General features: G+C 47.2%; 2 protein-coding genes across 13 annotated transcripts in view; one reads left to right on the plus strand and one right to left on the minus strand.

The window, feature by feature from the left end:
* The first annotated feature begins 23814 nt into the window (after positions 1–23814).
* Positions 23815–56705, plus strand: DHX8 (DEAH-box helicase 8). Its single transcript, XM_043584618.1, has 23 exons — positions 23815–25670; positions 30648–30733; positions 31284–31356; positions 31737–31822; positions 33482–33591; positions 33972–34337; positions 34756–34900; positions 35242–35445; positions 36097–36184; positions 38952–39049; positions 39980–40127; positions 41400–41581; positions 43088–43282; positions 43587–43772; positions 43899–44109; positions 44460–44641; positions 46732–46872; positions 49916–50071; positions 53244–53381; positions 54129–54257; positions 54438–54634; positions 55094–55273; positions 55997–56705. The coding sequence occupies exons 1-23, from the start codon at positions 25523–25525 to the stop codon at positions 56214–56216; spliced, it is 3669 nt and encodes a 1222-aa protein (XP_043440553.1). The 5' UTR covers positions 23815–25522; the 3' UTR covers positions 56217–56705.
* Positions 56706–60181: 3476 nt separating this feature from the next.
* ETV4 (ETS variant transcription factor 4) overlaps positions 60182–70238 on the minus strand; it is a 15193-nt gene continuing 5136 nt past the window's right edge. For 3 of the 12 annotated variants that reach the window (XM_043584625.1, XM_043584619.1, XM_043584629.1), the window contains 9 exons: positions 66854–66907; positions 65524–65650; positions 64940–65101; positions 64389–64657; positions 62339–62413; positions 62115–62183; positions 61790–61962; positions 61440–61541; positions 60182–61073 (listed from right to left, as the gene is read on the minus strand). In XM_043584625.1, the coding sequence (XP_043440560.1) occupies positions 60849–61073; positions 61440–61541; positions 61790–61962; positions 62115–62183; positions 62339–62413; positions 64389–64657; positions 64940–65101; positions 65524–65650; positions 66854–66907 (1256 nt within the window). In that variant the 3' untranslated portion in view covers positions 60182–60848. Of the gene's footprint in view, positions 61074–61439; positions 61542–61789; positions 61963–62114; positions 62184–62338; positions 62414–64388; positions 64658–64939; positions 65102–65523; positions 65651–66853; positions 66908–70238 lie in introns of those variants that run through there. The other 9 variants (XM_043584628.1, XM_043584624.1, XM_043584626.1 and 6 more) reach the window with 6 other exon arrangements.

The following is a 70238-nucleotide window of genomic DNA, read 5'->3' on the forward strand; positions in this document are numbered from 1 at the left end:
CTTATTGTAAACTCCCTTGTTGCTTAAACCTGCTTGAGTTGGTTTTTATAATTTGCAGCCAAAAGTCTTAATAACTAAGACAGGGAGAAAAGAATCACCTGTATCAAACAACAGTGGATAACACAAAAGCACTTTCAGTTAAGCGTGAGATTGCTTCCCCAATAAAGTCCATAAATGCCACAGACAATATTTAATCATAACTGAATGAAATTTCAATTCAAACCACTGTCATTAAGCGATTGGAATGCTGCTAGCTACAGTATCATTCTCTGTTCTAAGAAAACAGGGTCCAGAAGATCAGGACCAGTACAGACACATACCTGAAAAGTCAAGGGAAAGAGACTCTCCTCCAAAACCACCCCTACTAACATCTGAAATTCTATCCTTAAGCCATTCATGCCTTTGTTTGGTATTTGGTCTTCTTTGAAAATGTGAATGTTCTTGGGAAGGGCAATGAAGAACGCTTGCTACATCTACTAAGAATGTGTTTATTAAATGGCTCCCTCCCTCCTCCTTCAAGTTCCCATCCCCAACTACCAATGGAGGCAGTGAGAGAGCCTGAGCAGGAACGCAACAGCGTTGCAGAACATCTTCTCCTTGAGTTGTTAATGTTCTCATCAACCACAAGTCTACAGAGAGAGTGGTGGCCCTTAAGGAACTTGGAAAGAATGTTCTAATTTGTTTGTGTCCAGCTTGGTGTATGGCTGGAACGATTACATTTGTTCTTTTTGCCAAGGATAAATCCGATCTGATTTCTCTAAAGTGAAGTGGGAGAGGGGGCTGACTTTTGGCTGCCTGGAATGGTTGTTCATCAACCATTTGCTAAGCCGGTGGTTCTCAAATTTTGCTGCATGTTAGAATCATCCTGGAAGCTTTCAAAACTCTCCGTCTCCAGCTTGAACCCCGGGTCAATTAAATGAGAATGTGTGGGAGTGGTTGCCAGACATCAGAAGTTTATAACGACCCTCAGGTGGTCCCAAAGTGTAGCTGTTTGGGAACCACTGTCCTAAGCATTTAGGACACTGTCCTAAGCATTTGTAACACCTTAGGTGATACAAAACAGACACAATGGTTAATTTTGTTAAATTTAATGAGACTTTTTTTTCTGTTGGTGTACAGTTCTATGTATATTTTTGTCCATATAATTCACATACCGTAAAATTCACCTTTAAAAAATTTTTAAGTTTATTTATTTATTTTGAGAGCGAGAGAGTGAGCACGAGTGGGGTAGGGCAAGAGAGAGAGGGAGAGAGAATTCCAAGCAGACTCTGAGCTGTCAGTGTAGAGCCCGACATAGGGTTCGAACCCACGAACTGCAAAATCATGACCTGAGCAGATGTCAAGAGTTGGACGCTTAACCAACTGAGCCATCCTGGCACCCCCTACTTTTTATTTTGAAAGATTTTATTTTTAAGTAATCTCTCCACCCAATGTGGGGCTTGAACTCACAAGAGTGAGATCAAGAGTTGCATGCTCTGCTGACTGAGTCAGCCAGGCACCCCGATTCACCCTTACGTACACAATTCAGTGGCTTTAGTATATCTACAAAGTTGTGCAACCATCCCAACTAATTCCAGGACATTTACATCATTCCCCAAAGAAACTTTGTACTCATTAGTAGTTATTCCCCATTTATCCCTCTCCCCAAACCTCTGTTAAACACTTTCCCTTTCTATGGATTTGTCTATTCTCGACATTTCATATAAATGGAATTACACGATATGTGGCCTTTGTGTTGGGTTTATTTCACTTAGCATGTCTTCAGGATTCATCCATGTTGTAGCATGTATCAGTACTTCATTCCTTTTTTTTTTTTAAAGGTTTATTTATTTTTGAGAGACAGAGCTTGAGCCGAGGAGGGACAGAGAGAGAGGGAGACACAGAATCCAAAGCAAGTTCCAGGCTCTGAGCTGTCAGCACAGAGCCTGATGCGAGACTTGAACCCACGAACTGTGAGATCACGACCTGAGCCAAAGTCAGACGTTTAACCAACTGAGCCACCTAGGCGCCCAGGGTTCTAATTTCTCTATATCCTCACCAATACTTGTAATGATCTTTCTTTTAGGTTATAACCATCCTAGTGGGTTGTTCTTTAAGTTTGACACATATATAGGTTTTTATAACCACCACCACAATCAGGGTACAGGATCGTTCCATCACCCCCAAAAAACTCCCTTGTGTTAGCCCTTTATTGCCATCCCTCTCCCACCCCTCAGGCTTGGCAGCCACTGACCTTTTCCCCATCCCTATAGTTTTATCATGTGAGAACGGCATATGAATGGTATCATACAGCATGTACCCTTTTGATGCTTGCTTCTTTCACTCAGTACAAATGCCTTTGACATTCATCCAAGTCGTTCGTACCAAAAGTTTGTTCCTTTTGTTGCCGAGTAGGATTGCATCGAATGGACGTTCTACAGTTTCTTTTATCTGTTCAACCATTAAAAAGACATTTCGGATATTACCAGTTTGGGGCAAGTGTATAGAGAGATGCCATAAATAAACATTTACAGGTTTTTGTGTGGACATAAATATTCATTTTTCCAGGATAAATGCCCAGGAGTGGGCACACTGGGTCATAGGGTAAATGTATGTGTGTTTAATCGTATAAGGAACTACTGAGCTGTTTTCCAAAATGGCTGGTCCATTTTGCGTTCTTACCAGCAATGGACGAATTGGGCATTATCAGTAGTATTTATTTTAGTCATTCGAAGAGTTGTGTAGTGATGTCTCATCGTGTTTTTTCTTTTTCTTTTTTTTTTTTAATTTTTTATTTTTGAGACAGAGAGAGACAGAGCATGAATGGGGGAGGGTCAGAGAGAGGGAGACACAGAATCTGAAACAGGTTCCAGGCTCTGAGCTGTCAGCACAGAGCCCGACGCGGGGCTCGAACTCACGGACCGTGAGATCATGACCTGAGCCGAAGTCGGCCGCGTAACCGACTGAGCCACCCAGGCGCCCCTTTCTTTTTCTTTTAAATGTTTATTTATATTGAGAGAGAGAGAGAACATGAGCATGGGGGGATGGGCAGTGAGCGAGGGAGAGAGAGAGAGAATCTTTCTCCACCCGGGGCTCGATCCCATGCATGACCTGAGATGAAATCAAGAGTCAGACGCTTGCTTAACCGACTGAGCCACCCAGGCGCTCCTCGTCATGGTTTTAATCTGCATTTCCCTAATGACTAATGATATTGAAAACATTTTCATGTGCTTATTGGCCATCCTTATATCCTCCTTGGTAAAGTATTCACTCATGCCTTTTGCTCATTTTTTAATTGAGTTGTCTATTTTCCCACTTGTCCTGAGAGTTTGTTATATATTCTGGATACAAATCCTGTGTTGGGTATGTGATTTGTAAATATCTTCTCCGTCTGTAGCTGAGACACAGTCCTTTGTGTACATGTGTCTGAGGAGAGAAAGGAATGGCATTAATGTTTACTGAGCACCTACTATGTACTAGACATTGTATTAGGTTGCTGGAAAGGGGGCGTCTAAGGAAGGCAGAGTCATATGCTCAAGGGGGCTTTCTCAGGAGTGGGGGGGGGAGAGGAAGCTGGGACACCACTGTCCCTACTACAAGTAGAAATGTCTGAGCCACTTGAGGACACACAGTGAGGCAGGAGAAGGAAATAGCAGTGCTGAAATGTTCAAAGTGAGGGTTCTGGAGTCGGACCGGTCCCAGCTGCACACTTGCCCCCCCCCACCCCCCCGTGTGACCTTGAGTAGGTTACTAAACCTTTCTGTACCTCGGTTTCTTCATATGCAAAATCGAGGCACTAATAACCCCCACCTTGAGGGGTTGGGGGGACTAAACAAGATGATGCAGGTGGCATATGGGAAACTCTCCACCAATGTTAGCTTTTGTTTCTTTTTGTAGCAACATCGTTCAGGGGCAATCAGCGAAAGCTTCCTGGAGGAAATACCTCCTGAGCTGAGCCTCAAGGACTCAAGTTTCCTGCCAGAAAAGGAAGAAGCTGCACTTTGGAACCAAGTACTTTGTCCCAAAGCTTATATTTCTTCTCTCTTCCTCAGCCGATCCCCTCCCCTCTTTCCTTTCCCTTCCTCCCCCCTTTTCCTTCTCCCCACACTGGTGGCCTTGGCCTTATGAGGTCGCTGATCGCCGGGTTGTGGACCACTGCCCTGAGGCCCCTTGATGGGGACTGTGCACCCCAGTCCAAAAGGAAGCTGGACGCCGTGCGGGGGCATCTTCCTCCACAGCCAGGTGCTGATGCCAGCTCCAGGACAGATGGATTCAGAGCCGGGTCACTTCCAGGACAAATCGTTGAGCAGGTTTCTGTGCGGACGTCAGGCTTATGTTGGAACAGCCGCTGTACCACAGCTCAAGCTTGTTCGGTTAATAATTTACTGCTGGGGAAATGGGAATTAAATGAGCCAGGAGACATATTTTGTGTGAACTTTGAGATACCTCTGACGGCAATGTATGTAATTTTTCCAGGAAGATACTAAAGCTGTCTGAATCCTAATGTCCTGCCTGCCACACTGACCCTTTGCATCCATTTTATTAACATGATTGGCTTTGATTTATGTCCATTTTATTGCTTTGGTTTCTCTTCTAAGCTCGTGACCATAGCAGCAGCGAGCGTGGAAAATGACTCTGTAAGGAAATGTGTTCCCGGGTGTCCTTGTTCGAGGAAACCGACCAGGTGCCATGGGTTTTTCCCTGCTTTGTGGGGCTGGATGTCTTGCGGCCAAACTATCCCTTTCTGCCCCGCTGGCCACTGTGTGTGTGCAGGGCCAGCTCCATGGGTGGGTGACGCATGCACAGGAGCAGAGCCCTGCGTTGACGAGGCCCCCACGCTGGGTTTAATGTTCTACTATGACTCTTGGGAAATTCTTTTTTTTTTTTTAATTTTTTTTTTTTGACGTTTATTTATTTTTTGAGACAGAGAGAGACAGAGCATGAACGGGGGAGGGCAGAGAGAGAGCGAGACACAGAATCGGAAGCAGGCTCCAGGCTCTGAGCCATCAGCCCAGAGCCTGATGCGGGGCTCGAACTCACGAACCGCGAGATCGTGACCTGAGCTGAAGTCGGACGCTTAACCGACTGAGCCACCCAGGCGCCCCCCCCCTTTTTTTTTAAAGGTTTATTTATTTTGTAGAGAGAGAGTGTGAGTGGGAAAGAGACAGAGACAGAGAGAGAGGGACAGAGGATCCAAAGTGGGCTCCACGCTAACAGCAGTGAGCCGGAAGCAGGGCTCAAACTCAGGAACCATGAGATCATGACCTGAGCCGAAGTCGGACGCTCAAGCAACGGAGCCACTGGGCTCCCCTCTTGAAATTCTTAATAATTTATGAATAAGTAGTCAACATTTTGTACTGGGCCCTGAGAATTATGTGTCTGGTCCTACTTATGTGCCATGGTTCTTGATGTTGAATTCAGGTGACCCTCTAAGGTCATTCTGTCTTACCTCCTGCCTCTGGGACCATCCTGAAATCCTGACTGTGGAAGACACTGAGGGAGGCTATGGCGACCCTGTCCAAGAATCTTACAGCCTCACCAGTCAAGGTATTTTTTTTTTTAATGTTTATTTATGTTTGAGAGAGAGAGAGACAGAGAGAGAGAGAGACAGAGCACGTGTGGGGGAGGGGCAGAGAGAGAGGGAGACACAGAATCAGAAGGAGGCTTCAGGCCCCGAGCTGTCAGCACAGAGCCCGATGCGGGGCTCGAACTCACAAACCGTGAGATCATGACCTGAGCCGAAGTCGGTTGCTCAACCGACTGAGCCACCCAGGCGCCCCCAAAGTATTTTAAAACACACACACAGATAACTAATTTGTTTAAAAGTAAGTAATGTACGGATAGATTTCAAAATGCAAAAGGTACAGAAGGGTGTACATTGTGGCACCTTAATTATTCCCCAGTTTTCTTGTTCTCCTTCTTCTGAAGCAAGCACCTTCCATGAACATATATGCATGTACCTCTCTCTATCTCTTTCTTTACCAGAAGGTGTGCAAATTATCCCACTATTCCAAACCTTCCTCTTTTCACCTAACTAGGCATCTTGGAAATGATTCCAAATCATAATATAGATCTACCCTATTATTTTTTTGGTAATAATTTCCTATGGCTGGGATTTCCACAATTTACTTAAGTCCCCCGTCGATGGACCCTTAGGTTGTGTCTGAGCTTTTGCTACCAACAACGTCCTTGAAATAGGGTTGTCAGAGTTAGCAAATTAAAACACAGCTTTCTCAGTTAAACTTGAACTTCAGGTAAGCAATGAATATTTTAAAAATATAAGTATGTCCCATATTTATGTCCCAAGAAGGTAGGACATTTGGGACACAATTATACTAACAAAAATATTGTGTTTATCTGACATTCAAATTTAACTGGGCAGGGGCACCTGGCTGGCTCAGTTGGAAGACTTCGTGACTGGATCTCGGGGTGTGAGTTCAAGCCCCATGTAGGGGGGTAGAGATTGCTTGAATGAATAAATAAAGAAAAACTTAAAAAATTTAACTGGGCAGCCTGTAGTTTATCTGGCAATTCTATCCTAGAACAGTGCCCAGCACAGAGGGACTCAGTAAAGGTTTATTTAGTAATGAATAAATGTTTCCTCGAATAAATGTTTCCTAGAATCAAAGCTTAGGAGGATAGCTACTTTGGCCTGGTTCTGGCTGTATCCACAGGGCTTAATAGATGTTCAATACACGGATAGACATTTGTGGCAATACAAAATGCCACGATGAACGTCTTTGCGAATGCTTCCTTTGGCCCAGGAGAGAATATATTTGTAGGATAAGTTCATTCATTTAAAAGTCTCATAGATTCTGCCAAATTGCCCTCCACAGGCCTCTGACACTTCTTGGCCAAGTGATCTGATTGTATTCCTGCTCAACACCTAAAGCCATTTAACCTTAGGAGAACTTCCCCCTTGAGGTTGCCCTAAATGGAGGTCAGAAAGGAGCTGAAAGTACCAACCTCATTACACCACCCCCTTTTTGCTTCCTCCATCAATTTATGCCAAGAAATAAGGGATTTTAGATGCAAATGGCAGTGGATAACATCTGGCTCATCAGGGGCCCCGGGCTCTCTTGTCCCCAGAGGCGCTGGAGGTGCCCATCGGGCCTGCCAGCTCCTAGTGATGGATGGCTCTCCTTGGTTGGCTGTCCCAGAGGCACTCTTGGGTTCATAGTCCACCTGCCTCCCAATCTTCTAATCTGTCACCAACACGGGACGATTTAATCATTGTAACGAGGCTGTCACTGAGCACGCACGGCCACATCTGGTGAAAAAGCCCGTTCTCCATCTTCGTGGCCCCCCTAAGCACATGCGGTTTGCCAACCACCGAGATCTGGGTGAATCCGAGGTTACATGGAGCAGAGGGCATATGGTGTTAAGACTCTGGAACTAGGAATCCAGATGCTTGGATCTTGGGCCCTATTTCACCACTTACTGATTAGCTGTGTGACCTTGGCCAAGTTACTAAACCTCTCTGAGCATCCGTTTCCTCTGCAGTGAAAAGGGGCTAATAACCCCTACCTATTACCTGAAGGTTTGTCGTGAAATTCACAACAATAATTTACGGGGAAAAGGGAGTGAAAATTGTGACACATCCTATAAATATACAACATTTTGAGGTTGACAGTGTAGATGGCATAGGGTCAGAGTGGTTTTGAGTGATTGTTATTTTTATTATGTTTTTTTTTTCTTTTTACCAGTGTGGCTTCAGAAATTTCTATCCAAGAGGGCCTAGAGGGCAACCACATGGAAAGTGGGAGTGGGGGGTTGTATTTCAGAAAAGACTGGGAGGGGTGCCTGGGTGGCTCAGCTGCTTGAGCATCGGACTCTTGATTTCCACTCAGGGCATGATCTCATGGTTCATGGGTTCAAGCCCCATGTCGGGCTCTGGACTGACAGTGTGGCACCTGATTGGGATTCATTTTCTCTCCCTCTCCGTCTGCCCCTTCCCCCTCTCAAAAATAAATAAACTTTAAACAACTTTTTTCATTAAAAAAAAAGAGAAAAGACTGGGACATAGTCCATATCGATCAATATTCCCCATCAAAACCAGGGAGCAGGGCAGGCTGATAGCAGGGTATGGGTGAAGCCTCTCTGAGCCACCCTGGGGTGACCCCGTTGTCTCCTCCCATGACTGGAAACTGGGGCGTCTGCTCCTCTGGGTTCCCTGTTTATGTAGAAGACTCTCTCAAGTTTGTTCATCAGGACAGACAATATTGACTCCGCCATCTTCTAGAAACTTGCCATTTCCAAAGAGGCAGCCATCCAACCTAATTTAAGATTGAGCTTCTTCCAAGTTCCCACGTTGGCACCTCTCAGTTCCTGGCGGGCGCTCTTGGCAGTTCCAACCCGAAGCCAATTTGTCAGCGCTCTGGGATAGAGAGCCTTCCCAGAAATGGCTGAGGAAGTGCTGGGCCCCGGGGCAAGGGAGGGCACTTTACTCTTCCATCCCAAGACGTGAAGTCCTGACCCACCCCTCTCTGCCTGCCAGCTCTGGGTTGAACTCCTTTTTGCCCTCTGAAGTGAAAGGAAAGGTGGCAAATCCCAGTGTGTGTGTGTGTGTGTGTGTGTGTGTGTGAGAGAGAGAGAGAGAGAGAGAGAGAAATGCAAAAGGCATTACTGACCTAGCCCCTCACCAGGAGGACCAGTAACGTTGTTGTGTGAAATGCCAGCGAGCTGCAAATTAAGAATGACTTTCAACATCTACTTCCAGTATAAATTACACCCCAACATCATGTCACAGCTTCAAGGAGAGGCTGTCCTTGGAGAGACGCCTTCCTTTGGCAGTTGTCGGGCCTGACAGCCTCACACCTGAGGTGGGAAATCCACAAGAATGAAAGTGGGTTTGTCTGGGCTGCTGGGGGCGGGGCGGGGGGCGGATTTCCTGGGTGGAGAAAACAGACCTAACCCTACACCAAAGTGCAGCTTATCTCACGTTCGGCACCTGGGGGCCCGAACGACTCCCTCCGAACTCTAACAAAGCAGACAAGTGAGAAGTGGCTGGCTGGCGCTTGGATGCTGGAAAAATCTAGTATAACCATTATGGCACTTGTCCTGGGTGCCTCCACTCCCTCCAGCAAGGGAGGTATGCATCTGGCAGAGGGAACCTCCCGAATTTGGAGAGGGTGACTGGCTCCAGCCCGGTGGGTGGTGGCACAGCAGTATTTCCTCACCTGAACTCTTCCTTGGGAGTTCAGATTAGAAAGCTGGACGAGCCCCCAACCCACACCCCCCTCCCCACCCAAAGCAAGCAAGCAAGTTGGATGAGTCCCTTTCGGGGTTCTGTTCCAGGCAGAGGAAAATGGGCAAGCGGGAGAAGGGAGTGAAAACCTTCCCATCCTCCAAACCCACTGCCACGCCCAGTGTCCCAAGGACTCCCCTGCCCACCTACAGTGCCAAAGTTTGGAAACTTGTGGAGTTTTTTCAGAAAGTGTCAGTTCCCTCCTGCTTTGTTTTCAGCCCCCACTGACCTCCTTTCGGTTCCTGGAAGCCTCCCTCCTGCCTCAGGGCCTTTGCATCTACTGCTCTCCTGTGCAGTTCTCTAGTGACTTCCTTTTCAGATCAAAAGTCTCTTCCTTAAAGAGGCTCCCCCTGCCCACTGCTTCTGTTTATCCCCACACTCTCTAGCCTCTAGGAGCTGGAACATAAATAAGATCCAGTGGGCAGGGATCTCTGTCAGATTTTGCTCACTGACATATCTCCAGCACTTAGCCTGGCCCATCCCAGATGCTCCTACATCTTATTTAAATGATCATTGAATGGGGGTGCCTAGGTGGCTCAGTCAGTTAAGCGTCCAACTTTGGCTCAGGTCATGATCTCACGGTCCATGGGTTCGAGGCGCTGTTCTAACAGCCTGGAGCCTGTTTCGGATTCTGTGTCTCCCTCTCTCTCTGCCCCTCCCCCTCTCGCACTCTATCTCTCTCTGTCTCTCTCTCAAAAACAAACATTAAAAAAATTTTTTTTTAAATGAACATTGAATGAATCAATCCCCCTGCTTTATATTTCCCACAGCCTTTATTGCTATCAAACATCATCCTGTTTACTAATTTACTAATTTAACATCATCCTGTTTGCTTGTTTGTTGCCTATAGGCACTACAGTTATCCCATTTCTCAGGTGACAAAATTGAGGCTCAAAGAAGTTAAGAGAATACTTGCAGCAGGAAAGGAAGCACTCGGCCTCTGGGTGGGAATGGGGATATAGACCTATGCCTATTCTTGGCTCAAAGATTTTTCCAAATGTTTCCTACTTATAATTTTTCTAGAATCTCTGAGGATAGAAACATCCCCCCCCCCCCCATCTGTAGTCTGCCTGGATTAGAACTGGAAATCAGGATAAGGACGGAGAGCCAGCCTTCTCCTTTCACTCACCCCACATATTACTAACCTGCAGTTAGTAAACTTTGATAAGCAGAACTTGCCACACGTCCTTGGTTTTCCTGAGTTGGCCTGAGTCCGGCATTTCCCATGTGACTTGGCCAGGCATTTGGATGCTAATGAGTGACTGATGGGCACGCAGGGAAACACTTACCTGCTGGAGGAGCTGCTGGGATGTCTCTGCTTAGGCCCCTCTCTCTGGAGGGGCCACTGTCCCATTTCACGCACCTTGCTCCATTGTTTGTCTGTCACCCTCAAGGGCTCACAATTAATTTTCATCTGTCCCGGTGCTTTACAAGAAGGTTACAAACGGCCCCCTTCCTGGTGTCCTGCAAAAATCCTTCCTTTTCGGATAGTACCCTGCCACAGAGAGAATAGATCTGTTTAGAGCTAGATAATGTATGAAGGGCTCTTTGTGTTGTTTTGAGGAGCGAGTTGGCTTAATTGGCCAAGATGCTAATGGCTGTCATTGATTCTGCTTTCAGATAGAATGCATTAAAAAGGGGGGACGTAGGGGCTCCTGGGTGGCTCAGTTGGTTGAGTGGCCGACTTCGGCTCAGGTCATGATCTCACAGTTAGTGGGGTTGAGTCCTGCATCGAGCTCTGGTGCTGACAGCTCGGAGCCTGGAGCCTGCTTCGGATTCTGTGTCTCCCTCTCTCTCTCCCCCTCCCCTGCTTGCACTCTGTCTCTCTCTCTCAAAAATAAATAAACATTAAAAAAAGGGGGGGGGGTAGGGCATTTGCTTTTGTTTTATTTTCTTGCTAACATTTAAAAAATCCTGGGGCGCCCGGGTGGCTCAGTCATCGGTTAAGCATCCAACTTCGGCTCAAGTCATGATCTTGAGGTTCACGAGTTCGAGCCCTACATCAGCTCTCTGCTGTCAGCATGGAGCCTGCTTTGGATCTTCTGTTCCCCTCTCTCTCTCTCTGCCCTCCCCTGCTTGTATTTTCGATCTCTCTCAAAAATAAATAAACGTTCAAAAAAAAAACCTAGGGGTGCCTGGGTGGCTTTGTTGGTTAAGCGTCCGATTCTTGGTTTTGACTCAGGTCATGATCTCACAGTTTGTGGATTCAGGCCCCCGCATCAGGCTCTGCGCTGACAGTGCGTAGCCTGCTTGGGATTCTCTCTCTCTCTCTCTCTCTCTCTCTCTCCCTCTCTGTGCCCCTCCCCTGCTCGCTCGCTCTGCTCTCTCTCTCAAATAAATAAACTTAAAAAGAAAAAACTAAAAGTAAACCCTGATTTAATGGCTGTGTGAAGCCACAGTTAGCACACTGCGGCAAAATGCACATAAAATTTACCATGTTAACCATTTTCAAGTGTAGAGTTCAGTGGCATTGAGTCCATTCATTGTGCAACCACTACCATCCGTCCACAAAACTCTTTCATCTTGCAAAACTGAAACTCTCCACCCATTAAACAATAACTCCCCATCCTGCCCTCACCCTTTCTTTTGACAGTATGTTTTAAGATGGTGGAAGGAGCATTAACCACGTGGATTTGTCCCCCTTAACTGACCCAGGTCTCTGCTTATCACTGTTTCTAGGAAGAAATGATTGTACGACCACATGAATCACTCACCTATAATGGGGTCAAATGATTGAACCTTTTCCTTTTACAGCTGTGGGCAGGGAAGGGACCTTGGAGTCACAACTCACGGAGGCCTATCAAGTTCAATGGCAAGCTCACTGAGCAATTGATGGTCCAGACAATGGTCACGCAGGACAGATGCTGGGCTGACATCATTCTGATGAAAGATCAAGTAGATGTAATTCTAATAAAAGATCAGGTAGATGAAACAGAATTAAAAAAAATAGTTAAATTACTTGTCCTTTCTTAGTTCCCTTGTTTCTTGTGCTTCTTTCTAGATTAGATACGTATGAAAACCTATGATTCTAAGGGTGTTTATATCCATCTGTACTATCTATTCTTTTTTTTTTTTTAATTTTTTTTTTTAACGTTTATTTATTTATTTTTGAGACAGAGGGAGACAGAGCATGAACGGGGGAGGGTCAGAGAGAGAGGGAGACACAGAATCTGAAACAGGCTCCAGGCTCTGAGCAGTCAGCACAGAGCCCGACGCGGGGCTCGAACTCACATACTGCAAGATCGTGACCTGAGCCGAAGTCGGACACGTAACCGACTGAGCCACCCAGGCGCCCCAAGTACTATCTATTCTTTAAGAAAGAAAAAAAATGATGGCACCACACCACTCTGCCAGTTCACAGCCGCTCACCATACAGTCGTGCTGCAATTCATTTAACCGTTTCCCTGCTGATGGGCCCTAGAGTTATTTGTAGTTTTTCACTTTTTTTATTTATTTTTTTATTTTTTAAGGGAGCGTGCGAGTGGGGGAAGGGCAGAGGGAGAGCGAGAAAGAGAATCTTAAGCAGGCTCCATGCCCTAAGCAGGTTCCATGCCCCGTGCAGAGCCCCAGGTGGGGCTCAATCTCACTGCCATGAGATCATGGCCTGAGTCGAACGAACGCTTAACCGAATGAGCCACCCTGGTGCCCCAGGTTTTCAGTGTTGTAAGCAGTGGGGCAATGAACATCTTTGTTCTTTTGGACGTGTAGTCTTACATGCTGCTGTGCGCATGTCCGTAGGATACATTCCTAGAAACAAGATTTAAAAATTAGATGGATATCGCCAAGTATGGAAACATACAAATTTTAAGACAACCGCTAACCTCTTGAGAAGCTTACTCAGGGCCTGGTGACTCTAAACATGAGAGATCCTCATGCAATAATTCAGTTAGGACCATCCAGCTGATGGAGGTGCCATGTGGTCCCGGCACCTGCATAATTTCAGACTGGAGGACTCCTAGCACTGGGGAGGTTCACGTTCATTGTAAACGGTCGATGCGGCCTGATTAAGTCAGTCTCTTGGTGACGTGGGTGTACTCACTCATAAATTCTTTGGATACTGCTCGCCAACCTAGGTGGACCAGTGCAACTTACGATCTCCTTCCTCCACTGGAGGTTTGAGGTGGTTGACCAAAGTGTAGCTGCGCTGCTAAAGCCCGTATCGTGCACTGCTCAGTTGCTTTGCTGCATTGCTGGCTTGAATTACCAAATTCCCAGAGCCACCCTGAGACCCGGGATAAATCTGCATGCTCATTATCTCCAAAGCTTGGGGGGATGCCAGGTTGATTGTGGCTGACCCCAAAAAGTCTGCCCTAAGGAGCAAATCCTCTTCTGCTGGGACTTATTCTATTTATTTCCTCAGGATTGGGTCTGCTTGGAATCTAGCCAGGAACTCCCATTGTCCAAGACAGATTTGAGTTGGAGATTCACACCCAGCTGATTCTGCCTGCCCAGGGAACAGAAGCATCTGTCAGGTACGGGGAGGGCGGGGGAGTCAGTGACAGATGGCTCCCAGGGGGTACAGGAGGAGCTTCTGTAACTTCACCAGGGGGAGATTCCCCAAGTGACAGCAACGCCTTCAGCCCCATTTAAATTTTGATCTAATTTCTGCACGTGATTTCTGCACCGATATTCTTCTGGTGACAAGGGAATAAAGCAATGACAGGCCTCAATCATCTTCATGTGCTCGGCAGGAGAGATCACATTTTCTGCCACTGGGATTGCCTGCTATAGAGGGTGGGGTTTTCACCTCCCTTTTACAGAACTTGGGCCATGGAACGTCCTTTCTGCCTCCTTGAATTAGCTTCACATGCCATTGAGAGTAGCAAAAAGGAATTGGGACTGTATGTTTGATCCATAAATCACTCATTAGCTCCATGCAGTAATCACTTTTTTTTTTTCTTGAGCATTTTTGTGCTGGAACCCTAGGTTTCAGAGAGTGCTTGCTTGAGAAGCAAGACCTCTCAATGCTAGAAGGCATAACAATATCTGCAGCCAGGCAGCATTTATTCAAAGAACTTTCTGCAGGGCTGGCAAACCTGAGACACAGTAAAGCGCACTGCCTCTCTCGTGCAGTGGAGAATTAAGCTCTCTGAACTTGCAGTACATGAATTCACGAAGGGGTTAGAAATGCTCACTTCCTCTTTAGTCAAGGGCAGAGAGAGGCAGTTGCCTCGCTCTGCCCTTGAGTAGCTGTGTCACATTGGACAAGTCACATCATGTCCTCGCGCCACATTTTTCATTCATCAGATGGTTACTGAATGTCAGTAGTGCAGGAAATGAATGGATGAGTTTACTGAGCACCTACTATGCTCCTGACACTGCGGTAGGTATCTTTTTAGTCTCCTTCTCCGTAAAGCGTAGGTTAATACCGCACCTGCTTTCTATCCCTCTTGAGTTGCCATAGGACCCAAACCAAGATAATGCATGAGAAAGAACTTCGTAAAGCAGCAAGGCATATAACCACATAGAGGCCTATTATCTTTGCCTTTAATTCAGATTTTTCTACTTCTTCTATTTTCCCTTCCTATTCTTCCAAGGCTGTCTGGGTGTGGCTTCATAGGGCTGATTATTCACCATGTTCCTCAAGTCCCACGCAGAAACATAGCTAGGAGTGTAACATTCCCTTCCAAGCCCATGCCCTTAGGTGCACGTGTCATTTCTAAATGTACAACATCAGTGGGAACATCAGCTTCCCACACGCTGTGGGGGATTGAAGCTGAATATATGTGTGGATCAAGTGAAGTTGATGGGCTGGGTTTGGTGCCTTTGTACTGCTCATTCCCACATTGCCAGGGACAAGATCTGAGCAGCCAGGTGAAGTTGATCTACTGTAGCAAACAGAGCATGGGCTCAGGAGTCAGCTCCCCGAACTGGCCTCTTTACTTGCTAGTTACCAGTTGCATAAAAGCGACTTGACTCAGCTTAGGCAGAAAGGGGGATTTAGTGGAAGGTTCCGAGAACATCTAGAATCAGGGATAACTGAAGTCAGGGACTTAAATGCCTCCAGGACACTCTCTCCCCTGGAATTTTTTTTCTCTCTCTCATGCGTTTGGCTTTATTCTTTCAATTTGGCTTTCTCTCCAGAGAGGGCATCAAGGTTTTTGGTAGTTCTTGTGTCTCATGGATCCTAACGTTACCACTAGAGAAGGCTTGGTCTCTTTCCTCAATTCCATTTTCAAATATCCTAGAAAAGAAGTTGGACTGCCTGGTGTGGGTCAGGTGTCTGGTCCTAGACCAATCAAATGTGGCAAGGTTGGGGAGGGAGTGTGTCATGCAGCGGAGACGAAACCATTTCCAGAGATCTGGGAAACTCACAGTGAGCCTGGCGGAGAACCCACTGATACAGGCACTTCACCTCTGAGACTCAGTTTCTCATTTGTAATATGAGACTAATAACACCATCCAAAGCCATAGTGAGGTATACAGCCCTCACATTTGGACACTTCCGTCTTGTACTGACACCTAGCAAGACCTGGGGACTGAAAAATAATGAGACAAGTCAGAAAATCTTTAACGTATTAATACAAAGAAACTTGGTGACATGCAATATTTACTTTCACATACCAAAAGTATGCAAGGTAGTTACTTTTACTTCTGCCCAATGCGGGGCTTGAACTCAAGACCCTGAGTTCAAGACCTGAGCTGAGATTAAGAGTCAGACACTCAAGCGACTGAGCCACCCAGGTGCCCCAAAGCAGTTACTTTTAAACAAATTATTTCCTGGGCAAGACCTAAATTTTGGAATTCCGTGTCTCATTAAACAACAATAATTCCATGTCTCATTAAACAACAAACAAAGCCCTGGGTGGCTTTGTTGATTAAGCATCCAACGTCGGTTCAGGTCATGATCTCACGGTTCGCGGGTTCAAGCCCTGCATTGGCTTCTGTGCTGACAGCTCAGAGCCTGGAGCCTGCTTCAGATTCTGTGTCTCCCTCTCTGCCCCTCCCTTGCTCATGCTCTGTCTCTCTCTCTCCCCAAAATAAATAAATAAAATTAAAAAAAAGAAAACAATATTTTTAAAAATGGTAAATGTGACTCTGTGAGTATTAAAAAAATGCAAACTGATATGAAGTCTATTATTACAGAATGGACAGAGAGATAAAAAGCTTTGGTATACGCATAAATGAACATAATTGAATGTGAAATCTTTCTGTTTTATGTAAACCAGGTTGAAGACAAAGAAAGGGGGCACCTGAGTGACCCAGTTGGTTAAGTGCCCGACTTCGGCTTTGGTCATGATCTCGCGGTCTGTGAGTTCAAGCCTCGGTTGGGCTCTGTGCTGACAGCTTGGAGCTTGGAGCCTGCTTCGGATTCTGTGTCTCGCTCGCTCTGCTGTCAGCACGGAGCCTGCTTGAGACCTTCTGTCCCCCTTTCTTTCTGCTCCTTCCCTCCTTGCTTTCTCTCTCTCTCAAAAATTAATGAACATTAAAAAAGAAATAAAACGAATACAGGAATGATAATTATAAGAAATTTATAGAAAATTATAAGAAATATTTTTTAATGAATCAGAAATGTAAAATTATAATAAACAAATATATCAATGGTATGTATTATTATATATGTAATTTGCAATATACAAGAGTATGAATACCAGTCTTTCTTTTATATTCATAGAAATAGTTAGAAGATACCCAGAGAGCGTATTTCCTTGTGCTCTGGAGGAAGAAAGGTCTCTTTGTGAACCAGAGTGATAATAGCACGAACACTCTCTCCTAAGTGGCCAAGGGGATAGTTTCTTGATCACAAACTCAGCTGGAATTTACACATAGCTGTGAATGACTAGTCCAGGCCAAGGCAACTGGGGCCAATGGCTTTTAGAAAGAGTTGGAGGATATAGTTCAAGGCTTAAACCAGCTGTGCTCAGATCTGCTTCTGAAAAGCAGTGAAAATTGGAGGCCCCATCATTTGAGGGCTAGCCAAATGGCCCTGCTGCCTGTCTCCCCACTTTCCTGTATTTTGTGGTTCCTACTTACCTCCTAGGGTTGTGATGATCACAAATAGAGCATTTAGCCACATGCCTAAGTGGATACTCAATGAATACTGATTCTTTCTTTTTTTTCTATAGGTCAAAAATCTTAAAAAAAAAAAAAAATCACGGGCACATAAAAAGGGCTGGCTACAGACATTCGATTGTAAAGGCAGGCCATATGGCTCAAATATTGACTATGGTACCCTCTGATTTGCTTAACATTGGCCCAGAGGATCCCACGATGATCCTTAATTTCAAAAATGTCTCAGTATTCTAAATACTTACTGGCCCACAATGAGTTAGGCAGGCTAGAGCATGCTTGGGTGAAGATTTACATCTAGCCCATGAAAATACATAAAATGCTTGTATTATATCTTATAGTACACAGATGCACGAATATAATTATAGTGCACGGTATGCCAAAGGCTCAAAATAGCAGAACCCTTGTTTAATTGTAGTTTAGAATTTCTCAAATCACAACCTTGTCCTAAGGAGTCTGTGTCCTCATGGCATTGTCAGCCCCACACAAAAAAGCAGGAAATCATCTATCATTGGAACGTGAAATCTCCCTCATATAGGAAAACATTTCTAACTAGATGTGTGGCTTTGGGCAAGCCACTTGATCTCTTCAACTTGAGAAACATTTTTGTGCCTACCACGTGCAAGGCTCTGGGATGGACTTCTGTGGGATGACTCAGATATGCCTCTAGGATTTGGAGCCTGAGTGATTTGGAGACTGGAATGCTTTTTAAGCAGCAAAATAGGAAGGAAGCTGGAAAATAGCAGGAAGAGTTAGTGGGGGGGAAAAGCGTGACACTTTTGGTTTTAGACATATGAAGTTAAAGGTCCTAGGTGGAGGATCCAGCCGCAGCTTCCAATAGGAAACCGAAATGTGGACTCGGAGCTTGGGAGAATTGTAGCGGCTGGAGACAGAGATCTGAGAGTTGCTCGAAGTGATAGTTGAACTTGACTGAATCTATATTGATTCGGTTGTAGGTTCAGCTGATACAGTAGTGATGCCCAAATAATAGTAGCTTAAACCAAACAGAAGTGTATCTTTTTTTTTTTTAAGATTTTATTTTTAAGTAGTCTCTATGCCCAACGTGGGGCTCACACTTACAATCCCGAGATGAAGAGTTGCATGCTCTAGTGACCGAGCTAGCCAGTGTCCCCTAGAAGCATATTTCTTTCTCTGTCACATAAGAGTTCAGGACTGAGCAGTCTAGGTCTGGTATGGTGGCTCTGGGAGGTCAGAGACTTAGGCTCTTTCTGTCTTTTTGCTTCAACAACCCCAGGATGGTGACCTTGTTCATAGGGTCCAAGATGGCTCAACACGACCACACGCGCACTTACAGCCAGTGGGAAGGGGGGGGAAGTGGGAAAAAGACATGACCCGAAAGTATGATAGGACCAGAACCCCAGTCTTTAGCTAGACATGGCTGCCACAATAAAAGTCACATTTCTTGTGTCCCTTGTAGATAATTGGTTAAGGGGAGGTGAGCAAAAGACATGTGAGCAACTTCTAGGTCCACTCTGTAAACATGTTTTGAATATCTATACGTCTTTGCACACTGAGTCAGAGAGGGCAGTGTTGAGAAAGTCAAATTAAGGAGAGTCTTCTTAAGGAGGGTTTTTTCAATGCTACAGACAGGTCAAGGAGGGTGGGAACTGAAGACATTCTTTAGTGGCCCTCAACCAGTCTGATTTTGCTCTCCAGAGGATATTTGGCAATCTCTGGAGACATTTTTGACACCTGTGACAACTAGGGGGAGGGGATGCTGTTGGCATCTAGTAGTTAGAGGCCAGGGATGTTACTAAACAGCCTACAATGGGCAGGAAACCCCCCAGCAACAAAGAATGATCCTGGCCCCAAGTGTCTATAGGGCTGACAAGAGAAACCTCGCATTAGGGGATTAAGACAGCAATTCTCAAACTTTGCTACACAGTAGATGCATCCGGGAGCTTTTCAAAATCCTGATGCCCGGGTCACACTCAGACCAATTAAGTCAGTACCTCAGAGCGAGTTTGATTACATTGTTTTTCAAATCCCTTCCAACTCTAACACTTCATGAGTAATATGAATGATTGAATACCTCATTTACATCCAAATTTCCAAGTAGCTGACAGTGTGACTCCAATCAATCTCTGTTATCTGGGAAGCCCCATTAGATCCATGTCCGTGGGGGTAAGACAGAATGGGGATTTCTGCATGTGCTCAGTGGTGAGGATGATCAATCCATTTTGGATCCCTACGTCTTTCACACATTTTCATATAACTTCTATGGGCTGGGTTGGGGAAGTTAGGGAAGATCAGACTCTTTCTGGGTCACGTAAAGGCAAATATATGATTAAGAAGAAAAAATATCTTTGCCCCACACATACCCACGTGATAGAGGTTGATCCTTACTTCCCCTCTCTTGGCCAATTTGCTACAAAAGAGGGTAAAGTAGCTTGTCCTGGAAAGAAATGACTTGGAAAGGTAGCACCACAGGCTGGTGTTCACGACAGGACTAGGGGCACTGTGGAGGGGCGACGGAGATGCTCGGTAGGACCTGCGATCCTTATTGAACCGGGCAGGGGACCCCGGGCGACTCTGCCTCCTTCTGCTGAGCCCTGAACGCAGGAGCTTGGCTCCCTAATTGCCCCATATGCTGGTTTTATTTGGTGGCTCAGCTGGGTGGAGTGAACTCTAGGAAGAGATGCATTCATTTTTAGTTACCTCACCAGATTGCTAATTTTCACTCTGGCGGCATAAATCACCATAATTGCTGTGAACCCCAAGTGGGTAGGCAGCTATTCTGGCACAGGGCAGCAGCTATTGCTACCGCCAAAGCTCTTCGACGGGAGGCTTGGGGCCCGGAGAGGCTGGGGAAGGAGTCTGGCATGGCTTGCTCTGCTGGGCATTCCAGATTCTGGATGGAGGCCCTGCTGGGAACTCACCCTCCTTCACTTGGGGGAAGAACTGGAGTTTCCAGAGGAGCAGTTTCTTTTGAGTTAGTGGCAAGAGTCTGCAGATTAACCCAGATCTTTGGTCCCGGACTAACTGGACAGCCGTTTACATGCTTGGCTTGCAAAGAGAATGTCAGCCCCTCTTTATTTTGGTCTCCTCCCATTAATGCACTGCTTGGTTGGGCTTGTTTTTTGCATCTCTTCTGAGGAAAGCCTTAAAAGTTCCTAAAGAACAGCCTCAAACATGGGCGCCTGGGTGGCTCAGTCGGTTAAGCGGCCAACTTCGGCTCAGTCGGTTAAGCGGCCAACTTCGTGGGTTGAAGCCCTGGGCCCGGCTCTGTGCTGACAGCCCAGAGCCTGGAGCCTGTTTCAGATTCTGTGTCTCCCTCTCTCTCTGCCCCTCCCCTGTTCACGCTCTGTCTCTGTCTCAAGAATAAATAAACGTTAAAAACGACCAAAAAAAGAATGACCTCAAACAGAAACCAGAGGCTGCAAATATCACTCGAGAAAAAATAAGCCTAATGTAACATGTCACTTTGTTGCCCATACTTATCATAGTGACAGGTAAAAATTTCTGTTTGAAGAAAACCAACCTAGGGGTGCCTGGCTGGCTCGGTGGAAGATCATGTGATTCTTGATCTTGGGGTCATGAGTTCAAGCCCTGCACGGGGTATAAGAAATAACTAAAAAAAAAAAAAAAAAGACACTTAAAAAAATAAAGAAAACCAATCTAAATTAAATTTAAGAAGCAGGGTCACTTAAAGGATGATTAATTCATAAATAAATATGTGAAAATTCCTTATCATTCTCACAGAAGGTGAGGAGGTGGAGATGAGAGAATAATCTTTTGTTTTTCGTTTTTCACCAAGTTCAAATTGTAAGGGTGTCTGGATGTCTGATTTTTTTTTTCTTTTTTCGTGATATTTTAAAGATAGGCCTTAAAGTGAGGAATGAGGAAATTTGTGATGAAAAAGAAAGAGCCACTTTTTCTTTTTAATGTTTATTTATTTTTGAGAGAGCGACAGAGTGCGAGCAGGGGAGGGGCAGAGAGAGAGGGAGACACAGAATCTGCAGCAGACTCCAGGCTCTGAGCTGTCAGTACAGAGCTGGATGTGGGGCTTGAACTTGTGAACCACGAGAGCTGAACCTGAGCCAAAGTTGGATGCTTAATTGATTGAGCCACCCAGGCGCCTCAAGAAAGAGCCTCTTGAGGAATATTTTTTGCCTAATACCATGAAGTTTTGGAGAATTGCAGCCAAAGTATCCATTATTACTGATGGTATTTGATGGCCTAACAAGAGAGGGAATTTTAGGTCAGGGATATTTGGGGCAAAATTGAGGCTGTGCCTGGGCATAAAAAGATAAGGCTGACAAATAATGGGTTGCAGCAGGAGAAACTGCCCTGTGAAATGGCCCTGACCCTGGGCTGCCCCTTCTCCTCCCCCAGCTGCCCCCAGATGACAGGGAGCAGACCTGCTTTGTTGTTTGTCTTCCAATCACCTGCCCTCGTGTTTAGGCAGCAGAGAGCAGCTGTTATAAACACAGCTCTGCCACCAGCCCCGAGTGCAGCATTTAGAGGATTCTAGTCCTTCCTTGATCGTTTCCCACCACCTTCCAGATCCCTAAGGGTCCTTTCCAGAACCTACCACAGTGCCCAGGCACAAAGTAGAGGTTTAACATGTGTTTGGATGAATTGATTCAAATTTGGAGAAGAATTTGGAGGAAGAGGCAAAGGGGTGTTTCAGGACTTCACTCGCTCTGGGGTCCCGTCCCTATCAGGGAGGGCCTCAAATGCAGGGGCTCAGGCCATGTTTGTCAATATCTTTGGGTTGCCTCAGGGCCCCAGTGGAGCAGTGAGGGAGGCGCCATTTTTTCTGAAGTTCCTCTGCATTAATAACAGTAACAACTGAGTGGCAGTTCTATGCTTAGAAGCAAATCATTCTGATTTTGCCTTCCAGAGCAGAGGTGTTTCTCCTGAGACCTGAGTTTTACCCCAGCAGAACAAGCTAGGCTGTGTTGGTTGTAGCAATACCATTTTGTTTTGGTGACAGGAAGTCCTGTGATTTTTCTCACCAACTTCCCTAAGGATGCCACCTTTCAGCTACACACACTTAGATGATTTCTGCCTTCCCCCATCCAATCTAGGGTTGCTAAGAGGTTCAGCACCTTCTGCTCTGCTTTCTACCTTCCCCAACTTCTTAGCTAAATGCCAGGAGCTGTGACTAGTTTCTGGGACAGAGCAGAAATAATGTGGGAATTGCGATTAGGGCCAAACACGTATATCAGTCTAGGAACAGACGTAAATGCAAAGTCCTTGTTACTACAAAGAGGGTGGTAGGAAATCATTTCTTACCCATCGTGGGTGGTGGTGAAGGTGGTGACCAAGCATGCTAAACACAGGCTATTTATTTTAATATATATATATATATTTTTGGTGAAGGTAAATTATTTACAGGGAACTGTCAATGGCTGTGTTAAGAGGGTCACAAGGAAGGCATCCAAGGAAAGCAATATAATAATAATGGGGGATTAATTGTATTGATGTAATATTAAAAATATCTTTTAATATTAATAAAAACATTAATTAAATATATTAAGAACCAAAGGACAATTAGAATGCATTCGCTGTTGGACTGCATTTGATTCAGTGTCTCTTCAGAGAAGGAGGATTCCATGTGCATCTGTGTTTGGCTGTCAGGTTCCATTATCTATGCTTTTCTTTCTTTTCCTTTGGCTTCAAAAAAATTCCTTGGTGCTACAGGAAATATGTGTATTGCATAACAAACTTGCACTCCTGAAACATACCTATGTAAATAAAATTTAGTAAGTTTTCCTGTTCGTATTTACTGTTGAGATGTATGTTCAATAACTCCCAAATAATTCTAAAAGTTTCTACAGTATTTTACTGCTCCTACTATTACCCATTGTGGTTCTATAGCCCTTTTCCCCACAGAGATTTTAAGACAAAACAGACTCTATGTCCAACCCCCCCTCCCCGCCTTCCAGTTAAATATTGGAGAAAAGCAGAATATAAATATAACATTTTTATTTATTTTGTAATGTTTATTTCTTTTTGAGAGAGAGAGAAAGACACAGCATGAGTGGGGGAGGGGCAGAGAGCAGGCTCTGAGCCGTCAGCACAGAGCCCGCCGCAGGGCTGGAACTCACAGACCGCGAGATCACGACCTGAGCCAAAGTCGGGCACTTAACCGACTGAGCCACCCAGGGGCCCCATAAATATAACATTTTTAAAAGCCAAGAAGCATAGAGAAAGGAAGTCCAATGGAGTGAGTCTCTAATATCCTAATTCCAAGCTGGCAAGTTGAGCACGTTGAAGGATTTTCCTTTCCATTCATGGGGAAAAGGAATCAGTGCAGTACTGATTCCTTAGGGACCTGGAAGCCTGGAGCTCTTGCAGTCAGCGAGAACTACTGCTCTGTGGTTTGCTCTGCCATTTTTTTTTTTTTTTAATTTTTTAAATGTTTATTTTTGGGACAGAGAGAGACAGAGCATGAACGGGGGAGGGGCAGAGAGAGAGGGAGACACAGAATCGGAAACAGGCTCCAGGCTCCGAGCCATCAGCCCAGAGCCCGACGCGGGGCTCGAACTCACGGACCGCGAGATCGTGACCTGGCCGATGTCGGACGCTTAACCGACTGCGCCACCCAGGCGCCCCATGCTCTGCCATTTCTAAGCCCATGCTGAGATGTTGGAGGGACACAGTCCAAAGGTGCAGCAGGGTAATGTAGCCTGAAGCTGAAAGCAAAAGGGTCCGATTTCCTCCCTTTTACTTGATCGGAGGGTCATTCACTTCGGGGTGCCTTCATTTCCTTATTCATCACACAGAGCAGTGTGGTGTGGAAAAATCCTTAACGGTTAACGTTAACCGACTGAGCACCCAAAATTATTTTTATTTTAGACACAGAGAGATTGTGAGTGGGGGAGAGGAGCAGAGGGAGAGAGAGAGAAAATCTTAAGCAGGCTCCATATTGAGCATAAGCCCAACTCGGGGGCTCCATCCCACGACCCTGGGATCATGACCTGAGCCAAAATCAAGAATTGGACACTTGGGGCACCTGGATGGCTCAGTCAGTTAAGTGTCCTACTCTTTAAAATTTTTTTTTTTTTAATGTTTATATTTCAGAGAGAGAGAGACAGAGTATGAGCAGGGCAGGGGCAGAGAGAGAGAGGGAGACACAGAATCTGAAGCAGGCTCCAGGATCTGAGCTGTCAGCACAGAACCCGATGCGGGGCGCCAACTCAGGAACCGCGAGATCATGCCCTGAACTGAAGTCAGACGCTTAACCGACTGAACCACGCAGGCGCCCCAAATGTCCCACTCTTGATTTCAGCTCAGGTCACGATCTCATGGTTTATGGGTTCAAGCCTCACATTGGGCTCTGTGCTGACAATGCAGAGCCTGCCTGGGATTCTCTCTCTCCTTCTGTCTGCCCCTCCCCAACTCACAGGCTCTCTCTCTCTCTCAAAAATAAATAAACTTAAAAAAAAAAAAAAGAGTTGGACACTTAACTGACTGAGCCACCAAGGTTACCCCCCCAGAAGGGGTTTTCACAAGAGAGGAGCCAGGTGGCTCCCTGGGGTCTCAGATTGAGGGGATCTGTAGTTGACAGATGAATTTTACAGTAGCCATTGTCTCTCTCAGCTTTGGGATTATAGTAACCGCCATTTGTAGTGTGTTTACTGTGCATTAGGTTCCTTGCACAATTGTCTTATTTCGTTACCACCTAAGCCCAGTTAGAACATTATCCCGGTTTATAGATGAGAAAACAGGCTCCACAGATTAATTTGCCCAATGTCATTTAGCTAGATAACAGAAGTGTTGTTTCCTCATCCGTAAAATGAATTAATAACAGAAGTAGACTATCACCTACAGAATCGCTCGAGATAGTTATGAGCCACGAAAAGGCAAAGCCCTGGTAATACAGGGAACCTCTGTAAACCGAGTTTTGCCTTTTCCAAACTTGAATTTGGGTTCCTTTTTCAAAGCGCAGGCGCAGACGCGCGTGAGGCGCGGGGATCATGACCTCCCCGGCGCCCCTTGCGCAGGCCACGGTCGCCCTCTGCCGACGGTGGGTGGGAGAGCTCTCAGAGTGAATGTTTCCGGGCCTGAGAACCGACCAAGAAGCTGGATGGCCTGTAGAGGGCGCGGCCGGCGCCCAGAGTAACCCACTTGGCCGTCCCTTCCTTAAGCACTTCCTGTCTGATCTCTATGATTCTCTGTTGCGTCATGGGAAGTTCCGGTAGTTTTCAACGTACTGTAAACAACAGGGACGTGCGCCGACCCGGAAGTGAAAACTGGAGCAGGCCCGGAGCAGTTCAGAAGGCCGGGTAAAGCGGGGTGCGGGCAGCTGTAGCCATGGCCGTGGCCGTGGCCCTGGCGGGGGCTGTGACCGGAACAGAGCTAGGCCCCGCGGAAGAACTCGCCAAACTCGAGTATCTGTCTTTAGTGTCGAAAGTTTGCACCGAGCTGGACAATCACTTGGGGATCAACGACAAGGACCTGGGTAAGCTCGGGGAGGCCCCTGCGGCCTCTGGGCTTAGGGTCGAGGGAAGCGAAAGAGAAATGGGGTTGATAGGCTGAGTATTGTGTCCGTATGAGTCTCTTTTTCTCTGTCGCAGACACTCGGTCCTGCGGTACCTTCGGCCCGGGGTCCCCGTTTGAGAACTCTCCAGGCCGAGCTGTTTAGAAACCATTGCCCAGAGCTGTCAGTGAAACGCAGAGTGGCTATCGCTCCTGCTTCCTGTTTTTATTTTCCTCAGGTCCCAGTTAATTAAACAGCGTTAATAATAACAGCAGCAGCAGCCGCATCATGATGATGATAATGGCCGAGATTTATTGGCATGCCAGATGTTATGCACGGTGTTTTACTTATGTTATCTTACTTGGTCTTGTCACGACCCTATGAGATGTATTATCTGTTTTTCGATTAAGAAAACAAGGCACTGATTAATTAAGTAATCCCCCTCGATATCACATATCAAATGTGAGCCTGATCTGGAACCCAGGTCTTTTGAGGTCTGCCTTTAACAGTTCTCAACCATTTATTAGGCGTTTTGGGACAGACGGTACAGGTGGAGAACCCCAACCGAGGAACGGAAAAAGGCTAAGGGCCTAGAGCTAAGGCCACAGAAAAATGGAGTCCTTATGAAGGCAAAGGGATGGATGGAGTCAAGAGCATGAGTGGAGGAATTGACCTTTGATAGGTGGAGGGATGCCTGATCCATTAAAGTTTTTTTTTTTTTTAATTATTTAAATTTATTTTTGAGAGAGAGTGTGCGCAAGTGGGGGAGGGGCAGAGAGAGAGAGAAGGACAGAATCTGAAGCAGGCTCCAGGCTCTGAGCTGTCAGCCCAGAGCCGGATGTGGGGCTTGAACCCACGAAGTGTGAGATGATGACCTGAGCCGAAGTCGAAAGCTTAACTGACTGAGCCACCCCAGGTGCCCCTAAAGTCTTATTTAAATAATCCCTGTACGCAATGTGGGGCTGGAACTCATGACCCTGAGATCAAAAGTTGGATGCTTTTCTGACTGAGCCAGCCAGGCGGCCCATTTGATAGCCAGATGGCCCATTTCCTTAATAGGAAGGAGAACAGAGAATGTGGTTATAGATATGGACAGGTTTAGGGGTTGGTGGTAGGAAGATGAGACATCTATTTGATTGTTCTGCTTTCTAAATGAAGATGAAGTTAAGTCACCAGCTGGAGAGATGGACGGGAAAGGGCATGTGACAGAAGGGGTCCGGGGAATTAGATTGTGTGACCTTGAGTAAGATACCCAATTTCTCTGAAGCCCTTTTCATCATCTATGAAATGGGGATGATAGTTGCTTTTCCCAGGGTGACCATGTAGCACCTAGGAAGATGCCCTGCCGCCAGTGTATTTTAGTTCACTTTTTTCTTGCTTCCCAGTCAAGATGTGCCTGTCCTGTATCATTTTCTCTCGTTCTCTTTCTCTTTTAGATGGTAATGAGCAACACTCCTGTAGTTTACTATCTGGGTAATATGTTCTTTCATTCAGCAAATACTTACTGAGCCAGTGTTAAATTGTTTCGATGTTACCCTCATTATGTACAAAAGTAAAGTGAGGTGTAAACTCCATGATTTTCTAGCCTGTATATAACTGAAGACCCCATTTAATTTGCAAGTAAGCCACAAATACGCTTTTTCTGTTTCTAATTCCAACACCATTTATTCACATGTTTTTTTATTTAAAAGATTTTACTTTATTTTTTTTAGATTATTTATTTTGAGAGAGCGGGGGCTCACGTGTGTCGGAGAGGGGCAGAGAGAGAGAGGGAGAGAGAATCCCAAGCAGGCTCCACACTGTCAGTGCAGAGCCCGACGCGGGGCTTGAATCCATGGACTGGGAGATCATGAGCTGAGCTGAAATCAAGAGTCTGACGCTTAGCTGACTGAGCCACTCAGATGTCCTGAGATTTTTTTTTTTTTTTTTAAGTAATCTCTACACCCAACATGGGGCTTGAACTCATAACCCAGAGATCCAGAGTCGTATGCTCCACCCACTGAACCAACCAGGCATACCTACCCCCCCCCCCCCCAATTTATGATGTGTGTTTTTTCCAGTACCACTAAGCAATTCTGTGACACCAGATCGGTGTCACTGAACTCAATGCTGACACTATCTGGAGATAGCATCAGATCCCACCGGTTAAGGGCTCAGGCCTGTAAGACTGACTCACCTTAAACTTCAGTTGCCATTCACAGTCCAGGTGGTCACCTGTGCTGAGCCAGTGGCTGTAGATCAGAGGTTCCAAGGACTCCCCTCCTTGGATTTGATTAATTTGCTAGAGCAGCTCCCAGAACTTAGAAACATTTTACTTGCTAGATTACTGGTTTATTAGAGAAGGAGATAACCCAGGGACAGCCAGACGGAAGAGATGGGTAGGACAAGGTATGTGGGAAAGGTTGAGGAGCTTCCATGCTGAGTGCCCCACTGCCTCAGGTCTCCACTTGTTCACCTACCCAGAAGCTCTCCAAACCCAGTCCTTTTGCGTGTTTGTGGAGGCTCCATTATAGGAGGCATAATCGATTAAATCATTGGCCATTGGTAAGTCAACTCGATTTCCAGCCCCTCTCCCCTCTCTGGCGGTCAATGGTGGGGCTAAAAGTCCCAGCCTGTAATCGCATGGTTGGTTTCCCTGGCAACCAGCTCCCAAATGACATTACCTAGGGGTTTTACTAAAGTCATCTTCTTAATGTAACAAAAGATGTTTTTCACTCTACACTTCCTGAAATTCCAAGGCTTTTGGGAATGCTGTGCCTGGTAAGGGGATGAAGACCAAATATGAATATGAATATGAATATGAATATGAATAAATATAAATAAGCATAAATATATACACACACATATATGTATTTAATGTTTATTTATTTATTTTGAGAGCGCGAGTGAGCAGGGGGAGGGACAGAGGGGGGGATGCAGAGAGAGAATTCCAAGCAGGCTCCCCACTGCAGAGCCAGATGTGGGTTTGACCCCACGAACCTGTGAGATCATGACCTGAGCCTAAAGCAAGAGTCAGACACTCAACCAACTGAGACACCCAGGTGCTCCAATGGACTTGTTTTTAACCACTAATTCATTTTTGGTAGCTCGGTTAATTTAATGTGCCTCCATATAATCCTGAAAATTAACAAAAAACGAAAACAACCGCCCTAATGACAGCTGCAATGTGAATATGCTGCTGATTGCTTTGAAATAGACTCTTGAACATTGCATGTCTAGCACCATATGACTGACTTCTCCCTCCACATTTCTCTACCGAATGTGGGCTTTGAAGTCAGATTGCCTGGGTTCCAGTCCTGGCTCCACCATTTATTATTGGGTAGGTCAGCATCTCAAACCCTTAGCCTCCTCGTCTGTAAAATAGGGCCAGTAATGGTACCTACCAATGAGGGTTATGAGGATCATGGGGATTGCTCATGTGAAGCACTTAGCATAGTGCCTGGCATGTAGCAGGTGGTCAAAAGTCTTAACCACTGGCATTGCTGATACTAACTTGTTATGCGTAGGCTATGTTCATGTAGCCTGAAGGCATTTAGCTTTTGCTTAATGTCCTCAAAAAAGTAAAGACGGGCGCCTGGGTGGCTCAGTCGGTTAAGCGTCCGACTTCGGCTCAGGTCATGATCTCGCAGTTTGAGAGTTCGAGCCCTGCGTCAGGCTCTGTGCTGACAGCTCAGAGCCTGGAGCCTGCTTCCGATTCTGTGTCTCCCTCTCTCTCTGCCCCTCCCCTGCTCACACTCTGTCTCTCTCTGTCTTTCAATAATAGATAAACGTTAAAAAAAAAAAAAAGTAAAGACAAATGCCAGCATGGAAGTGGTATGGTAGCACTAGTTTATGTTAGTTATCCATGTTATTATTGTTATTTTTAGGTTTAAAATCCAGATGAAATCATTAACATTTTCTTGTGGGGCTCACAGTGTGAGGCTTATTATCTCAGCCCCTAATAAAATGCGCTTTTCGGGGCGCCTGGGTGGCGCAGTCGGTTAAGCGTCCGACTTCAGCCAGGTCACGATCTCGCGGTCTGTGAGTTCGAGCCCCGCGTCAGGCTCTGGGCTGATGGCTCAGAGCCTGGAGCCTGCTTCCGATTCTGTGTCTCCCTCTCTCTCTGCCCCTCCCCCGTTCATGCTCTCTCTCTCTCTGTCCCAAAAATAAATAAAAGTTGAAAAAAAAATTAAAAAAAATAAAATAAAATGCGCTTTTCTCCTGAAAGTCTCTTAATTAATAAGTAGCTCTAATATTAGAGATTTCAGGGGCGCCTGGGTGGCTCAGTCAGTTAAGCATCCGACTTCCGCTCAGGTCATGATCTCACGGTCCGTGAGTTCAAGCCCCGCATTGGGCTCTGTGCTGACAGCTCAGAGCCTGGAGCCTGCTTCAGATGCTGTGTCTCCCTCTCTCTCTGTTCCTTCCCCGCTCACACTCTGTCTCTGTCTCTCTCAAAAAATAAACATAAAAAAAAAAAAAAAAGAAATTCAAACACTGGGCAGGTTTGTAGTGAAAAATTTGGGAAGCAAGTAAGTCTTTTATCAACTTGGAGATTGGACCATCCAGCAGCTGCCTGGCTCTCATATGTGGATTGAGTCTGACCTTGCAGAAACTGTAGAATGCATCCTACTGTGGGCTTTCATCAGGAGGGTGAGGGTGGGCTCTTGCTTTTGGACATTGTTACTTCTGGAGTCTGTATGACAACAGGTCACAGCTAGTAGTCTCATGAGAAGAGTAGGAGGTCATCTGGGACAGTGAGGTGTGCCATTTTGTAGGAATATCTTGTTTTCGTTTCTAAAAATTAACTAGAACATACACGGATTATCTTGGTACTCTAAATTCTCTTTCTTTACCCTCACTGGATAGTACTCTTTGGTTTCTATGACTGTTGGATTGGCTAATTGGTTTTGCTTTTAATGTACTTGAAAATGATTTTTTGCTCGCCTGCGTTCCAGTTTTAATCCCTTTTCTCGTTTGCAGCTGAATTTGTGATCAGTCTTGCTGAGAAAAATACCACCTTTGATACTTTTAAGGCTTCTCTGGTCAAAAATGGTGCTGAATTCACGGTATGTGTATCTGGAGACCCCTATTTTGTTTTAATGTCACTATTGAATTTAAATTTTGATAGGATTTAACATAGGATTTTGATAGAGAAAGGAGAGAACTTGTACATACCAATCAAAGAAACCATTAAGTGTATAATGTTTTTTTATGCCACCGAGCAGTGGTGATATAACTGGATTTCCTGTGACACCTTCCTAAGAAAATGGGGTAGGATTTCCATCATTAAGTCTTTATGAGTGTTTATATCCTTGTTCTATGAATCTGGAAGTCAAAAACAAAAGAGTTTAGGTTTTGGAGGTAGTTCTAAACCGTGGAAAATAAAAATGGTTGAAGGGAACTAAATTACCTTTCCCTCCCAAAAGTCCAAAAATATCCGCTTTATCCGAAGCTACTTTGCTAGGTTCACACCACATCAAATTGATGCTCTTCACTTCATTTGTTCCAATTAGCTAAGTTCAGCTATGCAGCCACCCTTTAAAGGTCATCCCATTTCTGACTGTTTTCAAGCACTGTTTCAGGGGCTGATCATTTTTGTTCTGTTTCTTTTCAAAGGATTCTCTTATTAGTAACTTGCTACGCCTCATACAAACCATGCGGCCTCCAGCAAAGCCTTCTACCAGCAAAGGTGAGTAGGGCATCTGGCTGAGCTTCAGCCTCCAGAATGGTCTAGCTTGTGAGCATCCTGTAAATTGTTTCTGTCCCTTGCAGCAGCTGCTGAGCAAGTACACATTCTGGTAAAATTTTCCAAATGACTTAAGCTTACATAACCAGATGAATTCTGATGTATCTTCGCGCCCTCCCCCATGCCCACGTAGTTTGTAATCAGCGTTATTTTTAGGAAATTGAATTATGTGTATAGTAATGTATATGAATAATATGTAGAAAAATGCCATGTTCTGTTTTTAGTTTGATGCAAATCTGATGTTAAAGTTCATTGTTAACCACTAAGAATATTAAATACATCTTTTTTTTTTTAACCCCTTTATATGCTCTGTGACGAACAAGATCCAGTTGTTAAACCCAAAACTGGAAAGGAAAAGCTGAAGGAACTCTTCCCAGTGCTTTGTCAACCAGACAACCCTTCTGTCCGGGTACTGATACCATCTTGAGAATGTCTCTTCTAATTGGGTATTTCTCTGAGCCCTGTCCCTTTTGTGTGTGTCATTAGTTACTGGTTTTACGTTTGTGTTCATTGTAATATGTTTTTCTTTTCTAAGTTTACTTATTTATTTCGAGAGAGAGAGTGTGTGAGCTGGGAAGGGGCAGAGAGAGAGGGAGAGAGAGAAACCCAAGCAGGCTCCACGCTGTTAATATGGAGCCCGATGTGGGGCTCAGTCTTACAAACCATGAGATCATGACCTGAGCTGAAATCGAGAGTTGGACACTTAACCAACTGAGCCACCCAGGAGTTCTCATTGTAATATATTCTTCTTTCTTTATTTTTTAAAAATGTTTATTTACTTTTGATAGTGAGTGAGCAGGGGAGGGGCTGAGAGAGGGAGACACAGAATCTGAAGCAGGCTCCAGGCTCTGAGCTGTCAGCACAGAGCCTGATGCGGGGCTCAAACTCATGAACCGTGAGATTATGACCCGAGCTGAAGTCAGATGCTTTACTGGCTGAGCCACTCAGGGGCCCCATAATATATTTTTCAAATTGAAAGTGTTGGATCACTCCCTGAGCGTGTACTATACATAGTATAGTGTTAAAGAGTTTAGAGAAAATATTTGAGGGAAATGGGATTGAGAATTGTGGGAAGCAGTGATTAGGGCTATGAAATAAGGTTCTAGAACAGATACCTGATGTGTGAAGTGAGATTTTTTTGCTCTGTTACGTGTTCGGTCTAATTTTTTTTAAGTGTTTTGATTTTTAAATTTTATTCTGGCAAGTGTTTATTGAGTACCTACTATGTACCAAGCACTAATCTAAGTACCAGGGATACAGCTGTGAACAAGACAGATAGAATGTCTACTCTCTTGGAGATTACATCATAGTATTGGGATGGGGGCAGGAAATAAACATGTAAACTCCACTAGTGGGGAGGATACAGGCAATAAACAAGTACACAGTGTATAATATAGCTGATAACAGTAAGCACTGTGGAAAAAAATTTAGCAGGTGAAAGGGGGGAAGAGAGTGCAATTCTTTAAAAACACTTCTTTAAATTCTTTAAAAAGAATTGCTAGAATTCTTTTTTTTAAGTTTTTTTTTTTTTTTTTACATTTATTTATTTTTGAGAGACAAGCAGGGGAGGGACTGAGAGGGAATCAGACACAATCTGAAGCAGGCTCCAGGCTCCGAGCTGTCAGCACAGAGCCTGACACGGGGCTCGAACCCATGTACCTTGAGATCATGACCTGAGCCAGAGTCAGATGCTTAACTGACTGAGGCACCCAGGCACCCCCCTAAGCCTTCTTTCTAAAGCATTGCTTTTTAAAAATTTTAACATCATTTTCTATTTATAATACCTCTTGCATGCTTTCACGGGAGGGGTGATGGCTAATTGCCCTCCATGGGCTTGTATTAAGGACAAAGGGCATTTGCCAGATGTATCAACGGCTTCCAAGAGTGTTTGCTCACTCCTTCTGTCTCTCTCTCAAATGGCGTTGGAAATCTCCACCCGTCTCTGCTTCCTTCACATAAGTGGTCAGTGATGTAGGGGCTGTCAGGTTTGTAGATGTACCCAGAATACAGATTCTTACATGATTTTCTTCCCCTCCCCTCCTAACTTTGCTGGCCTCTGGTGTTGCAGACCATGCTGGATGAGGATGATGTGAAAGTCGCTGTGGATGTCCTGAAAGAACTGGAGGCCTTAATGCCCAGTGCAGCGGGCCAGGAGAAGCAAAGAGATGCGGAGCACCGGTTTGTCCATCATGTCCTATCCTTTGGAGGCTTAGGGTGCTGCGATAATTGAGTTTTGTGGGCCAGCTAAGCAAAATTTGGGACAAGCTTACAGACTCTAGACTGGCCATGTACTGTATTGTTAGATCTATTTTCATTGTTCCCTGCAAAGAGTATTTATGCAGAAAACGCTGAGACGTTTATAAGTTAGAAATCAGGGTTGAAGGAGGCACTTGTGACCTCATCCTTTATGGGCCTACAGGGATGTCCGAGAGAAACTAATTCAACTCAGCACTTAGTAGGTACCTGACATGTGCGTGGCACTGTGCTGGGTGCTTGGGGGTGCAGAGGTGAAATTGGGCTGGTTTCTTTTTTAAAACAAATGTTTGTTGATTTGTTAGAGACAAGACAAAGAAGAAGAAGCGGAGCCGGAGCCGTGACCGTGACCGCGACCGCGACCGTGACCGGGAGCGGGAGCGAGACCGTGATAGAGACCACAAGAGGAGACACCGGTCCCGCTCTCGGTCACATTCCAGGACCCGGGAGAGGAATAAAGGGAAGTCTAGATATCGGTCTAGGAGCAGAAGTCAGAGTCCCCCCAAAGACCGGAAGGACCGGGACAAGTATGGGGAGAGGAATCTGGACAGATGGCGGGATAAACACGTGGACCGCCCTCCCCCGGAGGAGCCTGCCATTGGGGACATTTACAATGGCAAAGTTACCAGCATCATGCAGTTTGGATGCTTCGTGCAGCTAGAGGGATTAAGGTATTAGCTGGTGATCTTCTTTCAAACCTGTGATGGGCAGAATTTCTCTTATCGCTGAGGATTTTCATATTTTAAAAAGTTGTTACGATTAACGTCGCTTTAATCAAATCAGCCGTATCAGGTTGTTAGAATTTGACTTTTATTTGAAATGATATATAGCCACACATTCCTTACTCTCCCTTCAAGAGATCTGCCCTTTTGCTCACTGAGACACATGAGAATTTGTCCCCCCTAGCCCCATGTCTTTTCTTTGGGAGGGTGGTAATACTATTTTATTTTTTTTAACCGTCGTCTTGGTACTTTCCTCTTGAGTTTTTGAGCTTAAGACCATTTCCTCTTGTTGAGTTCCAACAGGGTGGAAATTGGTTGGGGAAAAGGTATTTTAGGCATGCTCCACATATATGTGACTCTCCCTCAGGAAGCGGTGGGAAGGCCTGGTGCACATCTCTGAGCTCCGGCGAGAAGGCCGTGTGGCCAATGTGGCTGATGTGGTGAGCAAAGGCCAGAGGGTCAAAGTCAAAGTGCTCTCCTTCACTGGGACCAAGACCAGTCTGAGCATGAAGGTAGGTGAGATATCCAGTCTGTTTCCAGGTGTTAAAAAAACATTTTTTTTAACGCTTATTTATTTTTGAGAGAGAGAGAGAGCGAGAGAGTGCGTGTGTGCGTGCGAGCAAGGGAGGGGCAGAGAGAGAGGAAGACAGGATCTGAAGCGGGCTCTGCACTCAGAGCAGAGAGCCCGATGCAGGGCTCCCAACTCACGAACTGTAAGATCATGACCTAAGCCGAAGTCAAATGCTTAACCAACTGACCCACCCAGGCGCCGTTTCCATGTCTGATGGCCAAGGAAACAAAAAGAGGACAGCAAATGAGTCAGTTCCTTTTTTTTTTTTGTTTTTTGCCTTAGGATGTGGATCAAGAGACTGGTGAAGATCTAAATCCCAATCGACGACGAAATCTTGTTGGGGAGACCAATGAAGAGACTTCAATGAGGAATCCGGACAGACCCACTCACCTCTCCCTCGTCAGCGCCCCTGAAGTAGAGGATGACTCTCTGGAGCGCAAACGCCTTACCCGCATCTCTGATCCAGAGAAGTGGGAGATCAAACAGGTTGGGGCCATTTGCCTGTATGGCTTCATAGCCATTCTGCATGTAGCGTGGTGGTTAGGAGTGTGGGCCCTGGAGCTCAGTGGCCCGGGGGAACTTCCTGGCCGCTTACTAGCCGTGGGATCCTGAGCCAAGCCACTCTACTTCTTTGTGCCTCAGTACCCTCATCTGTGGAACAGGACCAGTAGTGGCACCGTGGGGATTAAATGAGGCGGAAGAAGTGGAGCACTTACGTTAGTGCCTGCGTGTGGTTAGTGCTGTGTGAGTTCTTGTTTCCACCATTCCTCAGTACATATCAGAGCCAGGTGACGGAGGCAAATGTTTCATGGTTCCTCACCCTTGAGGAGCTCAAGGTCTAGTGGCGGGAGACAGATGGAAACATAATTGTCAAAGTTGGATGTTACATAACAGGGAATGTGCACAGTGCTGCGGAAAGCAGGGAAGGAGCAGATAATGCTTCCTGGGGGCACGACCCTTGAGCCCTGCTTTTAAGCGCCACGTTGTGCCCCCTAGAGATGAGATATGTGATGTTTGAGGCCCTGCAATCCCGGTCAAAAGAGGAAAAACCTTGGTTTCCCATGTGGAACCTCTGTACTGCAAAAGAAGAGTTTCGATCCCAGCAGGTTACAGATGTCGCTTCTGTCCTTTCACTAGATGATCGCTGCCAATGTCCTTTCCAAAGAAGAGTTTCCGGACTTCGATGAAGAGACTGGCATTCTCCCTAAAGTGGATGATGAAGAAGGTAACTAGCCACTTAGATTGATCAGGATTGTGGATCAGGAGGACAGTGGATGAGTTGAGCAGTTGGGTAGGGTGGTTTAGATGTAGTTTAGCCTAGTGGCTTAACTTACTTGTTTCCTAGGTATTACCACTCATTACCTCCAAGAACAAGGGCTCCTCCAGGTTGGAAGCAGAAAATTCATTTTTCTTTTTTCTTTTTTTTTAAAGGTGCAAATTGTTTTTTTTTTCCTTTTTTTAACTTAAATTTTTAGAGAGACACAGAGTGCACACGTGGGGGAGAGAGGCAGAGGGAGAGAATCTTAAGCAGGCTCTATGCTGAACGTGGAGCCCAAAGCAGGGCTTGATCCCACGACCCTGGGATCATGACCTGAACCAAAATCAAGAGTCAGACGCTCAAGCAACTGAGCCACCCAGAAATTCATTTTTCTGACAGATGTTTATATATTGTTATACTTTTTTTTTTTTTAATAATTTTTTTTAATGTTTATTCATTTTTGAGACAGAGAGAGACAGAGCATGAATGGGGGAAGGTCAGAGAGAGAGGGAGACACAGAATCTGAAACAGGGTCCAGGCTCTGAGCTGTCAGCACAGAGCCCGATGCGGGGCTCGAACTCATGGACCGCGAGATCATGACCTGAGCCGAAGTCAGACGCCCAACCGACTGAGCCACCCAGGCGCCCCTATACTTTTTGGTTGTGATACATATTCAGGATACAGAAAATTCTGATTATATTTTGAGGAGGAAATTTCATCTCATATTCTTAGTAAGTGTTCTGCAAACCCTGGATCCAAGTAGATTACCTCTGAGTTGCCCTGGAAACAACTTTTAACTCAGCCTAGTAACAATTTTTAAAGATTGTGAAATAAATCCAATAAAGACATATAATTGATGTAATAAAGGAACACCTATGTACCTACTACTCAATTTAAGTGGATTTTTTTTTTTTTAATTTCTTTATTTTGAGAGAGAGAGAATGCCAGGGAGGGACAGAGAGATGGAGAGAGAGGATCCCAAGCAGGCTCTGCGCTCACGGCACACGACCTGGGGCTTGATCCCAGGAACCGTGAGATCATAACCTGAGCCAAGATGAAGAGTCAGATGCTTAACTGACTGAGCCACTCAGGCGCCCCGGTTAAGTGGAATTTTATCAGCAGCTTTGAAGCCCTTACATGTACCCCTCTGATGAAATCCTCTTACTCTTTTCTCTGGGTAACCACCGTTCTAAATTTTGTGTTAATTATTTCCCTGCCTTTTTTTTTTTTTTTTTTTTTTTTAACATTTTATTATCTGTATATCTGTTCCTAAACATTGTCTTGTTTGGTCAGTTTTTGAACTTCATTCCTTTTTTCTCAACATTTTTTATTTATTTTTGGGACAGAGAGAGACAGAGCATGAACGGGGGAGGGGCAGAGAGAGAGGGAGACACAGAATCGGAAACTTCATTCCTTTTTTCTGATCATGCTTTTGATGTTTATCTATGATGATTTTTATAGTTGTATTTCACTTTTGCTGGTGTAATGTTTTCTGTATAGAAATTTACCATAATTTATCCATTTTGCTTTCCACGGGCATAAGGGCTATTTCCGGTATTTTGTTTACATATAACGCTATTATGAAATTCCTATTCTCGTTTCTTAATACACATAGCAGGACCTTTTCTTTTCCCTATATGTGTAGGAGAAGAATGACTGGGTAGTAGGAAATGTGTGATTTAAACCTTATGAGGCAGTCCAAATTGCTTTCTAAAGTTTGTGTTTCAGGGGCGCCTGGGTGGCACAGTCGGTTAAGCGTCCGACTTCAGCCAGGTCACGATCTCGCGGTCCGTGAGTTCGAGCCCCGCGTCGGGCTCTGGGCTGATGGCTCAGAGCCTGGAGCCTGTTTCCGATTCTGTGTCTCCCTCGCTCTCTGCCCCTCCCCCGTTCATGCTCTGTCTCTCTCTGTCCCAAAAATAAAATAAAACGTTGAAAAAAAAAATTTAAAGTTTGTGTTTCAATTTACACCTCTTTTTTTTTTTTAAAGATTTTATTTTTGGGAAGCCTGGATGGCCCAGTCGATTGAGCTCCCGCCTCTTGGTTTTGACTCAGGTCATGATCTTGTGGTTTGTGGGTTTGAGCCCTGTGTCAGGCTCTGTGCTGACAGCTCGAGTCTGCTGGGATTCTCTGTCTCCTTCTCTCTGCCCCTCCCCTGCTTGTGTGTGCACCTGCTCTCTCAAATAAAAAACACTAAAATCATTTTAAAAAGAGACTTTTGGTTTTAACTAGTCTTTGTGACCAATGTGGGGCTCAAACTTAGAATCCCAAGATCAAGAGTCTCATGCTCTACCCACTGAGCCAACCAGGTGCCCCCAATTTATACTTTTATCATAAGTGTGCGCTCCTGTGGCTCATATTCTTGACGACAGTCAGTATCGTCCAATTGTTCAACTTAATTTTTTTGCCAATCTGTTGTGGGTTCAGTTAGTCCATAATGAAGTTGGGTGGAAAATACCTAGTAACATTTGGAATGTTAGACCACGTTTTTCTACAGGCTTAACTTCTTTTGGAAGTAGTTCCGCTTATCAGTTTTTAGGCCAGAACATAAATGCTCAGAAATACCTGGAGGGCAGGGGAAACAGTCATTTCCATTAGTTTCACTTGGATTGCTGTCTTTTTGACCTTGGGAGCTATCTTTGATAAAGATTGCTGGTGCCCATGGAAACCAGTTGTGGTGAAAATGATTGGCTATTTCTCTGATTTTTTTGCTAATTCTTCTTTGGGGGACTTTTAGATGAAGATCTTGAGATCGAGCTGGTTGAGGAAGAGCCTCCATTCCTGAGAGGGCACACCAAGCAAAGCATGGACATGAGCCCTATTAAAATCGTTAAGGTGAGAAATGCTGGGACTCTAACTTGGACACGTCACAAGAACTTCTTTTCCCTAAAGTAACTGTTCCATTTTTCAGAGCAGGCTATTACGTCCATGTAAGCAGAACTCAGGCTAGAAGGTGTATTGATTGTTGGTCAGGGTCTAGAATATTATTGTTTTAAAGGGTGACTGACGGCTTTGTTACTTTGGACGTTTTAATTCTTTTGCTCTCATTCTACTGTATTTTGGGAAGAAAGAGGGGAATAGGAGTGTTTGATCTATCACTGCTTTTGCCCTTGCCTTAGGGGCTTGGATAATTACCTTACACGTTCAAAGGCAGTTTTGAAGCATTCACTTGACCATTTGGGGCTGGCCCTCAGTGGAAAGCGGGTACTGGGAAAGACAGAGCTGTGAAGAGAATTCGTGGGAAGTTGTGATAAATTTTTAGGTTTGGAGAAGGGTATTTTATTTTATTAATTAATTTATATTTTGGAGAAGGGTATTTTTAAAGTCTCCCAGCCCAGCCATCCATGCAGTGCTTGTAATTCACTTGTGTCCTGCAGTGTTCCTCCCATGTAGTCTTCTATCTGCTTGACATTGTTGGTGACAGAGAACTCATCAACCCTTAAGGAGAGCCATTCCATCTCCAGATGGATCTGATTATTAGCTCTTCTGTAAGCAGAATTGAAATCTCTCATTGAGGCATCCATGTTGGTCTTAATTTTAGTTCTTGGGACCTTACAGAAGAATTCTTATCCCTTTCTTGTCTGTCCTATCTCTCATGGGGTTCTCATCTTCAACCAACACCCCCAGTACCTCCAGGGTAGTATGGTACATCCTTCTAGGTGGGTCTCGTTTTTTAGATTCAAGGGGCTTAACATTTACATTTTAGCTCCTGGCCATTTTGTGCTGAGATCTCACTCTGATGCTGCTTGTCTTCTGTTGCACTAGAACCCGGATGGTTCCCTCTCCCAAGCAGCAATGATGCAGAGTGCCTTAGCCAAAGAAAGGCGGGAACTCAAGCAGGCCCAGCGGGAAGCTGAGATGGATTCTATTCCCATGGGGCTCAACAAACACTGGGTTGATCCTCTGCCTGATGGTAAGACCCTGGTAGGGGTGTGTGGACTTCTGAAAAATAACCCAAGCCTTGAAGTACAAGCACTGCCAGCACATACTAAAAATTTAGCCTTAGCTTTGATTTGGGGATTTTTCCCTTTGGTTAGAGCATGTTTTTTGTGTGTGTGTGTGTTTGTTTGTTTGTTTGTTTTTGAACGTTTAAAACCAAAAATGTTTTAGTAACCCTGGTCAAATCATTAGACTGAGTTTTTCTTCTGAATAACTTAAGAATTTTTTATGCTTGGGGTGCCTGGCTGGCTCAGTCAATATAGCATAGGACTCTTGATCTCAGGGTCATGAGTTCAAGCCCTATGTTGAGCATAGAGCTTACTTAAAAAAGAAAAAGATTTTTTAAAAAGTATTTTATTGTTAAGCAATCTCCACACTCAGTGTGGGGCTCAAACGCACAACCCCAAGATCAAGAGCCATACACTCTACTAACTGAGCCAGCCAGACACCCTAAGAATTTTTTTATGCTAAAGATAATACAGCTTTGAAACTTCCGTTTTTACATAATTCTTTGTGCAGTAAATGTTAAGTAACTCCTCGATACAGTCATAACAAGTACTTAGTAATATGTGTTAGGCAACTGGGGAACTGAGCCACACTTTAAAGTAAGTAGACATGATCTCTTCTCTTATGAGGCTTGCAGTTTAGTGGGGAAAATCAATTATTAATCAAACAGTTCCCAAATTACTAACTAAATCATGACTAGTGGTACGTGAAGAAGTACAGGTGGTGTAGGTCACTTCCCTGAGAAAGTTGAGACTGGAAGGATAAATAGGACTTTGTCATCAGAGGGGCTGAGGTGGGGTCAGGGGGCACGTGTTCCAGGCTGAGGAATTTTCTGGGCTTGGGGCGTGAGGTGGAAAGCAGGCCTGTGTGGCTGGACTGGAATGGTGGGGATGAGGTGGGGGGGGCGGGGCCTAGGACTTCTAGATGGCATTAGGAATTGGGGCTCAATTCTAAAGTCCACTCGGGAGTGTTGCTAGGTTCTAAACAGGGGAAGGGCATGATCAGAGTTGCATTACCAAAGAATTACTGAGGGTACCCTGTAGAATGGATTGGATGGGCAAGTGTAAACACCTGAGCTGACTTAGGAGGCTTTTCTAATGAAAGAGACAGGATGGTGGCTTGAACACAAGAGGTAGCAGATGGGAGGGATGAACCGGAGAAATGGGATTTGTTGACTGTTGAGGGCAGGGGCACTGAGGTAGCTTCAGGATAGTACTAAGTTGCCTGTTTTCCTTCGCAGCGGAAGGCAGACAGATCGCTGCCAATATGAGGGGTATCGGGATGATGCCCAATGACATTCCCGAGTGGAAGAAGCATGCTTTTGGGGGCAACAAAGCTTCTTATGGAAAAAAGACCCAGATGTCAATCATTGAACAGAGAGAGAGCCTGCCCATCTACAAACTGAAGGAGCAGCTGGTCCAGGTGAGATGCCCCTTTGTGTTGTATTGGTGCAGGAGTAGCGGTGTTTTCTAAAAGAAGGATGACATGTTTGAACTGAAATTAGCTGGACAGGTATGTGTACATTTGTACATTCTCCAAAGAGAATAGAAAAAAACCCAGAACGTTTCCAAGTACTTTAAAATACATACGTGTATTAGTGTATACATTGTCTAAAGTTTATTTAAGTAATCTGAACTCACAACTCCCAGATCAAGAGTTGGATGTTTCACAGACTGAACCATCCAGGCGCCTCTACCTATTTTTTTCCCCCCAAAGAAGAAATAAACCTGTTTGAACTGGTGGCCCCTAGAGCAGTTCCAAGTGGGCAGACCAATATCTCTGGTCAGTAAGAAAAATGGGGATGCTTGACCAATGATCCCATGTGGGCAAGACTTTGCTTTAGCTAGTTATTTCCATTTTTTTGGAGATTGGATTTTAAGACAACCAAACTTTCCCCAGGCAACTGAGTTTACTAGTTCACAGTGAATCCTTTCAGTGCTATCTCAGACGTACGCAAGCAAGTACAAGTACGTATGTACATGCATTCATAGGCATTATATGTTTTATGTGTATTGTATGTTTCTAGATGGCAGGCAGCATATTACGCATATACTCTGCATCTTGTTTTTCCCCTTAATGATACAGCTCAGAAATTGTTCCTTTTTTTGTGTGTGTGGTGGTTTGTTATGTGGATGTGCTCTGGCTTATTTAACTAGTCCTTATTTAACTAGTCCTGTATTAATAGACATATAGGTTGATGGCAATCCTTTGCTGTTATAAACGGTGTAGAAATAAGATGACTTTTGGGGTATGGAGATTTGGCAGTGGAATGGAACACGTTATATGCCTATTTTATTTACTGTTGAATTCTTTAACCATGTGGATGTAGTACTTAAAAAAAATATGTACAATCAGAGATACCTGGGTGGTAGCTTATGCTTTTAGTATTGCCTTTATGTTTTTATAAATTTAAGAAAATGAACAAGGGGCGCCTGGGTGGCTCAGTCGGTTGAGCGTCCGACTTCAGCTCAGGTCATGATCTCACACTCCGTGAGTTCGAGCCCCACATCGGGCTCTGTGCTGACAGCTCAGAGCCTGGAGCCTGCTTCAGATTCTGTGTCTCCCCCTCTCTCTGCCCCTCCCCTGCTCATGCTCTCTCTCTCTCTCTCAAAAATAAATAAAAACATTAAAAAAAATTTAAAAAGAAAGCGAATAAAATTTTTAAAAAATAGAATCGAGTCATTTAAAGAATACCCATAAAGTTTCAAGTTTTTAAGTTATACATGCAGTTAAAATAAGAAAGAGCCTTGCCCATAGAAAACCACCATTAATATTTTTTATGTGTGATTAAAAATAATTTTAACTCTGTAATCTCACCATATGTATATTATCGATCCCCCTTTAGTGTTGGAACGTAAATATTATTTTCCTCCAGAGTAACGTGGGAGATTTTAATGACTGTATTTATTTATATTCTGTTAATTTCAGGCTGTTCATGACAATCAAATCCTGATTGTTATTGGAGAGACAGGATCTGGGAAGACAACGCAGATCACCCAATACCTGGCAGAGGCAGGCTACACTTCCCGGGGCAAGATTGGATGTACCCAGCCCCGAAGAGTAGCAGCCATGTCGGTGGCCAAAAGAGTGTCGGAGGAGTTTGGTTGTTGCTTAGGCCAGGAGGTAAATGGGTACTGAAGTTGTTTTGGAAATGCCTAAAGAAAGTGTGGAAAGGCCCACATCTCCACCTATAAAATGGGAATAGTACTACCTTTCTTCAGGTTTCTCCTGAGGGGGAGAGGGTTGTCGTCATTGATGTGTTCAGGGTCAAGTCCAAGGCAGATTTTACTAAGAGGAAGTCACTGCACATCTTGCTCAGATTCTTACCTAAGATTTCAGGTAACAGTCTAACTGGGCTGCAGTCTTGGTTGGGAATTGCAGAAAGGAGAGATTTGTGTCTAGGTTTTCAGCTTTGGTTCTGCTTTAGGTGGGCTACACCATTCGGTTTGAGGACTGCACCAGCCCAGAAACAGTCATCAAGTACATGACAGATGGGATGTTGCTCCGAGAGTGCCTGATTGATCCGGACCTCACACAGTATGCAATCATCATGCTGGATGAGGCGCACGAGAGAACAATTCACACTGACGTGCTCTTTGGATTGTTGAAGAAGGTAACTAGGTGCTCTTTGGCGACCCTTCTTGTACCTGTTGGGGACTGAATCCTGGGAATTGGATTTGAGTACCTGTGCCTTACTGGTTAGTCCTTCTTAGTGAAGCCACACTGCACTTCTCTTTAGACGGTTCAGAAACGGCAGGACATGAAGCTGATTGTCACCTCAGCCACATTGGATGCAGTGAAGTTTTCTCAGTACTTCTATGAAGCTCCCATCTTCACCATCCCAGGTCGAACATATCCAGTGGAAATACTGTACACAAAGGAACCTGAGACAGATTATCTAGATGCCAGCTTGATCACTGTCATGCAGATCCACTTAACAGAACCACCAGGTAGGAGGAAAGAGAATTTTTTTCCTCATGGGCCAAAAGTCCTAATGCAGGTAGCTTTTTTTCTCATCTTTTAAAAAATGTCTTTTAAATATTGGTCTCTCTGCAAGCCCAAGTCTTGCATGTTTGAAGTGGTGGTAAAGGTCTAAACAATAATGTGAAACCTGGACACAAATTTTAAAAAATGAAAAATGAGAAAAAATGAAAAACCAGAATAAACATGGACAGATGAAAACCTCTTGGTTTCTTAGAGGTCAGAATAGGAGCGTGTTTTCCATCATTGGGCGTTCTTTTAATGTCACCGTGGCTTTCGTGTGGAACATACACACAGGAAGTAAACGTTCTCTTCTTAGGTGACATCCTCGTCTTCCTGACTGGTCAGGAGGAGATCGATACCGCGTGCGAGATCCTGTACGAGAGAATGAAATCCCTGGGACCGGATGTCCCGGAGCTGATCATCCTGCCCGTGTACTCTGCTCTCCCCAGTGAGATGCAGACCCGAATCTTTGACCCGGCCCCGCCTGGCAGCAGAAAGGTAACGCTGGGCAGACGGGAAGCGCCCGCATGCTCTGAAACCACGTGGGGTGTGCACCTGGCCCTGATGGGGATTGCTTCGGGTGTATGCGAGCCTTGTTTTTTTATGTCTTAGAAAATAGTCCGACCAATCTGTTAAGGAATGAGGATCTTATATGCGGCCCCTGCTCCTCTTCCTCTCCTTCATTCAGCAAGTATCTTTGAAGCGTCTGTCAGGCTTTGGGGTACACGCCGGGGCGGGAGGCCAGGCCTCTATCTGCCATGGGGCATCTACTGAGAGACAGGCCTTTAACATATGGTGTGAAAGAGCTGCTGGGGCTCTGTGTACCCAGAGGGGGAGCCCCTGACCCAGAATTCTTAGAAGAGGTGAGGATCTAAGCTAGTCCTGAAGAGCACGTGGCTGCTTACATAGGCAAGAAGGACAGCAGGACACGAGAGGACAGCCTGTGGTAGCCCAGGGGCAAGAGCGTGCAGAGCCTTTCAGGGGCTGCGTAGTTCGTAGTTCATGGCTGGAGCTAACTGCTGTGCACGTGAGACGGGAGAGAGGAGGCAGGTGGACTTTTTCAAATAACAGTTTTACTAAGATAGATATAAATACAATTCACCTCTTTAAAACAGAATTCAGTGACTTTTAGTATATTCACAGAATTGTTTGACCATTAATTACCATTAATAGTAATTAACCATTAATTAGTACAGTTGATTTTAGAATAATTTCATGACCTCCAGAAGAAACCCTGTACCCTTTAACAGTCACCGCTCCCCCCCCTCCGCCATTCCCCTTCTGCTCAGCCCCTGGAAACCACTAATCTATTTTCTGGAGTTGCTTATTCTGGACACTTCATATAAATGCAATAATGTAATATGTGATCCTTGGTGACTGGCTTCTTTCACTCAGCATATTTTCAAGCTCCATCCATGATGTTGCATGTGTCAGGACTTCATTTTTTTTTTTTTTTTTTTTTGCCGAATAATATTCTGTCGTAGAATGATATTCTACATCCACAGAGTGGACGTACCACATTTTGTTTACCCGTTCCTCAGCTGTTGGACATTTGGGTTGTTTCCACATTTTAGGTATTGTGAACAATGCTGCTAGGAGCGTTTGTTTACAAGTTTCTGTGCAGGCATATGTTTTCACTTCTCTTGAGTATATTCCTAGGAATGGAAGACAGATGGATTTGAATAACATTGAAGAGTTAGAGTGGACAAGACCTAGTGGGTGCCTGGAGGTGTAGGGGTGAAGGGCGGGGAGAAGTCAAGAATGACTCCCAGCTTTCTGGCTTGGACAGCTGGACGGGAGATGGTGCTGAGGAGGGAAAGACGGAGGAGGAGCAGGTTTGGGGGGCGGTGGAAAGACGCCGATTCCTCCTCTGTTCTGTTGGTGATGATCGGACTTCTTTGGAAGAGGGCTCTGCAGCTATGTGGCAGGTGGAAGCCTTTCAGGGCCAGTGAGATGCTGGCATGACGTGGGATGTTCTGGTGCTTCCTTGCAATGATTTTTCCAAGCAATTGTGGTTTATTAGCTGAACCTCTGTGGAAGAACAGTGGCAGTGCCAAGCCGAGACCAATAATCTTCTAGATCACGCGTACTGCTGCATACACACAAACCGTGAAATTCCTCTGCCGCCTCGTTCATTTTATGATCAGGGAAAAAAAAAAATCTCTCTCTTGTTCCACATACACAAACAGCCCATTTTGTAGTCCAGATGTCCCCACGGGGGAAGAAAAATCTCATTTTGCACTGGCACATGTGATGCCAGGAAATCTCTGCTTTCCCAGGGTGCGAGAAAATTAAAATTGTAGTAATCAACATTGGATCTAGAAAATGAGATATGTAGCCATTTGCACCAAATGAAATTGGCTTTCATTGGCTTTTGCTTTCTCCTCTTCCACTTCTCCTCTCAGGTACCACCCCGTCCCCAACTTGACCCTTAAGATGAAGCCAAACGGAATAAGTGCCAGCTAGTCACCTAGAGAGGGAGATCGCTGCACAGTCCTTCAGGAAGATGTCTGGGGTCAGACGTCCTGTGTCACACCTCAGGGCTGAGTCTGGGCAGCTCACTCCAGCTGTGTCTCTCTTGTCTGCAGGTCGTGATTGCCACCAACATCGCAGAGACCTCGCTGACCATTGACGGCATCTACTATGTGGTGGACCCTGGGTTTGTGAAGCAGAAAGTTTACAATTCCAAGACTGGCATCGACCAGCTCGTGGTCACTCCAATCTCTCAGGTATGGCAGCGTCTACCCACAGTGGTCCTGAAAATCCTCTTTGAGGCTTCTCTGAAAATTTTTTATGATTTTGTATTTTGAACTTCATTGTTTTCAAAGATGAACCTTTAAGGTACTAGGGGCTTTTGTGAGATAAGGGACGTTTTTGTGTTGTTTGTGTTTAATCTTCAGGGTAGTGTTTTGATATTAAAAAGCCTCGTCAAATGTGAAATTAAAAAAAAGTTTAACCTAGCACTCTAGATTATAAAAATATAAAAGAACGTATTTTTAAAAATACCGTGCTTAGCCGCAGACATCTGAGATAGTAATAATGCATGAGATGTTAATGTGTTTCTTTGGTTATTATGGAATCATTTCCTACTCAAATTATTTTTAAAAATGAATAACCTGGTCCGCCTTTTTGAGGGCATTTTGGCTACAGCGTATCCAACATTGAAAAGTTCATTCTTTGGACAAAAGAGTTCCACTTCCAGGAGTACATCTCAAAGTTTAGTAGTGACTGAGCGCATGTCTGAGTAAGGGAAAAGGATGTTCACTGAAGCATTATTTATATGAAAGGAAACCTGGGAAAATTCTAGCTGAACTCCAAAAGGAAAGTCGTTGAATAAAAGATGGTATATCCACGCCATAGAATGTTGTGTGGCGTTAACAGGGTGGTGCGCATCTATGTTTCATGACATCAGCATATAATTGTGATATGTTTTTTGAAAACAGTGAGCTGAAACGTAGCATGAGCAGTGGAATCCAACTTTTGTTTAAAAATAAATGGCGCACGCGGGTATACAGTGTGCATGAGCGTGCCTGGGACTGAAAGCACGTGGTCAACACGGTCGTCGGGGTTATCTGTCGGTGGAGCTGCTGGTTACCGTGTTGAGGGGGGTGAAATGCATTGTTTTTCTTTATGCTTCTACGTATTTTCTTAATATTTTATAAGAGGCACGTATGATTTTCGTCATCCATAAAAATCATGAGGCTATTTTCACTTTGAGCTTAAGGTAATAGTAGCTACCACTTGTAGAGTACTTAGTAAGTGCCAGGCGCGAGGTACTTGTACATACACGAACTCATTGCATTCTCGCATCCATCCTCGGTGGTAGGTGGTGTTATTACCCTCATTTCACAGATGAGCATGAGGCACAGAGGGGTTAAGTGACTTGCCTAAGGTCACACAGCTGGGGGGAGCCAGGATTGGAACCGGGGTAGTCTGGCCCCTGCGTGGTGGGTGCAACTCGCAGTGATTGAGAAATTAGCTGTACTTGGCCTCTCTGATTTGGAGAGACATCTGTAGAATGCTGTGGAGTCCGCCAGTGTGTGCCATTGCTGCCTGCCTTGGTGTGGTTAGAGACTTCTACTGTATCCTTTGGTTTGGGGCTGGCATAGGAATTTGTAAAATCCTGATAACCATTTTTTTGGTTTTGTTTTGTTTTGTTTTGTTTTGTTTTGTTTTGAAAGTTCACTTATTTTGAGGGCGGGGGAAGGGCAGAGCGAGAGAAGGAGAGAGAGAGAATCCCAAGCAAGCTCTGCACTGTCAGTGCAGAGCCTGATGAAGGGCCCAAACTCATGAACTGTGAGATCATGACCTGAGCCAAAATCCAAAGTTGGATGCTTAACCACCCAGGTGCCCCAATCCCGATACCGTTTGTCGTAAGACAGATGGTTTTGTCAGCAAATAGCCCTCTTCAGATTGCTATTCACTGTTTCCTAGCAACCTGTGGTTATTTTTTATTTTTTGTAATTTTTTTTTTAATGTTTATTCATTTTTGAGAGACATAGAGCAGGAGCAGGGGACGGGCAGAGAGAGAGGGAGACACAGAATCTGAAGCAGGCTTCAGGCTGTGAGCTGTCAGCACAGAGCCCAACGCGGGGCTCGAGCCCACGAATCGTGAGATTATGGCCTGAGCTGAAGTTGGATGCTTAACTGACTGAGTCACCCAGGTGCCCCTACCTGTATATCTTTTTAATTTAAAAATTAGTGCTCCTTTCCCTTAAATAGTGCGGAGAAGTATTACATTATTTGGGGGAAATAGGAGAAAAATCTTTAAATTATCCATAATCCTACTACCACCAACTGTCATCATTTTGATGTTTTTCTTGCCCATCTTTTTTATTTTTATTTTTTTTTACCTTTATTCATTTTTGAGAGACAGAGAAAGACAGAGCACAAACAGGGGAGGGGCAGAGAGAGAAGGAGACACAGAATCTGACGCAGGCTCCAGGCTCCAAGCCGTCGGCACAGAGCCCGATGGCGGGGCTCGAACTCACCAACCGCGAGATCGTGACCTGAGCCAAAGTCAGACGCTCAACCGACTGAGCCACCCAGGCGCCCCTTGCCCGTCTTTTTTTATGTTTGTTGCTTGTTTGCAAGTCTAGTAGCCTACTAAGTGTGCAGTTTTGTGCATTTTTTGTTTAAATATTTAATTTTCTTCATTATTAAGGTATAAAACATGTTCAACATCAGATATTTGCGAAAGTATAGAAAATAGAACCTGTCTGCAAGCCTACCATCAGAGTTAGCCTCAGTTTTAGGGCAATTTTTTCCTTTTGCTAGTTTTTTGTTTTTTTAATACAAAATTAGTATTATTTTATAACTTGCTTTTTCACTTATATGCATGAACATTTCCTTCTGTCATTGAGAGTCCCAACCTGATTTTTAAAATGGCTACAAGAGTCATCATTGTTATGGTTAACGTTACATTTCTTTAGTTCATTTACATTTTTGGCCACAAGTGTGGGGATGGTGTTTTTCATGTTATGCTTTTTCTATTGTGCCACACTATTTTGAATGTGTATTTCTGGGATCTTTATATTTCTTCCATTCGCATTGCTTGTATTTGCCTCACTTGAACAAACTTTCCTGAAATGCTGAGTTTTAGGGAATGATAAGAGCATTGATAGTCTCGGAAATGGTCCTAAAGGAAGTGAAAAACCCCACTTCGGATTTTTGCCGGTTGCTAAGTGTCCCCCGCCCTTTAGCAGATTTCCTGGGTAAAGCCGTTCAGCAACGTTTTACAGATATGATACTTTTATATGCCCGCCCCTCTAGGCTCAGGCAAAGCAGCGAGCTGGCAGAGCCGGGAGAACGGGCCCAGGGAAGTGTTACAGGCTGTACACAGAACGTGCCTACCGAGATGAAATGCTGACCACCAATGTGCCGGAAATCCAGAGGACCAACCTGGCGAGCACAGTGCTCTCTCTCAAGGTAGAAATCACTGTCTTGTTAGAATGGGTTGGTGGAATAGTCCAATCCTACGTCCATAGTAAATGAATGTCAGTTTTACGAACCTCGTTAAATACTTTAGTAACCTCCTGGAACCAGTCCCTTTGAAAGGAATGCAAACGGCTGTGATAACAGCCTCTCCACTGTGGGTCTGGGGCTAAGTTGCCATGTCTGCTGTGAGCACACGGTTTTTTCTTACCTTAACGACCAGCAGGATACTTGGTTATAAAAGATTTTAGTTAGCGTTTTCTAAAAGGATATTAGAAAAATCTAATTAGTGCCAAACTGTGGACAGGCACACTTCCTTCAACCCTCGTCCAATTCTCTTCTTTTAGAATGGGAGCAGAACTCCCCGTCCAAAAACTTTGCAAGGGAACTGTCAGTACAGGTTTCAGACTGACCCTCTGGGAGCTTGGTTTTCATTCTGAATCATTGCTCTTCCTCTCTGAGTCCCCAGCGAGGACCCTCATTTTCTTTTGGCAGGGGGAGCTGCATGAATAATTTCCCAGATGATGGCATCCCCACCCCCTGACACTGATGCTGCCCTGGGGCCCTGGCACTCTACTGGTGCAGAGTGCTCTGTTGTAATTTATTATTCATTTGGTATAAGAGAGACTAAACCAGAGCTTCAGGAAAAAACCCCGGTTCGGTCTCTGGAGTGAGAACAGAGCGGCATCTGTGGCTCAAACTTCTGCTCCGAGCTCTGAGTCCTTGGCAAATTTATCTGCTCAGCCCTCTGTTCTACATTCTCCTTTCCAAAAGTGAGCTATTAATAGTATCTGTTGTGAAAATAAAAGATAATACAGGTAAAGGCCCTTGGCATAGTGCTTACTGATTGCTAGCATAATTCCTTGTAGTTGTTATTCATACAATAAGCATTTATTGAACACCTGCTGTGTTTATGGTCACAGTCACGTTAGGGGAGAGAAACAGAAGGCTTAGGTCCTACCACATCCCCCTTATATACCCTGGGATAATGCATCATTCATTTGTTTCTTTGATTCATCAGATTAGCTAACAAATGTATTGAATGCCTACTCTGCAAGGCACGCCGATTGCACTGTTATTGTGGTTTTGTGTCTGTGTTTTCCATTGTGAACTCTTCGAGAACTGGGACCATACCTTAGTCATCCTCATAGCCTGACAGGGTATGAGGCACTTCCTGGATGCACAGTAGTAATTATGTATGCAAGAGACAGGAGAAGCTGGTGTGCTGTTTTTTTTTTTTTTTCTTTTTTAAATTGTGGTAAAATACACAGCACATTACCCTTTTAACCTTTTTAAGATATACAGTTCAGTGGCGTTCAGTACATTCACAGTGCTGTGCAGCCATCACCACTGTCCGTTCCCAGGACTTTTTCTTCATTCCAGACAGAGACTTTGTACCCCGTAAACTAAACCATCCCTTCTTTGCTCCCTCCAGCCCCTGGTAACCATTATTCCACTTTCTGGTCTCTGTGAACTTAATTTCCATGTAAATGGAATCATGCAGTATTTGTCCTTTTGTGTCTGGGCTATTTTGCTTAGCATAGTGTTTTCAAGGCTCATTATGTTGGAGCATGTGTTAGAATTTCATTCCTTTTTAAGGGTGAATACTATTCCATCGTGTATGTCTTGTTTATCCATTCATCTGTTGATGGATATTTGGGTGGTTTCTACCTTTTGGCTATTGTGAATAGTACTGCTGTGAAAATTAGCGTACAAGTGTCTGCTTGTGTCCCTCCTTTCTTTTGGGCATATCTGGAAGTGGGAGTTGCTGGATCATATGGTGATCCTATGTTTAACTTACTGAGAAATCATCAAACTGTTTTTCACAGCGGCAGCACTGTTTTTGCGTTGTCACTGGCAATGTATGAGCGTCCTGATTTTTCTACATCCTTGCCAACACTTGTTCTGTTCTTTTCCCGATTCTAGCCATCCTAGTGGGTGTGAAATGGCATCTCGTTGTGCTTTTGATTTGCATTTCCCTAATTACCAGTTATGTCGAGCATATTTTCATGTGCTTTTTGGCCATTTTTGTAACCTCTGTGGGGAAATGTCTCTTCAAATCCTTTGCCCCCCCCCCTTTTTTTGAAAATCATCTTCCAGTAACTTTAGGGGGAAAAATACATGTATATATATGTGTGTGTGTGTGTGTATGTATGTGTGTGTGTGTGTGTGTGTGTGTGTGTGTATGTATGTATGTGTACGTTTGTGTGTGTTTATATATATTATATATTTTTTTAAGTTTAGTTAATTTTGAGAGAGCACGTGAGCAAGGGAGGGTCAGAGAGAAAGAGAGAGAGAATCCCAGACAGTCTCCACACTATCAGCACATAGCCCGACATGGGGCTCGAACTCACAAACTGTGAGATCATGCCTTGAGCCGAAGTCAAGAGTCAGATCCTTAACTGACTGAGCCGCCCAGGTGCCCCTGCCCATTTGTAAGTTGTCTTCTTTTTGTCGTTGAGTTGTATTTACATTTACTTTGAAGGAGTGGTTTTTATTTTTATTTTATTTTATTTTTTAAGTTTTTATATTTAGAGAGAATGACAGAGCACGTATGTGTGTATAGGCGCTAGTGGGAGAGGGGCGGAAAGAGAGAGAGGGAGAGAGAGAATCCCAAGCAGGCCCCACGCTGTCAGTGCAGAGCCTGATGTGGGGCTCAATCCCACGAGCTGTGAGATCATGATCTGAGCCAAGATCAAGAGACGGACGCTTAACCAACTGAACCACCCAGGCGCCCTGAAGAAGTGGTTTTAAAAGTCTCCCGAGAGGAGCGCCTGAGTGGCTCAGTCAGTTAAGTGTCTGACTGTGGCTTAGGTCACGATCTCACAGTTTGTGAGTTCAAGCCCCGTGTTGGGCTCTGTGCTGACAACTCAGAGCCTGGAGTTGCTTCAGATTCTGTGTCTCCCTCTCTTTCTGCCCCTCTGCCACTCGTGCTCTCTCTCAAAAACAAATAAACATTAAAAAAAAAAAAGTTTCCTGAGAACATATACGCTTTCTATCGGTCTGAGTTTTATGTGGTTCAGCCGTGGGGGTGACTGCTAATCTTGAGGATGACTTCCTACTTGCAATAGAAGAAACTGGAAAGAAGTAGACAAGTACTCTCCTTCCACGTTAACACTGGCAGGGGTGACCCTCCCATCACACACTTTCTTTCCTTCTTTTCTAGGCCATGGGCATCAATGACCTGCTGTCCTTTGACTTCATGGATGCCCCTCCGATGGAAACCTTGATCACAGCCATGGAGCAACTGTACACACTGGGGGCCTTGGATGATGAGGGCCTGCTTACTCGCCTGGGCCGCAGGGTAGGAGACAGACTTAACTTCTGGTCCTTCTAGGGAGATTCCCTGGCCAGCCTTCCATACTCTTTATTCTGTGCAAAATCAAACTCTGGGGCCCTGGATAAACTTTGAGGAGAATTCCAGATGCCCATTTTTAAATTGGATTTTCCACTGTTACTTAAAACTATTTCTTCTTTACAGAAAAAGGAATTCTATCCACAGTTTTACTTCAGGATGTATATATATGTATATATTTTTAAAATTAAAACAATTTGCTTTTATTTTGGGGGAGGAGTGTATGTGCATGCATGTGAGTGGGAAGAGGGGAAGAAGGAGAGAGAGAGAGAGAGAGAGAGAGAGAGAGAGAGAAAATCTTAAGCAGGCCCCATGCTCAGTGCAGAGGCCAACACAGGGCTTGATCCCATAACTGTGGCATCATAACCTGAACTGAAGTCAAGAGTTGGAGGCTCAACCGACTAAGCCACCCAGGTACCCCTCTTCAGGATATGTTATCGAGTCTAAATTTTAAAAGATGTCTGCAAAATTCCCGTCTGTCCCGACAGTAGTTATGTCTTTGGTCACATACATTTCGTTGAGGTTTATTTGGGAAATTAAAAAACAACATTCTTCTGATAGAGAGAGGCAACTCACATCATCATGCTTGAGTCAATGTCCTGTGGTCTGTTGCCCACTCGGACCATCAGTGTCTGATGCCGGCAAGTACCGACGGGTTTTCCCCAGGGCAACTGTAGTTTCTTCTTCTCCCTCTAGATGGCAGAATTCCCTCTGGAGCCAATGCTGTGCAAAATGCTGATCATGTCTGTGCATCTGGGCTGCAGTGAGGAAATGCTGACCATTGTGTCCATGCTGTCTGTGCAGAATGTCTTCTACAGGCCCAAGGTAGGGAGTTCAGACTCAAATTCAGGTAGGGGTGTGGCGAAGTTGGGTAAAATCAGCCTGTTGCCACTGAAGTGCTCACAGTGGACACTTGAGAGGGTCACATAGGGCTCCCTGGAACTGCTGGGTGATTACTTAGTAGCTGTCGGACAGAAAACGATCCTCTATCCCACTTCTTGGCAGGATAAACAAGCCCTTGCAGATCAAAAGAAAGCTAAATTCCACCAGACCGAAGGGGACCACCTCACCCTGCTGGCTGTGTACAACTCCTGGAAGAACAACAAGTTCTCCAACCCCTGGTGCTATGAGAACTTCATCCAGGCTCGTTCGCTGCGTCGGGCCCAGGATATTCGCAAGCAGATGTTAGGCATAATGGACAGGTACCATCTGGCGACTTTTCCCCATGTGTGAATTCAACCTGCTTGACCGTCATGTCTGTTGATCTCTAAATGCACCCGAGAGAAGTTACAGGCTCCTCACATAAGCTTTTTCCTCCAGCTTTTCCATCTTTGTTATACCTCTCTCCAAGCAAGGGTGCAGCTGAGAATCACTTCAGAAAGTTCCTAAGAGGTTGACTTATTAGTTGTTGAAAAATGCTTAGTTTACAGGCCTCTGGGACATTACTGGTAGAATTGAATAAGATCTCTGGCTCTTACTGTATCCATCTTGCCCACTGTGGAGCTGTGCCTGTGGTACCTTTAGGTACCTCTTCCAGAGGGGAACCCCAGACTCTGGGGACCCACGGTGGGGGTGTTGGGCACCATCATTCTGGAAGACAGAACCTCTGAATGCAAGCTAGTCTCCCATCTTTATCTTCCCTTGATTTATTGCCCTGCTAGACACAAGCTGGATGTGGTCTCCTGTGGCAAGTCCACAGTCCGAGTGCAAAAGGCCATCTGCAGTGGATTCTTCCGGAATGCTGCCAAGAAAGACCCTCAGGAGGGCTACCGGACACTGATTGACCAACAGGTGGTCTACATCCACCCTTCCAGTGCTCTCTTCAATAGACAGCCAGAATGGTAGGTGGGCAGGGGCAGGGCCAGGGTCTGGGGGCAGTTGTGGACAGAAAGAACCTGTAAATTCTACTGCCATTTTACATTTAGGTGTTCACCCAACCCAGCACATTCTCCTCCGACATTGCTTCTGTTTCTAGAACAGTGGAAGCCTGAAGTAGGCACAGTATCCGGCCTGTTAAAGAGAAATAAAATCATAGGGGTGAGAGGGAAGGCGGATTTTAGAGATTGTCTAATGAGGTGGTTTAAACAAGTTTTTTACGTAACATTTTTAAAAAACTGGACTCTTACCCACCCTAATATCAAACTGATAAGAAACCGCGGTGCTGCCTTGCAGGGAGGATCAGAGATGCAGAGCCTTGCTGCCCAGTCCCTGTGGCAGCCCCCGAGGCTCCTCTTCAGGGCCCCAGAGTCTGTGTAGACAGCCTGAAAAACCACCCTCACGCTCCACAGAGCAGGGAACCAGGTCCAGAGAAGGGCTGTGTTTGGCTTCGTGTCACTTAACCAGTTAGGGCCGGAGCCTCCTGACAGCCTTCTCGTGGGTAGAGGTGTGCAGGCTCCTCAGTACTGGGGTGTGGCTGTCGTAAACAGAGACTGCAGTCCCCTGAGGGTTCAGGCAAGGGAGTTAAGAGGGTAAAACTCAAGCTCAGCTGAGGCCCACAGGGGACCACGGTGACTGGAGTGGAGCCTGGATGGGAGGCTTGAGCCTGATCTCTGTGCCCCACTCAGGGTGGTGTATCACGAGCTGGTACTGACCACGAAGGAGTACATGCGTGAGGTCACCACTATCGACCCCAGGTGGCTTGTGGAATTTGCTCCAGCCTTCTTCAAGGTCTCCGACCCGACCAAGCTAAGCAAGCAGAAGAAGCAGCAGCGTCTTGAACCCTTGTACAACCGCTACGAGGAACCCAACGCTTGGAGAATATCCCGGGCCTTCCGACGGCGCTGAGAGGTGACACTTCTCTGTCTGCCTCTCCTGCACTGGGGGCCCAGGGCTTGGACTCCCTTTTATTGATGAAAAGCTGGTCCTGAGGATGCAGCCGTCCAGTGACTGGATATCTTCACTGGACATATTCTAAACTTGATTCTTATTTCTTCCCTGGTGGTCAAAATAGAAACAGGGATTTACGCCTGGTTTGACCAGAGCCCCCAGCCCTGACCACCTCAAGGCACTGTGGCCAGCTGGGGCTCGCAGCCAGTATGGGAGTACATGGCATCATCTCCACAAAATGGGCAACTCGTGGAGCCCTAGGATGGGAAAACGGAGTTGCGAGCATCTGACGCCCAGACGTAGCGAGGGCCCTGACGCCCGAGCTGGGACTCTGGAGGAAGGGGCCGCGGAGCTCGCTGACAGTGTTGGCCCCACTTCTGCCCCTGCCCAGCCCCTGTACTTTTGCTTAACCTCTTGGAAATATTTATTTTCTTAAGGAAACATAAATGGTTTTCTGTGGCTGTTTCTTCTAGCTGAAAGGTTAGGATATTGGCCTGGGCCCAGGGTGGGGAGATTTGTGGCTTTGGTGCACATGGTGGAGAGTCCCCTGTAACCAGAGCTTGGGGCCTCTTTGGGCTCGGAGGTGACGCATAGCCCAAGCCTGCAGTCGTATCTCTTGACACCCGCACGAGCCCGGTGTGGCTGCACACGGTCCCATGATTAACCACATCCACTGCCCCAGTCTGGGCGCCTGAGTGGTTACAGATGCAGCATGTGGAATACAGAAGGCTCTCCTGGCTCCCTCCGCTGCACACCACACAATGTGCAGCATGTCCTTTCTCTTTTTGAAACATGCAAGGGACGTCACAGCTTTTGTTTTGTTTGTTTTTTGTTTTTATTCCCCCTCCCCTTGCCCAGGTCCTCGATGGGCTTTAGCAAAGGGTTTTTATGGTCAAAGCCTCTCGTCCCCCCACCACGAACAGAAAACCCACCGAACCCCTTTCAGAGTCAGCTTGCTGTTGCCGAGTGGGTTTCTTGTAGCATTTGGTTGGGGAATAGCCACCTCCCAGTGCCCCTGTCATGGGTCCCAAGGAAGCTCTTGACTTTGAAGGACATCCCACAGATGCTGCCAGGCCAGGTTGTTTCCAGAGCTTCTGGAAAGCTGGTCTGGATGTGGAGCTTGTAGGGAAGCCCCTGGGGGGTTGGACACCTCGTATAGAACTACTGACTTGTCCACCAGATGCTGAGTTTATGACATTCTAGGATGTGAAAGAACGTAGGCTATTGTTGGGCGGCAAACTGACCACCCTAAAGACGATTCAGAGAGAATCCAGCAGAGAACACAGGCCAGGGAGTCTGCTGACTGAGATCCCCACCCCTTCCTTGAGTTGAGCGAGCGCCTCCAATTCTGTTTGCTCCTGGGAAGCCCTGGCCAGTAATTAAGGGCAGGGGATCTTTGTGTGTTCACCTCTAAGGCCTTACGGGGAGAGAGAGGCAGGGGTCTACAGAGGAGGAGGCCGAGAGCAAAGCAGGGGCTGGACACCCAGCTCCCCAGTCTCTAAGAACTCCCTCCGGGCTTGGCAGCCTGCCTGCCCCAGCTGAGCGCCCAGCACCAAAAGACATTGGCACCTAGGAGATGGTTATGGCCCTGGGGGCAGGGTGGGGAGGTTTGGGATTGAAGCTGAGGTTGAGAAGGACATGTTCCACAGGCAAAGGTGAGAGACAGCAGGGCTAGCCATCTCCTGTGGGTTAGGTGAGCAAAGGACCCTGGCTCTGTGGGTGTTCCTTAAACAACTGTCCCAAGAGCTGTCTCTCTGCTATGTCAAGGTGGTTGATGTCTGACCTTCGGACCGGCCATCAGGAAACAGCATGTCGGCAGCATCGCTGAGCCTGCTCAGAGGGAGATGGGCCAGATTGGGAAGAACTTGCCCGCTGCTCCCACACAATGGGGCCCTTGTTTCTCTTCCTCGAAGCAATATCTCCCGAGATTGAGTGACAGGTCAGGAGAGGATGTGGGTCTCCTGCAGGGAGCTGGAATCTTCTAGGCCATTCACCCCACCCTGCAGGAGCCTAGCTCAGGGATTTCCTGCCCCTGTGCACGTGCTGAGTCTGTGCTTGCATACGTGGCGGGGACCATCCCCGTGGGGCTCGTGTAAACTCTACCGCTGGGTCAGGCTCCTCGGTCTAGGGTTTACCTTCATCCAGTCCGGAGCTTGATTTCCCCTGGTGGTTGCTAGAAGCTGCCTCCTCTAAGCAGTGGCCCTCCAAGGTTAAGGATTTGAACAAAGAGCTGTGAGGAGTGACTTGTTAATAAACATTTCAGAGGGTAGAGGTCACGTGTCTCAGGCTGTGGACACCATTTCTCACCCAAATCTGTTGCTCCTATACACATACTCAGGACCCCAGGGTTTCCATGGACTTCTACACCTTCCTACCATGAGAGCCTGGCTTTAACATGGAATTAAATAACATGCATTTTTTTTTAATAAAGATTTTTTTTTTTTAACGTTTATTTTTGAGAGAGGGAGAGTGCAAGGAGGGGAGGGGACAGAGAGAGGAAGACACAGGATCTGAAACGGGCTCCAGGCTCTGAGCTGTCAGCACAGAGCCCGACATGGGGCTCAGCTCAAACTCACAAACCGTGAGATCATGACCTGAGCCAAACTCAGGTGCTTAACCGACAGCCACCCAGGTGCCCCTACATTCTATGTATTTTTAAAAAACATGTATATTTTTTAAAACTTGTGTTTTATTTAAAAAGAAATTTTAATGTTTATTCTTTTTGAGAGAGGAAGAGTGTGAGTGGAGAGGGGCAGAGGGGGAGATGCAGAATCTGAAGCAGGCTCCAGACTCTGAGCTGTCAGCACAGAGCCCGACGCAGGGCTCGAACTCCCAAACCGTGAGATCATGACCTGAGCTGGTCGGATGCCTAACCGACTGAGCTACCTAGGTGCCCCTAAAACTTGTATCTTAAAAGTTTCTGTTCCCTTGCTCTAAATTATAAAAGTTGTTGTTTTGGGTTTCTAGGAAGAACAGTAATGTTGCTTTTTATTTGTGCATAGTGGCTGACCAGCACCCTTCCTTTGAGGGCTCGGGGACTGGGGACCCAGGCTGTTCAAGCCTTAAGGAGGGCTGGGCCAGCGCAGCCTCGGCGCTGCAGTTCTGGTTTACCTGAAGAGTACATTTTCACCAGAGCCTGGATCCTGGGAAGCCGTTTCCACAGGGCCTGGGTCTAGAACCTTCCATTCTGCCCCCTCGCACCTCGAGGGGTATCAGGTCTGCTCCCTCCAGGTGTCACCACTTTCTCAGCCTTGCCTCTCCCAGCACCCACAGAGAACAGCCCCAGGATTCTGGGCAAGGGGCACGTGTTTTCTGCTCCCCTTTCCCTGAAGATGTAGCGTCTTTTCCTCCACAGGCCAGCATGCAGGGCCTGCTCTGGCCTTTCCCTACACCCTCTTGCCCGGGTGCCTTTCTTCTCTCGCCATTCTCCAGACCCTGTCCATACAAACTCTTGTCCCCATTTTCAGCAAAAACCAACCTGGAGCCACTGCAGGAGGGAGGGACACACAGTTGAGGTGTAGACATGGGTAGCATAGCATGGCCATGGGAAGGGCATCATAGAACCCACAGGCCAAACCCTGCCTGAGGAAGCCCCGGGAGGGCCTCCAAGCTCAGTAGCCCAATCTGGCCCCTGCCCGGGCAGGGAGATGCCTGGTGGCCAGGGGTCACCAGGCCAGATTATAAAAGTACCCTTCAACCATTCTTCCAGGACCCGGACACAATAATCGTGGGAGGAGGAGAGGCCAGGTAACACTGAGCCCATTTTTCAGAGGAAAAGAATCGGAGGTGAACTGTCTTCTCCCAGATCCGTAAGGGAAGTTATGTGTCAGGGCCAGGCCCCAAACTCTGATCGTCTGCCCCAAAGCTGGGGCTCTTTCCAACCCCAGTTCTTCTCCCATGGTGGCAAAGAGGACACAGGATGCTAAGGAGAAGCAGGGGCCTTTATTGGGGTCTGGCAGATGTGGTGGAGGTGGGGGTGGAATCCCAGGCCCGGGCCTAGGAAAAGGCAGAGAAGAGGCAAAGGGCCCTAGGAGCAGGAACCCAGCCCTCCCTGCCTCCACCCTGCAGCCCCTCCCCCACCCCAGGTTCCTTACTCCAGCCTCCCCCTGCCTCTGGGAACACAGCACCAAGAATGGACAAGCAGGACCCTCCAGGGCCACCGCTTGGAGCGGAGTGCAGGATCCAGACTTCTGTCTGCCCACAGTGGGAGATCTGGGGAGCTCAATGCACCCTTCTCCACCAGGATAAAGTGGGAACGCGCCTTCTGTCCCCCAGAACAGAGCAGACTCTTTTCTCTGTGATGGGGGAGAGGAGTGAAGCTTGGGCCTCGACGTAGAACCTGGGAAGAGGCTGGAGGTGACATCCCCAGAGGAGCTTCTAGACCCCACCTTTGCACTTGCAGGGTCTCCGCTTTTCCTTCCCATCAACTCTGGTGAGCGGTTCAGAGTCTGGGCAGGGGCAACTGGTGGGCCAGCGGGGATCTGCTCCAAAGACATCTGCGGGCTTCAGAGTGAGGGTTTCCCCAACACCAAATTCATCTATATGTACACAGGGCAGCACCCACCGGCAGTAGGGGAGCAGCGGCCAGGGCTAGTAAGAGTAGCCACCCTTGGGGCCAAAGGGCTGGGCAGGGCCAGCCAGCTCTGGGAGGTAGGCAGGGCTCTCGTCCAAGTGGGACAAAGGGACTGTGTCCTCCTCACTGACTGGCCGGTCAAACTCGGCCTTGAGGGCTGGACGCTGATTGTCCGGGAAGGCCAGGGAGAAGAGGGCCTCAGGCTCACACACAAACTTGTACACGTAGCGCTCACCAGCCACCTGTGGGAAGAGAGGGGCTGGGTGGGCCTAGCTCTCCCTCCAGGTGAGTGTGGGTTGGGGGACGCAGCCCTGGGCCAGGTCCCAGCAGGTGCGTGGGGCACATCTCTCCCGTGCCGGCTCCTCCGAGAAGCCAGCTCCCCACAGAGTTCCCGTTCTCCAATCTCAATGTCTCCACACTTTGGGCTTTTCACTTACTGTTTGAGCACTTTTTTGGGGAGAGGGAAATCTTGTCCACAGTTTCTCATTCCCTCTGTCCGGTTCGTTATCGGCTCCCACCAACTTGCTGAGAAATGCTCCCCTGCCCCCATCACCTTCCCACAGTTACTGCCTCTCACCCGCCCCGGCCCTGGGGCCTTGGCCCCTCACCTTCTGCATGATGCCTTTTTCATAGTAGTATCGGAGCGAGCGGCTCAGTTTGTCGTAGTTCATGGCCGGCCGGTTCTTCTGGATGCCCCAGAGCCTGGCAACCTGGGGACGGGACAGAGGTTTGGGATGCTGGTGCTGGCTCAGCAGACAAAAACGGGGGGCAGGTCAGAAAGAGCACCTGAGATTCTTCGTGCAAAACAGAAGCTGGCCCTGCAGACCAAGCAGCAGCCCACAGACCCAGGTTTGACAAGAATTCAGGTCAGGGGAGGCATGTGCCGCATTCCCAGATCCTGTTATCTCCAGGCCCCAGAGATGTTGGGAGGAGAGGTGGGGACATCTGGGAGGCCCACCTCCTCGGGCTCTATTAGTTTGAACTCCATCCCCCGGCCAGTCCAGGCGATGAAGTGGGCATTCGTTGGGTCATCCAGCAGGGCCACCAGAAATTGCCACAGTTGCAAGGCGCCCCTGCGCTGGTAGGGCGGTCCCTCTCGGAACACTCCGACCCCTTCCTGCTTGATGTCTCCTGGGGAACACAGAAAGCAGGTGTCAGGTTTGTGCCTCCTGGTCCCCCAAGTAACCCCATCTCCCCTCCCCAGCGGTATTGTGATTCTCGGGAGGGGGGGGGCACAGAAGGCAAGGGTAAGACCCTGGCCCTTTCGTAGTCACTTCTCTGACCTTCAAATTTCTCAGGGACAACACAGACATCATCTGGGAATGGTCGAAGAGGTTTCTCATAGCCATAACCTTGAGGAGGAAGTTGGGGGTCACTCAGATCTGGGGGCTCATCGATATGAGCCTCCAGAGAGTCCAGAGGGACTCCTGCACAGGAGACCCTCCCCGACAGCAAGACTCCCTCCTCCACCTTGGAGGGCTTGGCGGAGAGGAGGGGGCTGCCTTACCCATGGCCCCGTCGCCTGGAGAGTGTCCGGAGAAACCCTCCGTGTGAAGATACATTGACGCACACCCAGGGACATCTGGGAGGGGAGGAGAGAAGAAAGGGTGATGTTACAGGTGGCTGCGGTGGGGGCAGCAGTTCTACCCACATTCGAGAACTCCTTCCTGCCAGCCTGCTTTCCGGTTCTTTTCCCAGCTGCCTGCCAACCACCAAATCCCAAGGCAAGTTCACCCAGAGGGGGCACAAGGCTTGAACCTCTCAGCTTGAAGTTTGGGCCAGAGGGCATGGCCGGCAGCAGCTGGGCCTGGCAAACTGTTGCACAAGGCCCAAGATTCCAGGGAACAGCTGTTTCCTGTGAGTTTAGGGGGAGGAGGAAGGGGAGGGATGAACCTCCGGGGAAAGGGTTCAGTGTCCATGCCTAAGACTCCCTTGGAATGGGCTAACCTCCGGTCAGCAGGTTGGGTTCCTAGCTGTGTGTGTGTGTGTGTGTGTGTGTGTGTGTGAGAGAGAGAGAGAGGGGGAGAGAGAGAGAGAGAGAGAGAGAGAGCACTGAGCATGTGTTTAGGGAGGGAGGAAACGGAGGTTGGGGGCTGGGGGAAGACCAGCAGGTAGGTAGGGAAGGAGAGGGGGAGAGGGAGAAAGAGGGAGAGGGGGAGAGGGAGGAAGGGGGGAGAGCGAGAGCAAGCCAGAAGCCAGAATGTATCTGTATCTGGGGACAAGGCAGTGGGCACTGGGCCGTGTTTTTTTCATTTCTGACAGCAGAGCATATTCACTCCCTTTTCATTCTACTCCCTAGGATGGAAATATCCCTACTCCACCTGGAGGAGGCGGCTGTGTGAAGCCACCCGTTCAAGTCCCAGCCCCTTCCCGCCCTACCCCCTCCACTCCCACCTATGAATGAGATGGTGAAACCCGACACCTCCGGGAGGAGGCGGGAGGGTGGGCTCATTCATGCCTCCATTTTGTGAATGGAATTCCTGACTCCATTGAGAGGAAGCTGGAGGGGGAGGGGCAGGAGTTCAAGGGCATGTAACCAGATCTCCTCCGGTCTACATCCTTTGAAGGTCAGCAGCGAGAGCATTTCCCTCCTCCTTCCTCCACCTCACTGCCTGGTGAGACTCAGCTAATGCCCCGGGTTTTGAGGAGAGGCGCGCCTTTCTGGTTCTCACTGGGGCAGCCCTGGATTGGGGAGGGGGGGGGGGAGTTGTGGTTCATCCCCCTACCCCTGAAAGACTGGACATCAGGAAAAGGGAAATTCGAAAGCTCTAGCCAGCTCTGCGCCTACTCGAACCTCAGTATTTATTTTTCTCATACAAACTGGCAGATGAATTCAAATTTGGGGATGGCAACAGTGGGAACAGAAGCCAAGGTTTTCTGGGTCCCTCCTAAATGAGAAAGGCCCTCCCTTCGGGACCTGAGGCTTTGAATTCCAGCTGTTTATGAATGTAGCTAAGCGTATCTCACTCCTGTTCACAGCCAGGCGGAACTAGCAGTCCTATTTTGGTATCCGGCCCTATCAACCCGGAGGCCCCAACAAGAAGGTGGAAACCACACAGTCACCCCGTGTTCCAGTTGGGAACTGAGCCTGGCTAGTTGCGGGTTCATGTTTCTCTTCGTTCAAATCCGTTTATGTGTTTCGGATTCTGTGGGGACTGGGACACATCCTATTCATCACTGTGTCTTCCAGCGCCACAAGCCCATATACTCCAGCCCGGTAAGGTCATTATAACCTCAAACCCTTGCTGAAGAGAAACAGGAAGAAAGGCTTCCTAGGAAGTCACAAGCTGCCTGAGGGCAAGGACCTGCAAACCACTCATATTTATCTGAGTACAAGTTTGCTGACTGGAAAATGACAATTGTTTTGAACCTCCATTAAAAAAAAGCGAGCGGTTGGGTGGGTTGGAGGTAGGCACTGGTAAATGGGCATGGGGGTGGGTGGGTAAAACACTTGGGAGACATTCTGGGTCTAGTGGAACTGTCCATTTGATCACATGCCACCCTCCCCGGCGATGCCCCCCGAACTCCTCCTCCCCCTCCCCGGGAGCATTTCTTACCAGAGTCGTAGGCGAAGTCCGTCTGCTCCTGTTTGATCACCACCCCCGCCCCTGGGTACCTGTGCCCGCTGACTCCACCCTGGCCCACTGGCGGCTGGCCCGCCTGTTCGTACAGGGGGTCAAGGTATTCCTGCTTGAAGCTCTGCTGGGGGTAGGGTGGGCAGGGCTCCGACAGCTGGTGTGGGTAGGGGGCCGGGAGGGATTCCCGGCCCCCTCCCTGGGAGGATGTGAGGGGGTGGCAAATATCCAAGGGTTGCTGGAAGACAGAGCTGGGTGTGGTTGGAGGGAGAAGGAAGAAGAGATTAATTTGAGCCGTGCTGGGTCCTCGCGCCGGCCACCCCCAGAGCTTGCAGAGTGGGCTCAGGTGTGTGTGTGTGTGTGTGTGTGTGTGTGTGTGTGTCAGGGTCGGGGGTGGGGTGTCGACATCCCTTCTGCCCTACCTCCCCCCACGCCAGGTCTCTTAAGGGCAGGTGGAGAACACTCAGGGATTGAGGAAGAACTGGTGAGGCCGGGGCCCACAGGTTCTGTGCGTCTCCTGGCCTCCTCCTTACCTATGCTCCCCGACGTACCCATGGCCAGGGTGGGGCTGGGAGGTGCCGGAGGATCTCAGGAAACTCCGTTGTTCTGCCCGGGAGAAGGGCTGCAGGGGCGACTGTCCAGGGGCACCGGGGGCGGGGGACTTGATGGCGATTTGTCTAGGGGGGTCATAGGCACTGGAGTTGAGGGGGAGATGGGGGTGAGGGGGCAGAGAAGCTGGGCGAGCCTCTTTGAACCCTTTATCCCCCGGGGAAGTGAGTCACAGGGATCAGGGGAGGAGGACGTGTAGAAGGTGCTGGGAAAGGCCCGGGCCCCAAGTGAACTCTTTTTCTCCTTTTGTGAATCCTGAGAATGCCTCTCCCCTGGGTGGGCCGGTGGCTTCCTCGGGTGGAAAGGCTCTGCCCAGGCCTTGACACACACATCCCTGGAACCCCCTGCTGCGTTCTTCCTCCGGACAACTCAGAGGAAATCCTGAGCCGTGGGGCTCCCCTGACAGGGGCTCAGAAATCCTTTCTGTGGCCTATGTGGCAGTGCATCTGCCGCCTTTCGCCCTCCCTCCCCCGTCCCGGCCCTTCACCAGGGCCAGGCTGGGGCTCACCTGGAATAAAGGCACTGCTCGCCATGGTGGTAGGGGAGTGGCAGCTTCCTGCTGCAGGACAGGGCCGGGTCTGTGCGGGGACTCTGGGGCTCCTTCTTGATCCTGGTGGGGGGGCTGTGGAAAGCTACTGCAGGGGTGAGGGGTGGGGGTGGGGGCAGAACAAGGCCAGAGCGGGTCACAGAAGAGGCCAGAAGAGCTCCCGACACCTTCTGCTCTTTGACGGCCAGCTGGGTGACCTGTGCAGACTCAGCCCCTCTCTGGGTCTCGGTTTTCAGAGACTCACGGTCAGACAGTTTGGCTGCTGACGCCGTGTCTAGTTTTATACGTCGGGCTGATGTCCAATATTAACCAAAGAAACCGTCCAAAACCCAACATTTACTACAACCCCAACCCCCAAAAAAACACCTTTGTAGGATTGAGCACCTCCAACCCAGGGCCTGTGGTTTGCCTGAGCGCCCTGGAAAATTCCAAGGGAGAGAGATGTTTTCTTATTTGGTGCTCTAAAGAATCTTTCTTTCCCCGGCTGAGGTTGGATATTAGCCTACTTGCACGTCAGCTGACCAACATTAAACACATGGTCCTGATTCTCTGTGAAGACTAGTCTCTCCTGTGGCCCCCGCCGGGTCTGCAAACCCCAGCCACCAGGCCGAGCAGCACATTTGGTTCCAAGTCTGCTGAGCGCGAGGGTCTGTCTTCCTGCGTGGAGCCAAATGCCTGTGACTGACTGTTCCCTGTTTTCCATTATATGTGCCCTTACTGCATTTTATCAAAGACAGTTGAGACCGGAGTATCTGACAGTAAATAAAGCGGGGCTTCTCAACAGGGCACTATTGACCTTTGGGCCAGATCATTCTTGTTGTGGGGGGGCCGTCCTGAGCATTACGGGGTGTTCAGCAGCACCTCTGGCCTCCCTACCCACTAGATGCCTGTAGCACCCCACCCTCGGTTGTGACAACCCCGAACATCTACAGACGTTGCCCCCGTGTCTCCTCGGGGGCAAAATTGCTCCTGGGTGCGTGAAAGTAACTGAGAAAAGTAGAACCGGACCCTGCTGAGCTGGTCCAAGCCCCTCATTTCGGAAACTGGGAAGTGGGGGATCAGAGAGATGAAGTTCGCACATCCCACAGCCAGGATGCAGAAAGCCCCGATTTGGACCAAGGGCCTCATCTCCCAGTTACTGAGTCCTGGAGTCCAAACCTAAGAATGGGGAGCCCTGTTCTCCCTTTCCTTTAGGAGGGAACAAGTTCATCTTTTGTGATTCTCTACCCCTATGACTCATTTCCTGCCCTCCCCGACTCCCCACTCCCTTGACCCAGGGCCCTCCACTCACGGTTTTCTGAATGGAAATCAGGAACGAACTGCTCATCACTGTCTGGTACCTGGGCTGCAGAGAGAGAGGTCAGAGGTGAGTCTGGGTGGGCCCCCCCCCCCCCCCCATGGCAGTCCCCAGGAGACACCATTGCTGTGGCCTTGCAGAAATAGCACCAGCCCAAGGGGAAAACAGCCTTCCTAGGACGCAAGGCAACCCCACCCCAGGTCCTAGCGCCCTCTATCTCTACGCTCCATTAAGACCCTGGAGGGCAGGCTGCAAGCTCCCAGAACCTGTCTGAGCAGATTCCAGAGTCTTTTCCTGGATGCTTTGTATTTATTCCCTCCATTTTCCTGAAGTGAAGGCAGCCCTGCCCCTCCCAGAGCTCCCAGCAGAGTCACATCTGGGATGGGCAGGCATTGCAGGATATCCTAATGAACCTAGAATAACATGGGGAGATTCTGTGGCTGGGCCGGGCCCCGGAATCTGTGTTTTATACAACCTCCCGGGTGACATCTAGAAATCTAGAACCTGGGGAAGAAGATGGAATAGAGGAAGGGTGGTGGTCCAAGAGAGGTGCATAAGAGGACAGTGGGAGAGGAAGTGGCTGGGGACACGGGCAGGTCCCCTTGCCTCCTGTCTGCAGCGTGCAGCTAGGAGAGGAAGGTTTCCGAGCTTGGAGGTCTGAGAAGCACTCCCAGGGTGCCAGCATGGGTGGCACTGGGTTTGGGGGTTAGGCAGCAATAGAACAGCAGTTCATCCATGATCTCCAACCTGGATATTCCAGCTTTAATTTCTAGTGCTTACCCTGGCCTCTCCAACACCTTCAGGAGGGAATATAGCAGAGTCCCTCCCCTGACCCCAGAACCTTTGCCCCTCTCTCAAGAATAGCCAAAACAGAAGTGGGAAGGGGTAGACACCAAGAAGAACTTCCGGATACTCCAGGAAGAGGGTGGCTTGAAAGTGACGTGGTGGTGGAAGCCAAGGAAGGAGACTGCTCTCAGAGTGGACAAGGAGGAAAGTGACAGAGAAGACAACCAGATCGAGAACGGCTGGGAAGGACGAAGGGCAGGAGGAGACGGCTGGAGAATACTTCCACTCCCAGCCCTGCACACACACACCCCAGCCTCTGGGCTTCCCAGTCAGCAGAGGCTCCATGGTTTCTTCCTGGGATTTCAGCCAGAGCCTCTATATTGGAACTCCCTGCTTCCGCGCTTACCTCCTACAGCAGGTGCCACACAGCTGTCAGAGTGGTCTTTCTGCAATAGAAGTCCCCTCCCTTTTCTCCTTGCTTAAAGCAGGGACCCCAAAGTCTTCTTCTCAGCAGGCCTCTGCCGCCCCACGCGGTCTGGCCTGCTTACCTGTCCGACCTGCCTCTCCTTGTCCTTTGTCTCCAGAGCTCTTCATTCCTCTTCCCCAAACCTTTGCCTGCCTGTATTTTTTTCTCTTCCTGGCCACCGAAGTCCTAGCTGTCACTTGGTCACTTCCTCAGACGTCTTCTCTGACCACCCACACCGAAGTGGTCCCTCTTGGCTACCCATCGCTTCCCTTTATTTTTGCCCTCGCATGTACAGCTACGTGGATGCATCTTATTAATTTACTTGGATCTCTTTAATTCATTTACTTTTATGGGTCTGTTGTCTACCTTCTCCACCTGAAAGTTAAGCTGCCTGAGGGCAGGGGCTTTTGCTTTCTCTGTCTTCCTGATACCCCAGCATCTGGAAAATGGGGTCTGGCTAAGAATAGATGCTCCTTGCCTTATTTGTGGACTATGTGAATAAACATACCACGATCCCATCCCCAGGCTGGTGGGAGCTGACACTGTGGACTGGGGAGCAAGAGTGGCAGAGACCCGAACAAATCAGCTCTTCCCTCTCCCTCAGGACCTCCCCCTTCCCCCCCACACAGGCTAACTTTAATAGAGGCAGGTCCTCCCTCCAGAGAAAGCACATCTCACAAGGGATGCTTTAGGCTGTGATCAATTGCTCGGCAGGAGGATTCTTCCCCAACTTGCTTTGAATATCACATGTGCCAAGTACTTCAAGATACATTTATGGATAGTTGACATCTTGACAGAGGGATTGGACTGAGGGGTTGAAGAATCAGAAGCCACCAGCAGCTAGAGAAGGACTCCCGAGAAGTCAGCAGGAGACTATTCCAAAGTGATCAAATAAATGAGTAGGACACGAAGTCCCTTGGCAAAAACACACAGGCAGCATCTATCTATTCAGAAGCACAGCTGAGGCACGAAGGCAACCATCCCCCAAACTGACCCAAATCAAGAATCCCCAGGGCATTAAAAGTACATATCCCTGGGGCGCCTGGGTGGCTCAGTTGGTAGGGCATCTGACTCTTGATTTCAGCTGGGGTCATGATCCCAGGGTTGTGGGATCAAGCTCCGCGTCGGGCTCCACACTGAGTGTAGAGCCTGCTTGAGATTCCCTCTCTCTCTCCCTCTGCCCCTCATCCCTGCTCTCTCTAGCTGAAGTAAATACAATGAAAAAAAGAAGAAAGAGTACACATTCCTGGGGCCCCTGGCTGGCTCATTAGGTAGGTGGAGCATGTGACTCTTCGAGCCCCACGTTGGGTGTAAAGTTTACTTAAACATGCACACACTCCCGGTCCCCACCCCTGGAGAATCTAATTCCATAGGCAGGGTTGAAGCCCAGGCGCCTGTACTTTTAACAAGCACCCCTGGTGGCCCATAAGAACAGGCAGGTTTGAGGGGCGCCTCACGGTCATGAGATCAAGCCCCTCTTTGAGTGTCCACACTGAGTGTGGAGCCTGCTTGAAATTCTCTCCCCGGCCTCCCCTGCACTCTCTCTCTCTTAAAAAAAAAAAAAAAAAAAAAAAAAAAAAAAGTCAGGTTTGGGAAACACGAGATAAAAGGAAGGAGCAAACCTTGCTCCGGGGCGCAAGGGCCAAGTTCATCCCCGATGTGCCCTCTGGCCCAGCCACGGGCGATACCCCCAAAATTGGCAGGATGGGGGTGATGGAGCAGGATAAGCAACCTTCCCATCCCTGCTACCTAGGCAAGGAGGGAGGGTCCCCAGGGCAGGGGAGGTGCAGAGCGTGGGGGAGGCTGACGCATTCTGGGCCCCCTTTGGGGCTTCATTACCTGCCAGTTTCCATTGAGGTAATGGGCTGGGGGCATCTCCTGCTGGCGTCACAGGCCAGTCACAGGCCAGTTCACATGACTCTAGAGAGCCCTAGGGGTCATCCTGCCTTCCCTCCCGCCTCAGGCCCCCGAGGTTTGACCCCAATGTCCACTCCGCAGCAGTCCCCGGGGAAGCCCCTCCCCCCAGCACACAGCCCCTCCTCCCAAAGAGAGGCCATCCTCTTCCCAGGGCCAGGAGAAATCAGCCAAGGCAAAAATGGGCTGTGATGTGAACCCCAGTCTCTGCTT

This window comes from Prionailurus bengalensis, chromosome E1, assembly GCF_016509475.1.
Source record: "Prionailurus bengalensis isolate Pbe53 chromosome E1, Fcat_Pben_1.1_paternal_pri, whole genome shotgun sequence".
Classification (NCBI taxonomy): Eukaryota; Metazoa; Chordata; class Mammalia; order Carnivora; family Felidae; genus Prionailurus; species Prionailurus bengalensis.

Bases quoted from the DNA above. Each gene is read 5' to 3' on its own strand.
- DHX8 (XM_043584618.1), top strand. From the start codon at position 25,523: ATGGCCGTGGCCGTGGCCCTGGCGGGGGCTGTGACCGGAACAGAGCTA. The intron at 50,072-53,243 runs GTAGAAATCACT...CTTCTTTTCTAG, and splicing joins GCACAGTGCTCTCTCTCAAG to GCCATGGGCATCAATGACCT. The intron at 54,635-55,093 runs GTACCATCTGGC...TTGCCCTGCTAG, and splicing joins ATGTTAGGCATAATGGACAG to ACACAAGCTGGATGTGGTCT.